Genomic DNA, 72,089 nt, shown 5'->3' with positions numbered 1-72,089 from the left:
ACCATGAGGAAAAATCAGAGAGATTAGAGCCCACACAGAGGCATAGCGACAATCCTTCTTTCCACGAACAATACGAGACTGGAATAGAAGGGAGACCCGATAGAGGTACTCAAGGTACCCTCCGCCACACACCGTCAGGTGGCTTGCGGAGTATTGATGTAGATGTAGATGTAGATGTAGATGTAGAATGTCTTCGTAGCAGGAAAAGTAGACCGACGCAAAAAAAAAATCACAACACCAAGAAGGAGTTGTACAACATAAACGAAAATTGGTAGGCGTGTTTCTACAGGTGAAAGATGATGTCTAGTCAACTGTCATGCCAGTCGCATAAGAGAATGCAAATCAGGGTTTCTTTAAATACGCACTGTAACGGTCGTGAGCGTCAGTTACTTTGAGATTGGGTGTGGTGAGCTGATGTCAGTCAAGAATGCCTTTAAGGTAAGGGCTACTAAAAGCTGGGTGTTCCTTCTGCGATACTGCAGAAAGACTTGGCAGGAACGTGGTCACTGTAAATGATAGCTGGCAGCGGTGGTCACGAGAATGTATGGTCTCAAGATGCCTGGCTCTGGAAGGCCACGTGGCACTACCGAGAGGGACGACCATTGTGATCGCCATATGGCTCTGGTGCATCGTAGTGAAAGCCGGTTCTGCCTCCTTCCAGTGAGGGCAGCGTGTTGGTTGGAAGAACACAAGCTGAGGTCCTGCAACCAACCGGTCTGTGTGCTAGACACACTGAACCTAAACCTGGAGGTATGGTCTCGGATGCAATTTCATATGACAGCAGGAGCATTGTTGTGGTTATCCCACACACCTTAATTGTAAATGTATATATCAGTTTGGCTATTAGACCTGTCGCACTGCCATTCATGAACAGCATTCCAGGGAGTGTTTCCCAACAGGATAACACTCGCCCACATACCACAGTTGTAACCCAAAGTACTCTACACGGTATAGCATGTGTCTTGGCCTATTTGGTTACCAGATCCGTCTCCAATCGAGCACGTATCGAATATCATTGGACGACAACTCCAGCGTCATCCACAAATAATATTAACCATCCCTGTATTGACCGATGAAGTGCAACAGCCACGGAACTCCATTACACAGACTTACACTCGGCACTTGTATACTACAATGCATGCACGTTTGCTTGCTTGGATGCAACATTCTCGTGGTTACACCGGTTATGAAAGTACCAGTATTTCACATTTGCAACGGCTTATCTTGCACTAACATTAACATGTGATGTTGCAATGTTGAATCACTTAAATATGCACCCAGACCAATGTATTCTTGAAATTTCATTACACTACACTAATTATTTTTGGTGTGATTTTTCTGTCAGTATATTTCTTTTTAACTACACAACTACCAATTTTTAACTGCTTTAATAGTTGTTTGCTTTCTACAACAACTCAAGTCTTTGAAGTACAGATTCCAAAAACTAATTCAAGGAATCCAGATACTCATGGCTCCAGTATCCAGGTACCAATATATCTGACTGGCTACACACGGAGTGCACAGGGGCCTGAAGATAGCATTATTAAGATGCCGAAACTGGTTGTCTAAATAAAATAACTTCTCAAAATATGCGGCTGTTTGGCGATTTTCCTTTGTAAATATAATTTTATATTCACACGAATAAAGTTAAAGCTGTATTTTACAGCTAAATACACCTGAGAAAATCTTGCATTGTCGTAATTCTGAAATTGTTTTATATGATCTCTTGACTATTTAGATCTACTTATAATTATTTGAAAACAGTGACAAGGAAATTAGGATTTATTTTGTGACCTTTAGAATAATGACATATCTTAAAAATTTTAAAAATAACTCTACCTATTCAATAATTAGAGCTACAGTTTATGACTGCAATATTCTTTACATTTCTGATTACTTAGATTTAATAAACAGTCTTGCCTTGTTTATCACAGTTGTTATGGTACTGTAGTTGAAGATCGCTGAATTACAAGTGGCCAGGCTCTTTACATGTCCAGCACAACAGAATTAATTTGTTACTACCGGTTTGCTTGCAGTAGCCATCTTCCTTTAAGTTGCATTGGCTCCAAATTCTATCTTACATTACTGTTGGATATTCCTTATGTTCAGAACCCAAAGTATCTGGAGACAGCTTTATGACACAAATGCCACTGCCACACCACTTTTTAATCAAATAAGCACAGTTTTTGCACTCACGAAATTTTCACGTCACCAGACATGACACAGATACGAAAGCACATCAGGCTACCCTACCTATGACTACTGTCTTTTCGCTTGCTCCATCCTTACCATACTACTTAGCGTGAAAGTCATTCACACAGCTGTGGGTTAAAAACCCAAAGTGGATTCCCGACTTCCTTATCTGTGTTAGCAAAAGTAACATACATATTCAAGTAACCTATGAATATTACAGTCATTATAATTATACAAAACATTCATTAGTATGCTTTTGATTTCTTTAAATAATATCTATTACTCCATTTTCTTTTGACAAATTGTCAAAGACATTTAACGTCAATAGAAAACATATATACATTTAACATAATTTGAAAGTATCGATACTTTTATATATATCAAGCGCATGCATTTACGTCCTAAGCTATTGACAATTTACTTATTCCCTACACTTTTCTATTTATATCTCTTTTTATAATGCGGCACCTCCTCCATCATCCATACTGGCTCTACACAAATATAACCAACTACATTGAGATTTTATATCCCTGTGGTTACATGATGTTCAAACAGACAAATGACATCAATTTCTTTCCAACTACTAAGATTTTGCAACAAATGAACAACTCATTTCCCCTAACATTCTGATGTAGCAAGTTAATTTCATTTTTCCTTATCATTCTTATAAGATGAACTGGGAGGTCCATCAATTTAATTTCCTTTGATGTTGTCTGTCTGAATTTGTCCTGATGCCAGTGCCACACTTGGCTGATATAGCCATAGCGATGTGCCTTTGCATGCTGGTACCCCCTTTCACCTTATGTTTTCTGCTAATAGATCTTCTAGCTTGTGTTTAACCCTCCGATTCATGTATAGGCCATTAGAAATACATCCCCATCTTGTATACCAATTACTGAAACAGAATCAAAATGACATTTTGCATCCATCTGAAGGAACAGCTCTCAACTCCATGTCTACTCACTTTATGCCAGAGTTAACCCAAGGTTAGACAAGACGCTACAGAACCCACCACAAAACCCACACTTGTGTGCTCATATCAGGCTCTGTAGGATTCCTCGAAGGCTGCCATCTCCCACAAAACCTCTTACATCATTGAGAATAAGAGGTGGTTCTGACTTTCAGTACACATTAGTAAAGCTAAAGCTAGTAAAGGTTTTTCTAAAAGAAAAACCGAATACAAAACTTCATACCACGTGAAGAAAGTCGATAAAGTAAATATAAGTTAAAGGATCAACATGAAAAGGGACAGATAATTTCAAGCAATTTTCTGTAGTGGCCAAAAGCGTCTGTTATGCTATGTCAGAACCAAATTTTATTAGATAGAATTTAAGTTACGGCAAACAAAACAGTTTTCATCTGAAGGAAGGAAGGAAGATTAGAATTTAGTGTCCCATTGATACCAAATCATTAGATATGGAGTTATTATCTGAAGCAATCAATTTAGACTAGATTGATTGTCCATTATCAATCTCTAATTCATGGAAAACACAGCAAAATGACTAGAATTATATTGCAGAATGCCTCACTGGTTTTGTAACTAGTTATGGAAATTTTCTAGGAAATTGTATGTTACACTTATGGAACGTAAAACACTTTGATGACATGTACAGTTGTGTAACCATTTAACATCTTGATACAGTATCTGATTATGAAGTGTAATGTCTATGAAATCAGAACAAAATTTTCACTCTGCAGCAGAGTATATGCTGATATGAAACTTCCTGGCAGATTACAACTGTGTTCTGGACTGGCACTCGAACTCAGGACTTTTGTGTTTAGCAGGCAGTTGCTGAACCAACTGAGTTACCCATGTATGACTCACGACCCATTCTCACAGTTTTACTTCTGCCAGTACCTCGTCTCAAACTTCACAGAAGTTCGACTGTGAAATTTGTGAGACTAGTATTCCTGGAAGAAAAGATATTATGCAGACATGACTGGGGTATGTTTCCAGTATGAAATTTTTAATCTGTAGCGGAGTGTGCGCTGTTATGAAACTTCCTGACATATTAAAACTGAACGATAGACCGAGATTCGAACTCGCCTGTGGCTAAGTCTTAGCTCTGCAATATCCTTTTTTTCCAGGAGTGCTAGTCCCACACGTTTTGCAGGAAAACTTCTGTGATGTTTGGAAGGTAGACGACGAGGCACTAGCGCAAGTAAGGCTGTGAGGACGGATTGTCAATTGCGCTTGAGTAGCTCAATTGGTGTGTGCTTGCCCACAAAAGGCAAAGGTCCTGTATTCGAGTCTCGGTATGATAACAGTTTTAATCTGCCACAGAGTTTAGACTCTCAAATCAACCACATTTGAATATACAATCACAAAGTTGTCAATGTGCAGAAATGGAGAGAGACAACTGATGGCACTACATAGCTGTTCTTCGAGCAAAAACATTTATAAAAATATACAGAACACTAGTCTGAGCCTGCCTATAATATAACTCAAGTGTATCGGATCCATACAAAATATGCCTGACTACACAAGTGGCAGTTTTCTTTGATCCATGAGCGAGAGTCACAGAAATACTGACAACCCAATATTGTTAGATGCTTGAAGATATAAGAGGCATTCAGATGAAAACTGGACACCCACCATAATACAAAGTCCACACGCAACAGGTGGCCCTACTGTTATTACCCTGTGATACTGTCACCACTGTGATAGGGGAATGATGCAGTTCCACATCAGAGGTACACACAATCGTTGGGTTATGATCTTGGTTGTTCGCATGGTGGTCTAGTGTGTTTGTCCTGCTGATCACATGGAGCCAAAAAAAGGCGAGTAGAGAGGTGCAGTTCACCTTCTGGTTGCTGAAGATGCTGGGGTATGCGAAATTCATTGACACAAGGTCCACTATGTATGGCGAACACTAAATGTCCGTGATGTGTGTGCATGAGTGGCAGAGTAGGTTCCGTGGAGGGCGTACATCTCTGCAAGTTTATCTGTACCCAGGACTAACCTATCGAGCCATTAGCCCTGATGGGGTGGATTGGCCAGATGGGGCAGACTGATGGCCTTATCCAGGGAGACCAACGAATCACGGAGGATGAAATTAGTGTCCAGGTCGGCACTAGCCATGGATCCGTGCATGCCATCATCAAAGATCACTTGCATTACTGCACAATTTGCTCGCAATGGGTGCCACATCACTGGATGGAGGGACAAATGAGGTACAGAACGGCATCAAGTCTGAGTCATCTGCTTCAGTACCATGAGCAAAGGCACGCGTTTTTGTCCCACATCGTCACATGGGACAAAATGTAGTGCCACCATTTTGATCCTGAGGGCAAATAGAAAAGCCAACAGTGGAAACAACACACATCTCCCCCACCATATAAATCCAAAGCTGTTCACACTAATTAAGTTCATGATGACCTTCTTCTTCGACTACAAGGGCCCTCTGCTCATTGAGCTCCTGGAGTATGGAACCACAGTCAATGTGCAGCTCTATGAAGACAGTTTGCAGAAACTGTGACTCATCATTAAGTTGGCTGGCTGATCGGTTGGTTGATTTGGGGGAGGGGGCCAAACAGCAAAGTCATTGGTTCAATTAGATTAGGGAAGGATGGGGTAGGAAATTGGTCATTCCCTTTCAAAGGAGCCATCCTGACATTTGCCTCAAACATTAGGGAAATCACTGAAAACCTAAATCAGGATGGCCAGACACGGGTTAGAACAATCGTCCTCCCAAATGCAGGTCTAGTGTGCTAATCACTGTGCCACCTCGGTCTGTCCATCATTAAGTCAAAACACCCAGGTATACTGTTCTACAGAATCATCCTGTTGTATGATAAGCAAACCACCACTACATCAGACAAATGCTACACTTCAGCGATTTGGTTGGAAAACACTGCAACATACTCCATACAGCCAAAACCTGTCACCGTGTGATTTTCACATCTTTGGCAACCTGAAGGAAAGATACGTGTGGATGTAGGTTTCACTCAGATGAGGAAGTACAAGAGTGGGTGCAGTGGTGAATCCGTCAATGGCAACTATGTTCTACTAAACAAGAATTGATCTACTCATGTCCCAGTAGGATAAATGTTTTAATGGGTGTGGTGATTACTTTCGAATGGGGTCTTTTCCTCGTCATGTTATGGTGAATGTTCAGTTTTCATCTGATTGCCCCTCGTGGATACCAAACAGCCAGTAGATGCCTAGTTACAGAGTTTCAAGAGCCACTGTTAAATAGAGTATATACTAGTGCCTTCTATGTGTCAGTCCTGTAGAAACACAAAAACTGACTAACTGCCATGCACACAGAAGAATTTAAGTATTCGTTCTTCTCATGATCCATTGTTAATGGGATGAGAAGAACGACTACTATGTGGAAAAATGAGAAGTACATCCCTGTCATGTATTTCACAGTTGTTTGCAGAGTACAGATGCAGATGTATGAAGATTAGGCTATATTTATGGAGAAACAAGGAGAGAATAGGGTAGAAAAGAAATAGAAAACCCGATTGTAAGAAATGATATGAAGAAATGGGTTAGATATGATAAGGCTGATGAATATAAGGTTAGATATCATTGTCTATTAGTGGGAGGCCTTTGGAAGGTGTGTGTATTTGGATTCTGTGTGATATGCTGGTACAGGTTTGAATGCATGCCAGAGTTGATAAGCAGGGGAGGAATGATACATTTGTTGGAGTCAAGTTTGCAAGGTGTCCAGGAATACAGAGATGTTCAGTGTTAATGAAGATGGAATAGAAGTAATAGGAAATAAATTTTGTGAATAAAGAAAAGTGAATAATCCAATATTAGTTGATATGCCTATTTCATAGGTGTTCGCATACTATGTAAGATGCTCCAACCTGGCAGTTCTTAAGAGGTTGCAAGACTCATCACATTAACTCTCATCTTTTATTTTCACATTTTACTTTGCGATTGCTGAGGTTTAGTGAAAAACAAACATCTGCACATTTGAAGAACCTAATGTGCACCATCATTTCACAAAGGCTAGACACATACTGAATACAAAAATACAAACCCCAGATATTAAATACACCAAAGATGTAAAATACATCAACACTCTTCTTCATTTAACAACTTGTAAATTCCAGTATTATTCCACAAATACTGGAATCTAACAGAAAACAATGGTCTTATTAGTATAGGAGCAAGTTGTTCTTCAGAGTCTACTTTTTAGCCTAATTTAGCCAACATTAACTAATTCTTGAATAAAGGCATGCCTTTTATGAATATTTTTTCGTTCTTCAATGAAACTAAGGTTCTGGCCAAGCCAGATAGCAGCTTTGTGGTCAATCTGTAAATTTGATTTTTCTTTCGACTGGCCCAATTCTGCTAAAAGCCTCTTGACACAGCTTACATTGCGAATGCAGCAACAGAAGATTGCCTTCCACTAATCCAGGAAATAGGTGCCCCAGAATGCAAACAAAGAACATCTGATGTTGAACAGCATGAGCCAAGATCATCACCATGGTCAGCATCACTATACAGTACTATAACTCCCTTTTTAGAACTATTTTGTAAACAAGTACATGATTTCTTGTGCTTCTCAGGTATCTTGGGAGCCTTCTAACTCCAATTACATCATGATCTGTTGGTTTCTCCAGATTTCTTGACAGCATATGGAATATCAATATGTGTCCCACACATCAGAAACATTAGTGTTCCGACAGCTTGCCTGTATGGAAATTCAGAGTTGTGATGACCTTCTTCTGTAACACTGTCCTTTGCAACAGGAGTACTTACAGCCTTAAAATTCCTCATGTCGAAGCACTCTAATAGCATCTGTGCGTAATGAGTTTGACTTACACATACAGGTCCATCTTTTTGTCGCCCATTTTTCAGACCTAAGAAAAATTATGTAGGCGCTGGCGTAATTTTGCAGTTAAATCATTGTCGACATGGAGCATGACGAATATTTTCTTACAGCCTTTCTTCTCATGAAAAGACAAGAATTAGTTTCTCTTTCTGGAAGTCCAGTTTACTGAGATAATTATTGTACTTTTCATTCCAACAATGAGGAGCCTACTTCAGTCTGCATGGACTTTTTTCAAGCAACATTATCTCCCAGACCTTTAATTACATATTTCAGGTTGCTTCATGCATATAGTTTCTTCCAAACCACCATAAAGAAAAGCAGTAGACGCATCTATTCGTACAAGTTTCATGCTCTCTCTTGCAGCAACAATGAGTAGTGCTCAAATGGTAGACATACTAGCTACAGGACCAAAGGTTTGGTCATATTCAACTCATCTCTCCTGCAAGTAGCCCTTAATCATCGACCTTGTCGAGAATTTAGTGACTGAGCCATCAGCATCTGTTTTCATTTTGTACACCCATCTTTTGGGAATGGTCCTCTATCCATGTGGTAGTTCAACCAGGTCTCATGTTTTATTTTCAGAAGCGCTTTTATTTTACAATCCTTCTGAACTGACTTAATGCCTTCACTGTACGTTTCTTGTTCCTGGAAAAATATGGAGGATACATCACATAAAGCTAAATTTTTATGTAACTCTGAGAGTTAATCAGTCATGCAGATGTGGCAAGCCTTCTTCACTTGTGTCTTCCTCCTGAGGGTCATCATCTACATTCAAGAAACTCACATCTTCATCTCTCTCACTGTCAATAACACACTGCTCTTCAGTCTGAGGCGTTGGATCCTGATGATTAAACACATACACTGGAAAAACTCAACCTTTCTTGCCCTTAAGTGGTCTCTCCTCAAAGATGACAAGTCGTGATCTAATGGGTCTCGATTCCCCTTTACAATAAATTCCGTAATCTGCATTGTGATTATATCCAATAAGGATTCCTTTCATTGCTTTCTGATCTATCTTCCTTCAGTTACTTCAGAATATGAATGTAGCAAATGGAGCCTATCACAGCAGATGTTTCAGTCTTGGCTTCTTGCCATACTACAGTTCATATGCAGATGTTCCTTGAATACTGGAATGGAAGACCCTCTTCGGTTCAGGTTGTAGGTTGCAGTGTCCACCATGTCCACCCAAAGCTTTTGTAGGCTATTTCCACGAGCATGCATTATGATTCTGACAGTTTCAGTGACTGTATGGTTCTCTCTCCCTCCATCCATTCTGTTCTGAAGTAATGGCTTTGAGATACACTTACTTATACCTTATTTCAGAATAATTACCTTTACTTGTTGCTTGTCAAATTCTTTTCCATTGTCACTCAGAAGTTCCTTTATGGTATGTCCAACAGCTTTTGCTTCAGATATGAACTGACTTAAATTTTTTTGCAATTCTAGATTTTTCTTTGATGAAAAGTATTGCCTAAATTTTATATAATCGTCTTCTAAAAGTACAAAATGCCGAGATTCCGATTCTCTGAATCGTGAAATGGACCATACAGTTCAGTGTGAATAAGCTCGCCCAGTTCTGCTCTCCGTCTCCTGATGCCAAATGGTCAATAAATTGCAGCGCCTTAAATATAGCCTTCACACAGTTCACCGTCCATTTCCACCTAGACATTTAGCTCACAGTTAAGTACAGACTTCACATGGCGCTTGCTCTAGTGTCCAAAGTATTTCATTATAAAGCTGCAAAAGATTGTCATTGCGAGTGACATTGACTTCACTGATGGAGCCAGGTTACATATTTCTCACAGCCAGTTTAAATAGTCATCTAAAGGAGTCACAGGCACTTATCAATCCAGTGACTTGGTCAATCCTCAGATTACAAATTCTGCAGCTGACACAGTTTTACTTTCTGGTCGTTTATCCTGTGCTGCAAGGACAGAAAACAGATTCTTATGAAACTGAGATAGGCCCAACATACCATACATCTGCCGAAGCAACTCTACAACAATTTTCCTCAAATTGCTGCTTCAGTGTCTACTGCAACTTTTATGATTGCTTCAATTATGCCATTACTGGCTATAGTAATTGAGTGTTTTGTTGAAACGATTTCTATTACTTTAATGTACTTTTTCCACAGTTGTCTATGCACCTAGTCACCATTTCTGCTTTCACAGTTCGTCATAGAGGATGCAACAACTAGAAGTATCATATTTGAATCTGTGTTGTCTAGTTTTGGGGCTTTGTCATCAGCTGTCCACTTTCTTCACACTATAATTGTACAATTGGGTTTCTTACAGTAATTACATATAATTTCTTTTCCTTCTTACTGACCATTAGGTTTCCTTGCTCAGATGACTGTCTTGATGAATCTGTAGAGAGGGTATCTTGTTTACTAAAATCACCCCCCTTTGCCCTCAAAGCTTTCTCATATGCACACAACTTATTTGTCAAATTGTCATTTGTAGACGTTAACATCCAACTAAATTTCAATGAAAAATAGTCTTATGGTAGTGTGCTTAATATTTTACAAATCAGGAACAAATCAGGCATTTCTGTATTACTTACAATAGACATATACTGTTTCAATTCAAAGCAGTTTTTTCAGTTTTGAGATTTGTGTCACAAGAGTTTCAAGAGCCTTTTTGTAACAATAACTGCAAACACAGACTGTAAACTTAACTTTAGAGACAGCATCAGATATTTCGTGCACTTGTGCCCACACATCATAAGCTGTGTTCAGATCCATTATTTTCTGCAAAGTTTCTTTTGACACATTGGTAGTTAAAACAAGAACAGCGCTGATGTCTCCTTTATTGAAAAGTTCTAAAGCACCTCTATAGTTTTCCTTTGTTCAGCATTTGCACTTCCTGAAAATATATTAGGTTTCACTAACCTGCCTTCCACAATATCAAGTGCGCCAAGAATTTCTCACAGACAAATATTTACTTTGCATTCCCAAGTATTTCTATTTATTTATCTTCCAGAAGTCCAATGTTTATCATTACCACATCGCTAAATTTATTTATTTATTTATTTATTTATTTATTGTTCTGTGGGACCACATTAAGGAGAAGTCTCCATGGTCATGGAACGAGTCAATACATGAAATTATAACACGATTGTAGAAACAGATAAAATGAAATATAAGAAACATATTCAGGCGACACGTCATTAGTTTAAATAAAGAAAATCAAGAATGTAACACTGGAATTTGCTTAATTTTTTAGCTCTTCCAGGAGCTCCTCGACAGAATAGAAGGAGTGAGCCATGAGGAAACTCTTCAATTTAGACTTAAAAGCGTTTGGGCTACTGCTAAGATTTTTGAGTTCTTGTGGTAGCTTATTGAAAATGGATGCAGCAGAATACTGCACTCCTTTCTGCACAAGAGTCAAGGAAGTGCTTTCCACATGCAGATTTGATTTCTGCCTAATATTAACTGAGTGAAAGCTGCTAACTCTTGGGAATAAGCTAATATTGCTAACATTAAAGAAAATATATACTGTGAGGGCAATGTCAGAATTCCCAGACTATTGAATAGGGGTCGACAAGAGGTTCTAGAACTTACACCACACATAGCTCGAACAGCCCGTTTTTGAGCCAAAAATACCCTTTTTGAATCAGAAAAATTACCCCAAAAAATAATACCATATGACATAAGCGTATGAAAATATGCGAAGTAGACTACTTTTCGTGTTGAAATGTCACTTATTTCAGATACTGTTCTAATGGTAAATAAAGCGGCATTTAGTTTCTGAACAAGATCCTGAACATGGGCTTTCCACAACAGCTTACTATCTATCTGTACGCCTAGGAACTTGAACTGTTCCGTCTCGCTTATAACATACCCATTCTGTCTGATTAAAATATCAGTTCTCGTTGAATCGTGAGTTAGAAACTGTAAAAACTGAGTCTTACTGTGATTTAGCATCAAATTATTTTCCACAAGCCATGAACTTATTTCATGAACTACATTATTTGATAATGTTTCAATATTACACACAAGATCCTTCACTACCAAGCTGGTGTCATCAGCAAACAGAAATATTTTTGAATCACCTGTAATACTAGAAGGCATATCATTCATATAAATAAGAAACAGCAGTGGCCCCAGCACCGATCCTTGGGGAACGCCCCATTTAACAGTGCCCCATTGGGACTGAACATCATTACCACTCTCAATATTGCGCAGAATTACCTTCTGCTTTCTGTTCTTAAAGTAAGAGGCGAACCAATTGTAAGCTACTCCCCTTGCTCCATAATGTTCCAACTTCTGCAGTAATATTTTGTGGTCAACACAGTAGAAAGCCTTCGTTAAATCAAAGAAAATACCTAACGTTCGCAACCTTTTATTTAATCCGTCCAAAACCTCACATAGAAAAGAGACTATAGCATTTTCAGTTGTTAAGCCATTTCTAAAACCAAACTGTACATTTGACAGCAAATTATGTGAATTGAAATGCTCCAGTAACCTAGTATATACAGCCCTCTCGATAACTTTAGCAAACACCGATGGCATAGAAATAGGTCTATAATTATCAACATTATCCCTTTCTCCCTTTTTATAAAGTGGCTTCACTACCGAGTACTTTAATTGGTCAGGAAACCGACCACTCCTAAAGGAAAAGTTACAGATATGGCTAAGCACTGGGCTAACATACATGGAACAATACTTCAGTATTCCGCTAGATACCCCGTCATATCCATGAGAGTTCTTGGTCTTTAGTGATTTAATTATTAACTCAATCTCTCTCTTGTCAGTATCATGGAGGATCATTTCAGGCAACAGTCTCGGAACACTTTTTTCTACGAGCACTATATGATTCCCTGTTGGGACTAGGTTTCTATTTAGTTCACCTGCAATATTCAGAAAGTGATTATTAAATACTGTACATATATGTGACTTATCAGAAACATGGACATTCCCACTATGTACTGATTCTATATCCTCGACCTGTCTCTGCAGACCAGCCACTTCCTTTACGACTGACCATATGGTTTTAATTTTATCCTGAGACTTAGCTATTCTATCTGCATACCACATACTTTTTGCCTTCCTAAATCCATTGTTGGTTGTGTGGAATCAATTACCTCACAGAAATAAGCTACTTGAAGATAACTTCAAAAGTTTGTAACACAGAGGCGAGTGCACACTGGCCATCATATCACATCATGTCATGGCACCACCATATCAGTGTCTATTCACTATTATGTCAATTCGCTTAGCCCAGTACTGAACGATGAAAGTGAGGTTATCAGTTAGCATTTTTGATTAAAAATGTCAGAATATAATACCACAACTGAGGACTTGTCAATTATAAAGTTTATTAATGACCAATGTAAACTTCACATCATATGTCCAGTTCGTGTGGTAAAGTGCTCACAAATGATATAACATTTCAAAACATCGACATTTATTTGAAAGTGAAAATGTATACATACAGACACATAAAGCAATTTTTTGTAAGGGAATAAACTGAGCATGTTTACCTTATCCATTACGTTTTTCCCTTACCTAAATAATAACGTCATCAACAACAGTATTTTTCTCTTTGATTGGAGCTGATTTTTTTCACTCAAAATGTTATTGAATGAAAACTGGTTCGCCAATGTACGTTCTTACTTAGATACAGTATGAGTATCAACTCTTGTTTTTGTTTTGTTATTTTAAAACTCCTCCTTTTTCGCTCTCTTCTTGTGCAAGAACACTCACTGGAAAAACTATCCGAGTCGTCAAGGAACATTTGCAAGCTTACGCGAAAACAAAGCACGATAATAAAGTAAAGACCAAGAAGACACAAAAGTACAAAATTCACTAAGATAAGTGAGTGAGCACTGTAAAAATGGATATCTTCCGGTGTTAGCAGAAAATGCCGCCGTCAAAACTTCCTTTCCGAGAAACCTTGTGTGATGGTCGATTGACAACCTATGTGAATGCAACCATTTGAAATCCATTATGGAATGTTTTGAGTTGATGTGATATGACATGATGGGATATGATGTGATGGCCAGTGTGAACTGATGTTTATGTGCTCTTTTTCCTGGCGATGTACTCTCAACAAGCACATGAGCCCATACTTTGCTGATAGTTAGTGAAAACTGAACATTTGCACTCCTCAAGAAAACACATGCTTTCTTAAATACATCATAGTGCAGGCCGCCACTACACAGTGACTAGAGAAATACCAATTGCCAACCACTGAGTGCAAAAATATAGGTTTAAGTTGTCAGATAACATCAAATAAGTATATACATCAACGAGGATGAACGTATAAAGTAAGGAAAGACTAAACTGTGACTTTCTGATATTGGCGATTTTTGTGAATGCTAATTTTCGGTAACTGCAAGTTTTAGTTGCAATTTGTCTCAGTTTAAAATTACAATTTGTATCCCTCTGCACCAACGTAAAAAAGCTGCTTCTGTGATATCTACTACTTCTGCAATTTCTACTACTTCTGCGACTTATCATCACAGGCGTTACACTGTGATTAATGGCAATTAGAAACTAAGAGGGACTGGAAAGTACATCTGTTGACTGGTATTTCAGGTCAGGTGAGCTGTGTCACTAGAATGGAAGTGGGACGTTCTCACCTGTAAAATGTGCAAACTGAGTATTTCAACAGTGTGCTACTGAAATCGTTAGGTGATTTGAAATGGATGATAAATAAATGTGAAATACACTATGAGTGAATAATGAAAATTCTACTCTCCTCTTCTTAAAGCCGTCCCACACTCCTAAATTTTATGTGAAGTACTTATTGATAACGACTTGGTTATGTGTTTTAAGCCTGATCATATGCAAATGAAAATAGTAGGAAGTACAGGTGTTCCAGTTAAAAGTTGACATTTGGAATTGTTTCAGCAAAATACTTGAATATACACACAAAAGTTTAAGAGTGTATTGTAGTGTTGAAAAAAAAATCTGTGTCTTATGTAATGGACGCCCCTTATTTTTTCGTAGTTACTGTACTTTATATGTGTATAAGGCACATCAAAATTCTTGTCAGAGCTTTGTACAGTATCTAATACACATTTTCTGAATTTACCTTGCAGTTTTAGTTTTTATGACGAAAAGCGCATTGTGTGTGTTTAAATATGGCATTATATGAAGTATGAACATCCGTCAAGAGACAGCATATGGCATTAAGTGTTATATGATAGTTTTATTGCTACTTGCCATTTCAGCCATAAGACTTCTAGTTGTGATTGAAATCCCAGCCAGATGCTGTGAAGTTGTTATTTTGAAAACTACGATTTCTCAATCACTATGATTGTAACGGATGATTGATTTCTTGGCCATCCCTAGAATAATAGTCAATTCACACTGGCTGTTACACCATGTCATTCCACCTGGTCCAGTACTGAAAGGTGTATGTAAGATTATGAATTATCATCAGTGATACAAAAAGTCAGAGTATAGTACAGGAATTGAGGAAATAACAACGATAAAGTTCATTAATGGCCAAGTAAACTTCATAATGTGCATTCTTGATCAATTTTCCGTGGTAAAGTGCTGAGAAGTGAAACAACCTTTCAAAACACCGAAATTTATTTGTTAGTGAAAATTTATACATACTAAACTATCAAACAATAATGGAAAATATAGAACCTGTTTACCTTAGCCATTGTGCTTTTGTCTTATGTAACTACTAACGTGATAAACAACTGTGTTTACATCTTTCATTAGAGCTACCTTTTTAATTTAAAATGTTACTTAATGAAAATTGGTTCCTCAAATTATGGTCTTATTTATATACAGTGTGGGTACCATCTCTGTCTGATTCGTTATTGTAATACCTCAATAATTTTTCGCGTTCAGATATCTGACCTTTCTTGTGGAAGAGCACTCAATGGAAAAGCTGGCCAAGCAGAATTTGCAATTTACCACAAAAATAAAGCACAACAATAAAATGTAGATTAAGAAGACGCGAAAGAATGAAATCCACTACTAGAACAAGCATGAGCATGGCGAAAATTGGTTAAATTCTGATGTTAGCAAACGACTCCACCGTCAAAATTTCCTCCCTGAGAAATCTCGACGTGACGTGATGTAACGTGAGGATCTGTTGAAGGCCTGTATGAATACCCCCATTTGAAATATATTGCTGAATGTTTTGATGTGGCGTGACGACCAGTGTGAATTGACCTTGGAGCAATGGGAAAATCGTTACTGATAAAAACTGAGGTACTACTTCCCTCTTTCGGGCTAAATTGAATGAAACCATCAAAAATGACGTCTCATGCGAAAAGATGCGAGTATTTCATTAGGATAAAATGTGTTAGTTACCAAGTCATCAAACTAAAAACATCCATCTGTACCCAAGAAAGAATCAAACTGTTATAACTATGTTACAAGTTACACGCAGCAGTATCACCATAACGTATTAAACAAACTTATCTCCAGGTTTCTTTAGTGACGGTTAAGCAGGGTTCACACACGCAACTAATGTGGCGCCACAGCTTGTGGGTTTGTGTAGTGGCATCGTGAGCTATAGTTCACACAGGACGCCACAGATTCTGCGTAGTTGGACAGCTTTCAATATAGCATCAGTTGAAATCATATGGGTGGATATGAATGTTATACTGCAGGATGTGGTATTAGAGATGTGACAAGAGTTAAATACAAGGAAGACGAAACCCAAATGTTTAATCCGAAAACTGATTTCGCACAGTGACAAATCAGAGGCCACAAACACATTTATAAAAGAAATAATACTTGGAGACGAAAATGCTGTCTGCAGTGGCAAAACTAATCAACAGTTGGCATGTAAATATCATCTGCACACACATCACCCCCTCAAGATTTTAGAATCTTATTGCATTCGTTAGCATAGACATGTCGAATAAATAATTTTTAGTTTAACATCTGCCACACACAGAAGCTATTCCTTGCATATGAGCCACAGTTTACAGAATGCTTGCCCTTGAAAATGACTCGCTTTTTGGTTACATGTAGTAAGTTTATTTATTTATTCATCCAAAAATCTTTTAAGATAGATTGTGGGAGATTTGATTTCAAATATTGTCCTCCCCCCCGCCCCATCCTCCACACACACCTACACACGCACACACACACTGCTGCAGAAAATCAAACATAGGTTGTTGTTCTTGTCGTTCCAGAAGCTACTGTGAAAGTCTATCTGCCGACCACTGTTTTCACTTTTATCAGTAATAAATTGAAAACACACTGAAATCGAATGGAATACAGAAGCAATGGCTCCACAATAAGTCCAACACAATGCCCGTGTTTCGAAACACTGCCGCCAGGGAGTAGTAATGGAAGGAATGTGGCGCAATAAAGTACAACCAAATTGAACTTTTTATGGCATTACAAAAGTTGAGTGCCTTAAGTTCCTCCACTAAAAACTTAGAGTTCACACATGCAATTGCATTACAACAGTATTGCGCCACTACCTGTGGCGACATTTTTGTTGCGTGTGTCAACCCAGCTTGGCAGTATGAGCACCAACTTACAAAGCGTTCTGAACTCGATTAGTTATAGGAAATGGAACCCAAAAAACTAGTAAATACAGCCTCGACCTAGTAGATTTTTACCATCAAGCCAAGAAGACTGCTCAGATGATAAAAACGGGGTGGATTAAATCTCAATTTGGCCTTAAATACAATGACAAAGCAGATCGACTAGCGAGAGATGTGATCTGCAGTGGAAGTTTTTTGGACATAAAACTCCCATACACAGATTACCTCCTAAAGATCCAACAACAACAACCTATTCTTTCGAGGTAGAAAGAATGGAATGAAAGTCAAAAACAAAAGAGAATACAGGATATGAATGGTTTATAAATTCCAGACATTCAAGGAAATTAATAGCGTCCACCGTGAAAATGTGTCTCGAATATGGATTTTTTCCCGACTGCTTACATAGAATCAGCGTACTGGAGACACACTTCTGTTAATGTGACAAAGCAACAATTGCCGATGTAAATCAGGTCCTGTTTCAGTGCAAGCGCTAAGGGAAAGGCAGAGCCAGATTTTCAAAGAAGCTCTCGAGACTGCTAGCCACTTTGCATTACCCTAGTTCTTGGAGAGAGAACCAGGAGTGGATACGCAGTCACTGCCAGATTTATAGCACTGGAAGACATCAAAAATTAAAAGGAGTGAAACGATGACCTCAGCAGTTTCGTCCCTAAGGAATTCACACACACACACACACACACACACACACACACACTAAAAGCAGTGATGACCGTCGAACTTAATTCCCGAACTGAATTAGTTGCTTCAATACCTGTCAACTACATTTACTGGGTACCTACAACATTTTCTATCCTAAGACAAATTTACGAATATACGCCCTAAAATGGATGTATGATGACGCTCAGATGTAACCTTGACATATTTGTCAATCCTTTTAATTTGTGGTGACTAAAATTATGTATGCTAAAGCCAATAATAAATAAATAAGAAATAAAAATGATTGTTCCTCGTCGCCATAGGAAATGACAGTCGTTACGCGGATCGCGTGTAAATGGAACGCACCTAACGTCTGTTTGTAAATGTTATCGTTGTGTGTTGGAACTGTCAACTAGGGCTGCGACACTTTTTGAAAAGACGCGTTTATTGTTTATTTTGTTTTACATGTGTAAAAACAACAGAATGTTTGGGAAGTAGTTATAAAACCGTGCACAAATTAAATTGTTGCTAGAAATGGATTCTAGTAAGTATCGTGATAGAAATTAAAACAATTTTTTAGGTAAATATTACTATATCCGTCAATTTTAGGTGAATCGAAATGTAAGGTGAAGGAAGATTTCGCTCACAAAGCGTATAAACTTTATCTCCGCTCTAATAATGCAGGTTTCATTTACTGACAGTATCCTGTAATATAATCATTCGTTTCGGTATGCATCTATCTTTTTGAATTTTTAGCTAAGTTTGAGTTTTGTCTCCTACAGCTGTTCAGCAGTGTATCGTTTATGAAGCTGATTCATGGAATTCTTTGTCAGAAGCAATTGAAAAGATACTGCAAAATAAACCGATTGGTTGGGTATCATTTGAGCAGATGTACGCCATTGTATATAAATGTGTATGTAGTGGATCTGCAGAGAAGATGCATGGTGATCTCCTAGAGCTCTGTTCTAAACATTTAGATGAAGTGGAACAAACGTTAAGGGAGAAGAAGACAGCTCATTATCAAAATCATGTGAGAGATTTTTTTTTAAATTGTACATTTTGGTGTAACCAAGCTGGTGTTGGTATAGAATTTCAGTTTGTGTGTTTTTATTTTTCAGGATGATGACTCTGTGAGCTTTGTTCTCTCGTTTCGTGATGCGTTAGAACTGTACCTGAATGCTGTTCCCCAGATAACACCTATATTTGGATTCATGGTTAGTAAACTAAATTCCAGTTTGTAAATTGTACAAAGTACTGCTTTTTCTTTTATTTTATAGAAAGAAAGCAAGAAATAATTTCCCATTGTTGTCAAGTAGTCTGTGATTTATGTTGGAAGAGACAGGAACTGCGATGACAAATCTTAATTTTACACGTCTTCAGTCATTCTTTAGTTAACTTCGTTATGACTGTTTCCAATCTCTAAATAAGCAAAGTGCCTTTTATTTGTCAAAACGATTAATCACAGACATTACTAAAATGGTCAATAGCGACTCTTACTAATAACTTCATTGTGTTCGTGAAATATGTACTACTTTACTGTCGGACTAACTATTAGAAGCTGTGTGGCTTGTGCAAGTTGTTTTCATACATTTTATGTAGGTCTAGAATTGGTCCACTTCTTAGAATTAAAAGGACCTTATGAAATTATATTAAAATGGTCAATACTTTAAAATAAATATGTTGAAATGAAAATTCATTAGTGATGTAAGTTAGACTTAATTCAGTTGGGAAAAAGAAAAACAGCGAGCAGATATCTATGTCTCCATGACATCTCAGTTTCTTCACTTCCGAAATATTTGTGTGACATGATTTTTAGCAAAAGCTTCTTCACTTCAGGGTGCAAAACTAACTAATTCTGAAACACTGTTATTTATTTAGCACATTTTTGTTCAAGATACACCTTCCTCAAACATTAAGATATTAAGCAAAGGTAATATTCCGAAACCAATATGGACTGCTGATAAATAACTCTTTATTTGCTAGTAGTTTTTGTGTTATGATGATCTTCAGGTATCATACAGTTATTCACAGGATCCTTCATGGCAACATTCTTAGTGAGGTGTCCAATAATATAAAAGCCATCCTGCATGACTGCCATCAATATTGAAATGCATACAAAATACAGTCAGTAATAAAATGTACTAACAGAGTTAATAGTCTTCATGCATTATCATAATAAAATCCCACCTTTTTCTGTGATCACTCTACAGGGATGTATTTAATGTCATGCCACCATAAGAATATGACCACATGTACTTTTGGTACTTGAATGTGGTCAGAAGATTAAAATCAGTAGCAAACAAAGCATAATTTGTCAGCAATCCATGGCAGTTTGAAATGTGATTTTTTTCAAATATTTATGAGCTGTGAGGTACGACCTTCACAAAATATATTAAGACATTCATCAACATTTGACATATTTGTTTATGAACAAAGTGATTTTTACTACTAACAAGTGTGCAGTGATAGGATGAGCATGGAGTGGGTAACAGATAAGGCCGTAATAAGAAAGGGAGATTTAAGAAGTAAATATGCCTGAAACAAGTAGATGGTGCACCTAGGTAGAAATCCTAGCCACCAGGAGCCATTGTGGCTGGGCTGAGGTGGACTAAAATCCAGAGAGAACGAACACTTCCAGCTCACTGCTCTGGCCACATTTCTGCAAGCAGCATGTGATTTTGTCTCTGCACATTCTGTTGGTTGTCTACAGGAGTCACACAGAAAAGTGTAATCTGCCAGGAACCAGGAGTCACACAGAAAAGTGTAATCTGCCAGGAACCAGTATCAGAATGAAATGCTTCTGTCCAGAAATATAGCCTGGCCTGGCACATAGACCATGCAAAAGAGTGCCGGTTAGGGAGTGCTAAACCATCCCTGAGACAAAAATAAACTACTCTACATTATCCTAGACAGATAGTGGCTTTTACCCATGCCCTTAAAAGAAGGGGGGGGGGGACTGAACTGATTATTCTGCTGACTAGGAGCCACTCGAATAAGTTAGGGAATCAAATAAAATTACACAGTTTATTGCATAATTGAATAAATGTATTTTCTGTTTCATAAAGTATGATGTAATGTCAAACACTGATTTAAAGAAGACTATGAAGTAATCAATCCACCCAACTAACCGTCTACCCAGCGGGAGGCCCTAGTCACATGTCATTATAAAATAAAGTCATTTAGAGGTGGGATATTTCTTTTCTTTTGGAAACATTATGTGGTTCTAGAAATGAGCTAGCCCATCACTCAGAAATTGCAAAATATATCTGGATTTATACTTTGAAGACCAGATATTTATCAGTAAATGTAGTACACTGTCAAGAATCATTAAACAATTTGGAAGACTCTAAATTTTTTGTTATTTGTTAATGAAATGAGAAACAGAACAACTGCGTTAATGATATGATGGCATTTATTACCAAAACTTTGTAATCTGTGAACAATAGTAATTTAAAGGAAATACTATTTTGATTATAATCTACTTGTATGCAGAGAGTTGTGACAAATACAGTTCTTTGATGTACCATCCCTTGTTGTTGTCCTTTTTGGGGGCAGTACGACAAGGAAATTTTGTGTTCATTGTTACAGGAAAATGTTCATTTGATAACAACCTCCACAATCCCTCCCCCTCATTTACTTCAAAATCTTAATTGAAAAATTTTATTTGGATCACAATATGAAGGATTTCAAAGAGGGCACATGATATTTTATGAAATGCAAATTCAGTATTACTAACTATGAGACAAACCTTTATCCAAACAGTATGTTGATGAATATAAAAATGTACTGTAAAAAGCCAATAATATTTTGTTGGAAAAAAAGCTAATAGGCCTGCTGTTTGAGATCAACAGGAGGTATAGCTACAATTGAATGTGAAACAGTAAAAAAAGAGATTGTATCTTTGTATACAACGTTTCTGAGTCCTTTGCATAAGGAGTTCAAGTTGAAATGGCAAGATTCATGCGTGGAGGGAAAAAAGAAAAAAAAAAAAAAAAAACCATGCTTTTCTTCCAGGATAATGCACTGCTTACCACAATGGGCTATTGTGATGACCAGTGAGTTGTTGCATTGCATGCAAATTGCTGTAAATTTGTATTTGGTGAAACTGGGTACAAATTTCTTTCCTGGAGATATAAGAAAGAAATGGAACTGAAGGGAAGTTGTGTTTAGAAATTTGATTTGTTGCAAGAAAAACAGTTATGTACTTTGTTTTTTATTAAGCTTTTCTGTGGCAGTATGCCTCTCGTAGTGCTTCTTTACATGAGTCATACAATTAATATGGGATACAACACTAGAATATAACTAGCATAAATAGTGAAAACAATAATAGCTATAATAGAAAAAGCATTCACAGTTGATTGTAGTTTATGAGAAGCAGAATAGCAAAGACAAATTACAAGCAGGTAGATTTAAATGTAGGGCACTAGCAACAATGGAAAAAGAGAAGAAGAATGTGATGGAATGCAAGTAATGAAGGAGGAGGGATGGGGAGTGGTCTGATTGAATGAGGAATAAAAAGAGAGAGAATCATAACTGGAAGACGTTAAGAACATTTTCTTTTCTGTAGAAAATTGTTGACTTGTGTTAATTTTTTTAGGGAAACGTTACAGTGTTGACAAAAGGAAGTATTTTGGCATTTTTCTCAAATGCTGCTGGGTGCCATATTGCAGAATGCAGTGTGACATGTTCGAGAGGTGAACAAAGGCAACAGAAAAAGAATTTGTTATAGCTAGTTTACTACATGAGTGAGGCCTTGTTTTAAGATTATGAGATGAATGAGATTCAAGTAACAATGAACTGACTAAAAAAGAATAGGTAGTAGTAAAAAAAAAAAAATGTAGATTCCTGTTTATAAGAGGTCCTGGAAGTGGCGGTATCCAGGCATCGCCAACTTCATGTGGTGACGTTACCAGCAACACACTGTAATCCTGTCAGTGTGATGGTGTTAATTTCTCTAGTAATGTTCCATTTAAGGTCATCTGTTGTGTGAAGATTGTCAGAATACACTTCACTGTTTAGTATGCCCCATAAATAAAAATCACACAGTGCTAAGTCCGGGGATCTTGGGGGGCCAAAGGCAAGTCTATTGTCAGGGAACATATGTTGGTGATGGAGGACATACTGTGGTTCAATGTGTGAGCGGTTGCTCCATCTTGTTGGAATACTGCATAAAGATTCTCTGCATTTGTTAATTTGCGTAGAAATAGCCAGAGATATCTGGATATCTGGCACTGATTTAGGTGTGATTGAAAAATATGGGGCCAATACTCTGCATGCCGGTCAACGCACTCCAAACACCTATCTTCTCTGAGTGGAAAGGTTCTTTATGCAGAGTATGTTGGTTGTCCTGTAACCAGTATCTGCAATTCTGAGAGTTTAAATAACCTGACAAATGAAACCAGGCCTCATATGACATGAATTAAAGCAATGAGTCCAAGTAACCATTACCATCTGATGTTAACAACCAGTTACAATAATTAATTCTTTTTTATTGCTCCTCAGATTTCTACTCTTGCACCACTCTCACATGATAGCTTTGAATTCCACATCTTTTAGTACACAGCGACTCAATGTATGAGATACACCAACATGCTTTGGTAACCTCCTTACTGACGTACGAGGACTTCTCGTAATGTTCATGCAAATTCTGTCTATAGTTTCAGTGGTCCTCACTGTCAGTTGCCTGTACCTCTGCACTTTCTGAACGGATGCTATAGCTGTCCGTTTTTTTATACAGATTGTTAATAGTGCTGGTCTGGGGAATTTCCTACCAGGAAACTTTGTGTAACACTCCACAATATCAACTTGTTTTCCTAATGCGAACTGCCCCATTTCTGTAACAACTCAACAATTCGAGCTTCTGACAACAACTGATGCACTAATACACAGCTGCATTGAACTTTTCATTAAAGTGAAGTTTAAGCCAACTTTAAAGACAGCGTTGCCGCTTCACAAGCATTTTGGCTAAAGATGATTGACCAGTATGTGAGACCTACCGATTTTATGTGAGACACTCTGTAGTATACTCCAACTCTGAAGATTTTAACTCCCAATTTTGAACCTACAAATGATGGGAAGGTATTTTGATACAGTATCTTGATTCCAAACAAAAATGCTATGTTTTGGGTGAAAAAAAAATGAAATTCAAGAAGAGAAATTTTCATGTGAGTGAATGCCTATTTTAAGGTGACAGTACTTTCCAATAAGTAAGTGTATGTTAAAGAATGATTGCTATTCTAAAGTGAGAGTCACTTGTCAAAACACTGTATGGGGATGCTAGCACAATTCAAGAACAGTAACACTTGAATTGTTTGTAAAAGAAATGTTTGCATTTTTTGACTGTTTCTTTGAAGGTTTTCAGAACTAATTAGGCATTGATCATTGTAATTTCACTATGTGTGTCATCTCTTTGCAAAAATATTTATCAGTTACTGATGTAACATTCACTTTTTTTTCACAGAATAAGTTCTTTGTTGAAATGAGACTCCAAACTACATTGCAGAATGAATTGCTGGACCTTTTCAGAGTGCGAGTAGCCAACAAACATATAGATACACTAATGAGTAAGTATTCAACTAATATGCATTATGAATTGGTTCTTACATTTACATACTTTACAAACAGATGGATTAATCAAATAAAAATATAGGTCATATGACTGAGAAAAGAAAGTACAAGCATTGAATTGTTTATCAAGACAGAGAAGGCACAAGTTTTCATATAGCTCGTGAATATAGGTCTAATTGTTTTATACTAAACAAACTTTCATATTGTTTGGAGCACCTGGATTTGCCAAATGACGTGAGATGCTGGAATGCCAATACTTAGGAAAAGTACATATTGCAAGACAAAGGAAATAGATTTGTTCAAGGCAATAATGATAAGTATCTGAAGAGGGAAATATATATTTAGCTCTTGGTGCATCGGAGAGGCACAGATGAAGAAAGATGACAAAAATGAGAGAAATTAATGTCGTTGTCTTATGTTAAATTACATTAACATAAACTAAAATACAAGATTCCACTTATAAATTTCCTTTTTGATGAATGTTGAAATTAAAATTTTTAAGCATTGTTATCACGCTGTCGTAGATTTGTTGCATTTCCTCACGTGTTGTTCTTGGTTACTTGATACCTCATTACAAAACATGTCCACTGATGAGCCAAAACAGTATGACCGTCTGCTTAACAGCTTGTTTATCCATCTTTGGAAAGAAATACATAACTGCTACTGCATATCATAGATGTGACAGTTTGTTGGTAGGTTTGTGGAGGTAAGTGGCATTAGATGTCTATGCACAGGTCATGTAAAAGTTAAACAATGGAAAATCCAGGATGGAATGTAACAGTATTATGAAAATAATAGTTGCTACTCACCATATAGTGAAGATGCTGGGTGGCGTATAGGCACAACAAAAGAACTATCAGAAAATGAGCTTTCAGTCAATAAGGCCTTTGTCAGAGATAGAATATGCTTGTAGTGTGGCTTCAGCAGCCAGAGACTGCAGGTGTGGGGGGGGGGGGGGGGGGGGGCACGTGCGCTATCTGTGATGAAAGCCTTATTGACTGAAAGCTCATTTTATGACAGTCTTTTTGTTGTGGCTATCTGCCTCTCAGCATCTCCGCTATATGGTGAGTAGCAACTATCCTTTTCATAATATTGTCACAAGTCATTTAATTTGCATAAATAGCGGGCGAGTTTAGTCACCAAGACATCGATGTGAGTCTGCTATAATGTTGCTGAAACCACTGTAGCATGGTTCTGCCTCTGTGACACAGACAGTTATACTGCTATAACATGACATCGCAGTCAAGCAAGAAGGTTCACAAGTGTCAAGCATGTCTTAGATTACTACCACAGGTCCCATGCAAGCACAGGAGAATGTCTCCCATAGCATAAAATTGCTCCCACCAGCTTGCGTCCGTGGCACGCTGCACGTTTCAAGCCGCCATTCACTTCGATGACGGTGTTTGTGGAGATGACCATCAACATCTTGTAGCAAAAATGTGATTAGCACAAAGAGCTGACACATTTTCATTGATTGACAGTTAAATCCTGATGGTCCCTTGCCCACTGCAATCGTAACTGATGATGTCATTGGCCAAAAAGAGGTGATCTGCCACTGCCATGAAGCTCCATATTCAACAATGTGCAATGAACGGTGTGCTCTGAAGTGCTTGTGTGTGCACCAACATCGTGCACTTTCGGCGGAGGTGGCACAAATCACCGTCTATCTTACTTTACAGAGCATACAAGCTTCCAGACCCCTCGTTCTGTGAAGAGTCATTAATGCCCAACCATTTAGTACCTACTGGTAGTTTCACTGTCCTCCTACCTCTTTCTGTAGACATTCGACCAGCTTTGCCATTTTCGAGATATTTGTCACAGACACTGCATAATAATAACCTGCCCTTTGTCAGAGTCACTTATCCTAATGGATTTCCCCAATTACTGCCCATATCTTCACTAGGGTCTGCTTCGCTGACATACTTGTGTTAGCATTTCACATGCCTGCAATGCCACCAGGTGGATCCAATGTAATATGAGGCACTAGTCATAATGTTTCGGCTTATCGGTGTAAATTATATTAGCCAGTCACAACATGACATGTTCAATGAACGCTGTAACAGAACATGGATTTAGTTGTGTTGCTCTCTTATATTTTCCACTGTAAAACCTTTTACTAGGAGAACAGAAATTTTTGAAGTGTGTTGTTGCAGAGGAATTTTAATGGTTAGATGAGTAGATCTAGTAACTAATGAATGGGTAATGCATCAGACTGATGAGAAGAGAGCTTTGTGGTACAACTTGATTAAGAGAAAGGATAGGTAGGTAGAACACATCCTGTGCCATAAGGGGATAGAAAATTGGTAAGTCTTCAGACAGAAGACGACACCAATAGTAACACACTTGGTTTATATTTTAATCTTTTATAGGTGATTAAATTATTACAGTACCAATACAAAGAACAGGAAAATATGTTATACCTATTCGTAACATTTGAATTCAGAGCTGCCAACCATAGTCGTAAATCATCCCATAGCATACCATGTGATGCTGTGTCAGTGACAAACTATAAATCCAATGGTTCAGAACCCCAGTTGGTCCTAGGATATATCTGACACCATTATTTTCACTTTTTACAGTTCTCTGTGATAAAACTGGAGCAGGTTTGAGTTTCTACCATAAACTGTAGTGCCTCTTGCTTGATGAGCAAGCTCAACTGTCAGAGAGAGGCAAGTTTCACATTGTTGGCCACTTGTTATCATGGCCATAAGTTACATTTGTTTTCTGTTGTAAAAGGTGAAACTAGGCACTGAATGAAAATATCTGCAGCTCTTTGTGAAACTAATTATGTATCTGTATTTATAGTGAAGCGCATTTTAGATAAAGAAGACACACTAAACCAAATCAGAACAAGGAATACAATCTACCACACAGGCTAAAATTTCTTAATGACTTCACATTGTCACATACTGTGAGTTAAGTTAGTCATTGCTAAGAATAAAAAAGTGTCGTTGCATACAATTTTTTGAGTCTTGAAATGTCTTATGGCATTTTCTGTTGGGAAATGTGGACGGTGCTTCCAGCATATTCAACAGTGAAATGACTTAACCCTTTGGAGACTAGCCACTTAGAAGAATATCAGACCTAGAAAGCCGGGCATTTATGCAGTTATTTAAAGAGTTAGTTTCATGTGTGTAGTTAATGTACCATCAAGAGTAATACACATTAAAAAACGACCAGCTGTGAGATTTATTTTTCATGTGTACTTTAGTTCTTTGAAAGATAACAAGGTTTAAAATAATGACAGAAAGTATTTTTGAGTGATAGATGGCTTATGGATAAAGGAAATTCAGCAGGATCTATACTCTGGTGCGGTCGTTTTAAGACAGAGTTGTGGCACGAGCTATGCTCATGTTTGGTCTTCACAGTGTTGAGTACTGTATTTAACATACCCACATCCCCCCTCGTGTGTGTGGTTGTATGGAGGGTGCCCCCCCCCCCCCCCCCATTTTTATTTTGTTCCCCACCTCCTCACATTGAGTACTCTAGTGTTTTTGAATGGCAGTATACTAAAAATTATTAAGTCTTTTAAATCATATGAAACAACGTTAAATGCATTTGTTTTTGGTTACAGACAGTGTACGAGATCTGTTATCAAGGCCATTTGCAGTGGATCCTTCTGTACTATTAGGACTGTTTGTACGGCTGCATTCTTTGGGCCATGGTGATTATGCACTGGCTTATCCAGATCTCTTTGCTCGGTACATTCCTTGTGTGCTACCACCAATGCAAGAAAGTGATCTGGAAAGGCATGTGACTGAAACAAAACTTATGCAGGATCAGATGCGTGTAGTACAACTCTCAGAGTCAGCTACTACCATGCGGGGCTTTAAGCGTCGTGGGGATGATGAAAGTTATGGTCCATCCGCTGGTGTAGGTGCTACAGCAGTACAGGCTGGAACACCACAGCTCTACAACTAGGTATGTTGTTCACTCCAGGTGCAGAAATCATTCCTTAGTTTTGTTAGCCAGTACTAGGCCTACATAAGTTTCTTTATACAAAGGTACATTTACTAATTAGCATATATTTATCATTGAAAACAGAAGCTGAGTAATGACGGAAGACTCTATGAAAATTTAAAATCTTTCATGTTAATAGCTTTTCTTTGATTTGTGTATCACTGCTACTCTGTGGTGCCCCCAATGAACTATGTGAAAAATATAACTTTCTAGTTATTACATTCTCTGTTATGCAGTTTACAGATTGCACCCAGATTACAAAACTTGAAAGACCATTTTCCTTTTTTTGTGCTTACGTTGACTTGTCCTGCTACGCGTAGGGACAGGAAAAAATTGTTTTATCTTACAACTAAATATAGTGTTATTTTTAATCAGTTTTGGTGATATTTTTAACCAATTTTGGTGCTATTTTTGCCACTGCTGGTGCTACTTTTTGGCAATTGGGGGCCTTTTCTTGCCAATATCAGTGCTATATTTTTGCCAGATACAGTCAGACTCAATGTATTCTTTTTGCCAAATTCATTGTATTTTTTTGCCAAATTTGGTCCAAGTTTTTTGTCAAACTCATTGGTTCTTTTTTCCCTCAAAATGTTTTCGTAAATTTGGTGTAATTTTTTATGAATTTCACTGCTATTTTTGTCTATTTTGCTGTTGTTATTTTGTCGATTTCACTGTTATTCATTTGTCGATTTCACTGTTATTTTTTGCCAATTTCACTATTGTTTTTACCAATTTTGCTGCTACTTTTGCCAAGTTTTGTTCTTGTTATTTTTGCAAATGTTGCTATTTATTATTTCCCCTTCCCTCAATCTCACCATTTTTACCAATTTCGCTGCTGCTTTTTGTCACTTTTGTTGCTGTTTTTGCTAGTTTTGTCATTAATATTTGGCAATTTCACTTTTTTAAAATAATTTCAGTTATTTTTTCCATTTCTGTGCTGTTTTTGACGCCACCTCATAGTACAGGGGGAATGAACCATCAGTTTCAGTTTACACACAAACCTCGGCCTTAATGCAATAAGAAGTCAAATTCCAATTTCAACATTCAATAACTCTTGATTATGATTATTGATGTAGTGCCATTCTCAGACGTATAATGTTTTTATTAGGGAAATGACAAATTTCAAGATATTTGAGAAAATCATTGGTGAGCAGTATTTTGTAAAAATTGTTGACTACATGTTACTTCTGTACAAACTGCTAGCTGTGTGTTATTTTTGCATTATCATTTTTGCAAAATTTTACTGTCCCTGATTATGTGTTGTCATTTATACTCAGTAAAATCTCCTAGGGTTTGCTCTTAACATCATCTTCATAAAAAGTGTTATCAGTTTTTGTTAACTCATGGCAAAATGTGTGCATGAAACAAAGGGGAAACTAAAGACATTTACCTATCCTTCAGCTTCTGTATATTATTTCTTTTTATCTAGTGTGATCAGGAACATATAAACAAGAAACCAGCACATGATGTGCACATAATATCAGCAGACTTTTCATGTTGTACATGTTGTGAATAAGAATAGCAGTCATTATTACAATGGAAACTCCAGGTTGGAATATCACAATATAAGGAAAACTGTAGATTGCTACACATTGAGCTACAGGCAGCCCCAGTGAAAAGACCTTCTCCTGGTCTGAGCTGCCGAAGATGACAGCCGTGTGTGTGAGGTGTGCTTATTTGTATGGATGAATGCCTGTCTGCAACTCAACATGTCATCTTAACAGAGAGTAGCAATCTATCTTTTTCCTTATATTGTTGTAGTCATTATTACAGATAATTTATAGAACTTATATTAAAAAGAAATATAATGTTTGTTTGAGAAATTACTTCAAGAACCAATTACAGCGTGTTTCAAAAATGACCGGTATATTTGAAACGGCAATAAAAACTAAACGAGCAGCGATAGAAATACACCGTTTGTTGCAATATGCTTGGGACAACAGTACATTTTCAGGCAGACAGACTTTCGAAATTACAGTAGTTACAATTTTCAACAACAGATGGCGCTGCGGTCTGGGAAACTCTATAGTACGATATTTTTCACATATCCACCATGCGTAGCAATAATATGGCGTAGTCTCTGAATGAAATTACCCGAAACCTTTGACAACGTGTCTGGCGGAATGGCTTCACATGCAGATGAGATGTACTGCTTCAGCTGTTCAATTGTTTCTGGATTCTGGCGGTACACCTGGTCTTTCAAGTGTCCCCACAGAAAGAAGTCACAGGGGTTCATGTCTGGCGAATAGGGAGGCCAATCCACGCCGCCTCCTGTATGTTTCGGATAGCCCAAAGCAATCACACGATCATCGAAATATTCATTCAGGAAATTAAAGACGTCGGCCGTGCGATGTGGCCGGGCACCATCTTGCATAAACCACGAGGTGCTCGCACTGTCGTCTAAGGCAGTTTGTACCGCCACAAATTCACGAAGAATGTCCAGATAACGTGATGCAGTAATCGTTTCGGATCTGAAAAATGGGCCAATGATTCCTTTGGAAGAAATGGCGGCCCAGACCAGTACTTTTTTAGGATGCAGGGACGATGGGACTGCAACATGGGGCTTTTCGGTTCCCCATATGCGCCAGTTCTGTTTATTGACGAAGCCGTCCAGGTAAAAATAAGCTTCGTCAGTAAACCAAATGCTGCCCACATGCATATCGCCGTCATCAATCCTGTGCACTATATCATTAGCGAATGTCTCTCGTGCAGCAATGGTAGCGGCGCTTACGGGTTGCCGCGTTTGAATTTTGTATGGATAGAGGTGTAAACTCTGGCGCATGAGACGATACGTGGACGTTGGCGTCATTTGGACCACAGCTGCAACACGGCGAACGGAAACCCGAGGCCGATGTTGGATCACCTGCTGCACTAGCTGCGTGTTGCCCTCTGTGGTTGCCGTACGCGGTCGCCCTACCTTTCCAGCACGTTCATCTGTCACGTTCCCAGTCCGTTGAAATTTTTCAAACAGATCCTTTATTGTATCGCTTTTCGGTCCTTTGGTTACATTAAACCTCTGTTGAAAACTTCGTCTTGTTGCAACAACACTGTGTTCTAGGCGGTGGAATTCCAACACCAGAAAAATCCTCTGTTCTAAGGAATAAACCATGTTGTCCACAGCACACTTGCACGTTGTGAACAGCACACGCTTACAGCAGAAAGACGACGTACAGAATGGCGCACCCACAGACTGCGTTGTCTTCTATATCGTTCACATCACTTGCAGCGCCATCTGTTGTTGAAAATTGTAACTACTGTAATTTCGAAAGTTTGTCCGCCTGAAAATGTACTGTTGTCCCAAACATATTGCAACAAACGGTGTATTTCTATCACTGCTCGTTTAGTTTTTGTTGCCGTTTCAAATATACCGGTCATTTTTGAAACACCCTGTACATCATACCTTAACCAGAAATCATATTTTCAAGAGCATGCCCAGGATCTGAAGAGAAGGCTGGGTAGAGGGTGGGGTGAGGGTCATGCACCACTTATTAGCTTTGTGTAGAAGTGGGAGAGGTAAAGGACACAAAGCAGAATTTGTTACAAATAAAACTAAAGACATTTTAGATACGTGTGAATACTTTCTGTAGCAACAGAAAAAAACATCATAAACTGAAGGTACAAAACTACTGGAAGCTTTTAGAACTCAGTGCCATCTGGCATTTTCGGTTGCAAGGGGAATAGTGACGAATGCAAAATATGAAATGGTATCCAAAAGTTCCTGAAATTTCCAATTTGCTTACAAATGGCCAAGAGTACTCTGAAATAGCATTAGGTGTGTCCGTAGATATCCTTGCTGAAAAATTATGTGAAAAAGCATTGCGTTTGTACAAAGTTATGTTTTTAACTTGAGAAAACCACTGCAGAAATGGTGGTGGTGGCAGTGGCGGTAGTGACGACGAAGACGATGATGACTGTTCCTGTTCCTGTATGCTGTAAACTGGCATCACACCAGAAAATGTTACAACAGTCGGAGGTTTGAGTCTGCAAAATCATACTGTCCAAGGCATCAGCAGCACCTTGGGAATAAGTTATGGGACATGTGAATGAATTCCGTCAGAGGACTTGAACATGAGAAGAATTGTGGTGAGATTTGTGCCAGGACTGCTACAAAACAATCAGTAGCAGATTCACAGTGAAGTCTGCTGGTAATGTAAATGACTGCTTCAAAACTATCCAAACTTACTTCCAAATTTAGGCACCGGCGATGAAAGTTAATTTTATGCCTGTGACCTCAAAAATATGCAGTAATTGTTGCTGTGGAAGTCTCCTTCATCTTGACCAAAAAAGTTTGGCAAGTCAAGAATAGAATCAAGTTCTTGTTTATCAAAACTAGATAACCATTGTTCCCAGACTGCCTTGCCCACCAGACTTGGTCTCATGTTTTCTTCATCTTCCCCAAGCTGAAAATCAAACTAAAGGAGCAAACATTTGATGATGGGAGATACAAGCAGAATCAAAGAGCAATCCTTTACAAAAGGAAACCCGTGAGTATTGCCAAAGTTTCTTCTACTAGTGAAAGGATAAGTGAAATAGATATTAGTGTCAGTGGCACTGAGAAATAGCTGAAATCATTAAAATTGAATGAGGCCCCTGGAGTCTAAGAAATTCTGTCATTCTATACCAATTTCCAGCCGAGTTAGACCCTCTGTTAACTATAATCTATAATTGGAATGAAGTGCAGGTCACACTTGCATACAAAAAGGGTAGCAGAACAATCCTCAGAACTACTGTCCAATATCCTTGACACCCATTTGTTGTAGAGTCTGAGAATATATTGTGAGCTCAAACATAATTAGGTCTCTCGAATAGGATGAGCTCCTATATGCCAAACAGAATGGATTTTGTTAACATCAATCACATGAAACCCAACTCACTCTTTCCTCATGACTTACTGAAAGCCATGGATCAAGGCAGTCAGGAAGATGCAGTATTTCTCAATGTCCAACAAACTGTTGACTTGGTGCTACACCTATGGTTTTTTTAAATTTATTTTATGGCCTTCATTGGACCACTCCAGTCAAAAATACAAAGTTGTAAACAAGTTGTTACACAGGGATACAATTTGGTTCAACAATAACTTAAATATGATATTTAGGTAATATAATTTTAGAGTCTATTCTTATACGAAAGGTGTTTTGCTCTTCTGTCTGCCCAATATTTCTTCATTCTTTCAGATATTTTCTTTCTTTCTTCATCTGAGACCACTCTTCCTGTTCTCCTTTTATTGATTTTCATTTGTAGTCTGGTTTGCGGGTCTTTCAGCATTCTGGTTTTCTCTGTCTTGTTTTTTAGGTCATCTACTGTAACTTGAAGTTCTTTTATATATTCCTTAATTTCTGTGATCCATTTAATGTCACTCTTGCTATTCCACAATTTTTGTATTATTTTTTTTACTAATTCTGTTTTCTGGAGTTCTCATCAGATGTCCAACGAATGAAATGCGTTTCTTCCTGATTGTGCTCATGACTCGTTCTATTTTCTTATATACTGTTTCATTTGATGCTATTCTCCAATGTCCATTTATTTTATACTGTTTATTTATACATGTCCTAATTATTCTTCTTTCTATTTTTAGTATTCTGTCAATTTCTGCTGTATTAGTTGTTTTGAAGATTGTTTCAGCTGCATACGTTATTTCTGGTTGTGTAACTGTTTTATAGTGTTTTAATTTTGCATCTATAGATAGGCTTTTTTTGTTGTATGTAGTTTTGGTAATGTAATTTGCGTAGTTCAGTTTTTTTATTCTATTCTGCCATGATGGCTTCTCATTTAGATTTTATGTTATTATTTCGCCTAAATATTTAAATTTATCAACAATTTTGTTTTCCTGTTCTCCTATTGTAATTTTGTTTGCAAGTGGTGGATCAGTTAGCATAACCTCCGTTTTTTCAAATGATATTCTAAGGCCTACTTTCTCTGCTATTTCTTGTAGTGATTTCACTTGTTGCCTGGCTTCTTGAATGGTGTTGGCTAGGAGAGCAAGATCATCAGTGAATCCCAAGCAGTTTAAGCTAATATCATCTTTTGCACTTCCAATTCTTATCATCTTTGGATTGTCCTTGTACCATTCTCTCATTATGTATTCCAGTGCACAGTTGAACAGTAATGGTGATAGGCAGTCACCTTGTCTTAAGCCTGTTTTTATGAGGAATGGTTCCGAAATTTCTCCTCTAAACTTCACTTTTGATTTGATGTTGGTTCGAGTGAGTTGTATTATTTTAATTAGTTTTGGATGGAGTCCTAGATTTCTTAAAATTTTTAATCCTGGAGGTCTGTGGAGACAATCATATGCCTTCTTAAAATCTACAAATGTTAATGCCAGAGGTTTGTTCTGTTTCTTGTAGTATGCCATAATCAATTGTAAACTAATTATCTGCTCTGCACAGCTTCTCCTGGTCTGAAACCTCCCTGATAGTCCCCTAACTCCTGTTCTAATTGCTCCTTGATTCTTTCATATAGGATCTTGGACAGAATTTTGTATGTGCAATCTAGGAGAGAGATTCCTCTGTAGTTGTCTGGGTTGCTTTTATCTCCCTTTTTGTGTAGTGGGTGGATGATAGCTGTGGTCCAATGTTCGGGAAATTGTTCTGTTACCCAAATTTTTGTTAGAGCCATGTGTAAGGAGGTCTTGACTGTGTCACTTGCATATTTCCACATTTCCACAAAAACCTGATCTTCTCCACATGCCTTATAATTTTTTTGTTCTTTAAGAATTCTTTCTACTTCGTGTAAAGTTGGAGGGTCTAGTTTGTTAGGTTTGGTTTTTATTGGGGTATTTATGTTGATTTGTAAGGGTTCTTTGGGTTCCTCACAATTTAGAAGTTTGCTAAATGCTTTTGCCATGATTTCTGCATTTTCCTTGTTACTGTGTGTCATTCTTCCATCTTCATCTTTCAGTATTAGTGTAGGGGCCTCATATTGTTGTAGTTGTTTCCCAAAGATTTTATAGTAGTTCCTGGAGTTTATAATATCTTTATGAAATCCTCTCTTTATTCTTCTAATATTTTGTGTGAATTTTTTCTTTCATTTTTTTAGGTTTATGGCATTTTCTTCAGTTTTATGTGTTTGAAACTTTAACCATGCTTCATGTCTATCTTCATGGAATTTGTCACATTCTGATGTCCACCATGCATGTTTCCTTCGTGGGTTCAAGGGAGCTAGATTCTCTGCTTCTTTTTTAAGACTAGGCACTAGTTCTAGATCATCTGTTAATTTGATGGTTTGTGTTATTTGTTGGTACTTGTTATTTTTAATTAGCTGATGTGGGTCAAACCTCCTTTTTATTTTATTAGTTTTTCCGGTCCTCTTCTTTAACGGAGTGAATTTGATCTTAATTTTAACCATATAATGGTCTGAGCCTGTGTCTACTCCTCTCAGTACTTTAACATTGTGGATCTCCTTATGAAAATTTTTGTCCATACAGACATGGTCTAGCTGCCACTCGCCCTTCCTCCAGTCTGGATGTTTCCATGTTTTTAAGTTCACTTGGCTTCCTCTTAAAGTATGTTGATTTAGATATAAGGTTGTGTTCTCTGCAGAGTTCTAAAAGTCTTTGACCGTTTTTGTTCATAAATTTATGTGGACTCCATTTTCCAATTATATCTTTATATTTCCTTTCTTTTCCCAACTGAGCATTGAAATCTCCGAATAAGATTTTTACATTCTTCTTATTTACTCTGTTCACAGAGTGTTCTAGAAGGTCCCAAAATTTATCTACCTCTTCCTTTGTTTTTGTTAGACAATCTTTTCATTTGTTGGGGCATGAGCATTTATTATTGTATATGTTTTATTCATTGTTTTAAAGCTTAGAGTCGCAATTCTTGGTGATACTGCTTGGAAATCCGTTATTGAATCTATTATTTTTATGTTTACTAAAAACCCTGTTCCAAACTGGGGACATTGTTTCATTGCCCTCAGTCCTGGTTTCCCATTATAAATTCTGTATCCTTGTGATTCGAATCGGTCCTCTGTGGTGTTTCTCATTTCTTGGATCCCTGTTATTAAAATTTTTTGTTTATTTAGTTCATCTGTGAGCTCCTTGAGTTTTCCGGTCTGAAGTAGTGAGTTTATGTTGTGTGTTGCTATATAATTTATTTGTTCATGTTTAATCTTCTTTTTGTGTTTTAGTGTGCATTTGGATGGTTGCAAACGCTCCGATTCATTGCTGTCTTCTAGTTGACTACCCACCGAATCCGATGTAGCCTTTTCCTGCCTTTTTGAGCTGGACGGTGGAATTTTTTTCCTGAAAGACCTTTCCATTTTTGACTTTCGAAGATTGTCAACCTTAGTTGGAGCAAGCTCCAATTTACAACTACGGTTGTTAACTGCAGATGGTGTGTTTGGTCCGCGAGAGCTATTTTATTTCACTCAAGTCTGCCAGTAAACCGGTGAGAACTTCCCTATCCGCCACCTGGGACGCGCCATGTAGGAGTATCACCTCTCCTCCTACTATGACAGCGTAGTAGTTTATTATCAATAGTACAATTGTGTGTGGTACCAAGTGAAATTTGAGACTGGATTGAGGATTTCTTGGTAGGTACTTCAGGGGTACCCCATAGAAGTGTTGTAACTCACTTCCTATTCATGTTGTAAATATGTTAATGTCTTTTTGGACACTGTTAATACTAACCTCAGTCTATTCATAGATGATGCAGTTACATAGATGATGCAGTTATCTATAATGAAGTAGTCTGAAAGAAACTGCACAAATATTCAGTCAGATCTCGACAACACTTTAAAGTGGTGCAAAAACAGGCGGGTCGTTCCATGTCAAGTCATCCAAGGCCATGACACCCATTATCTAGTTGTGAACTGAGATTTTGTGTACTGTTTTTGTATCTAATATCATGAACTTTTGCCAAGTTTTATTTCTTTATATACATTCTGTTGGTAGCAATTGCAGAAAGTTTGATGCAATGCGTTACTTTAAAGCAAACTGTAAAAATTTGAAAATTGGCTGCAGTTTTTAAACAAAAAATGGTATGCTGACAGTTTTTCCCCTGAATATCCTTTTGGACTTTTAGTTTCTGAAAACATGTTAAAATTGTCCAATTAAATTTTAGTAAATTAATTTTATTCAGTGGTTCATGGTGTGGGTTCCTGTAGTCATGTCCTAGTTCATGAACCACGGGCAACGTATGAGTGGCCAAGTAAGTGGTCCCGACAGTCGGGATACCAATTACTTTGGAATAAGGCTGGGCATCTCGGACATATTCTGAGTCGTGGTCACCTTTGTGCTCATACGGCAAAGACTACCAAATCCACCGGTTAGTCCCTCAGCCGTTAGGGGTAAAACCCAATGGGACTCGGGGCAAGTAAGGCTAGCAACCTGCTTCCCTGGTACTTTAAATATGATGCTGGCAACAATCAGAGCAAAATGCCTCGGAGCTTTGGAGGTGATGGAGTCCCACCTCTAACTGACAAACCAGGGACTCCTAAGATACGACTTGGCAAACAAATGGTAATGAGATGGGGAGCTATTAATATCAATGGGGGCTACTCTGGGAAGAAGGTAGAGCTGGCAGAGGCTGCAAGTAAGATGGGGCTGGACGTTTTAGCTGTTAGTGACGTTCGGGTAAGGGGTGAGAAAGAAGAGGAAGTGGGAGAATACAAGGTCTACCTGTCAGGAGTCAAAGCAGGAATAGCACAATGGGGTGTAGGGCTTTACATCAGGAAAGAAATGGAACCCAGCATAGTTGCAATAAGGTATGTAAACGAACGACTGATGTGGATAGATTTGACAGTGTCTAGCAAGAAAATTAGGATTATGTCAGTATATTCGCATTGTGAAGGGACAGATCAAGATAAGATGGATAGTTTTTATGAGGCACTCAGTGATGCAGTTGTTAGAGTGAAGGACAAGGACAGTGTTCTGCTCATGGGTGATTTTAACGCCAGGATTGGAAATCGAACAGGAGGGTATGAAAAGGTTATGGGTAAATTGGGAGAGGATATGGAGGCCAACAGGAACGGGAAACAACTCTTGGATTTCTGTGCCAGTATGGGCTTAGTAATCACAAACTCCTTTTTTAAACATAAGAACATTCACCGGTATACTTGGGAAGGCAGGGGAACCAGATCTGTCATTGACTATATAATAACAGATCAGGAATTCAGGAAGGCTGTGAGGGACACACGTGTATTCAGGGGATTCTTTGATGACACTGATCATTATTTAATCTGCAGTGAAATTGGGATTGTGAGGCCGAAAGTGCAGGAGGTCAGGTCCATATGTAGGAGGATAAGAGTGGAGAAACTTCAGGATAAGGAAATCAGGCACAAGTACATAACAGCGATCTCAGAAAGGTACCAGTTAGTTGAATGTAGCCAATTACAGTCATTGGAAAAGGAATGGACAAGGTACAGGGACACAGTACTAGAAGTGGCTAAAGAATGTCTTGGAACAGTAGTGTGTAAAAGTAGGAAGAAGCAAACAGCTTGGTGGAATGATACAGTCAAGGCAGCCTGTAAAAGGAAAAAGAAGGCATATCAAAAATGGCTACATACCAGAACCCAGGTAGACAGAGAAAGTTATGTTGAAGAAAGAAACAAAGCCAAACAGATAATTGCAGCATCCAAGAAGAAATCGTGGGAAGACTTTGGAAACAGGTTGGAGACTATGGGTCAAGCTGCTGGAAAACCATTCTGGAGTGTAATTAGCAGTCTTCGAAAGGGAGGTAAGAAGGAAATGACAAGTATTTTGGACAGGTCAGGAAAACTGCTGGTGAATCCTGTGGATGCCTTGGGAAGATGGAGGGAATATTTTGAAGAGTTGCTCAATGTAGGTGAAAATGCGATCAGTAATGTTTCAGATTTAGAGGTAGAATGGGATAGGAATGATGATGGAAATAGGATCACATTTGAGGAAGTGGAAAAAATGGTCAATAGATTGCAGTGCAATGAAGCGGCTGGGGTGGATGGAATTAAGTCGGAACTCATCAAATACAGTGGAATGTCAGGTCTTATATGGCTACACAGGATAATTGAAATGGCCTGGGAGTCGGGACAGGTTCCATCAGACTGGACAAAAGCATTAATCACACCAATCTTTAAACATGGAAACAGAAAAGATTGTAACAACTACAGAGGTATCTCTTTAATCAGCGTTGTGGGTAAAATCTTCTCAGGTATTGTTGAAAGGAAAGTGCGAGTATTAGTTGAGGACCAATTGGATGAAAATCAGTGTGGGTTTAGGCCTCTTAGAGGTTGTCAGGACCAGATCTTTAGCTTACGGCAAATAATGGAGAAGTGTTATGAGTGGAACAGGGAATTGTATCTATGCTTTATAGATCTAGAAAAGGCATATGACCGGGTTCCTAGGGGGAAGTTATTGTCTGTTCTACAAGATTATGGAATAGGAGGCAAACTTTTGCAAGCAATTAAAGGTCTTTACATGGATAGTCAGGCAGCAGTTAGAGTTGACGGTAAATTGAGTTCATGGTTCAGAGTAGTTTCAGGGGTAAGACAAGGCTGCAACCTGTCTCTACTGTTGTTCATATTATTCATGGATCATATGTTGAAAACAATAGACTGGCTGGGTGAGATTAAGATGTGTGAACACAAAATAAGCAGTCTTGCATATGCGGATGACTTAGTTGTGATGGCAGATTCAATTGAAAGTTTGCAAAGTAATATTTCAGAGCTAGATCAGAAATGTAAGGACTATGGTATGAAGATTAGCATCTCCAAAACGAAAGTAATGTCAGTGGGAAAGAAATATAAACGGATTGAGTGCCAAATAGGAGGAACAAAGTTAGAACAGGTGGACGGTTTCAAGTACTTAGGATGCATATTCTCACAGTATGGCAACATAGTGAAAGAACTGGAAGCGAGGTGTAGCAAAGCTAATGCAGTTAACGCTCAGCTACGATCTACTCTCTTCTGCAAGAAGGAAGTCAGTACCAACACTAAGTTATCTGTGCACCGTTCAATCTTTCGACCAACTTTGTTGTATGGGAGCGAAAGCTGGGTGGATTCAGGTTACCTTATCAACAAGGTTGAGGTTACGGATATGAAAGTAGCTAGGATGATTGCAGGTACTAGCAGATGGGAACAATGGCAGGAGGGTGTCCACAATGAGGAAATCAAAGAAAAACTGGGAATGAACTCTATAGATGTAGCAGTGAGGGCGAACAGGCTTAGATGGGGTCATGTTACACGCGTGGGAGAAGCAAGGTTACCCAAGAGACTCATGGATTCAGCAGTAGAGGGTAGGAGGAGTCGGGGCAGACCGAGGAGAAGGTACCTGGATTCGGTTAAGAATGATTTTGAAGTAATAGGTTTAACATCAGAAGAGGCATCAATGTTAGCACTGAATAGGGGATTATGGAGGAACTGTATAAGGGGGGGCTATGCTCCAGACTGAACGCTGAAAGGCATAATTAGTCTTAAATGATGATGATGATGATGATAATTTTATTCAATTTTATTGTTAAATTAGAAAAAAAATATTTTGGACAGTTGCCCCCTCTGGAAAACACTGAAAAAAAAATCAGAAAGTTATCTACAAGTAATAAAGATCTGCGTTCGAGTTGATTTGGAACTACACATGTGACGAGACACTTTGATGCTTAGATAAAATCTTTTAGTATGAGAACCACTTTTCTTCCACCAACTTCGAGAATTCTGCTCAGAGAACAAGTGTAGCCTGTTGCTGTTGTGATGTCAACTTCACAAAGAATATGAGAGAAAGAAACATCAAAAATATCATCATCAGGCCAATAGAAGGAAGGGGATGGTCCATTATGATGTTTACTGTAACATTGTAAATTTTTCAGTGGTATCTATGAGGGGGAAATACCTTAAAAAATTATAGTGTCCATGCATGGATTTTGTTTAAATGAAATTATTTACAATTTTTTTATGAGATGTAGATAATGGATATTCACCACAAGTAGCATGACTAAAAAAATATAAACCTTCCTCTATCTAGGTGAACTCCCACTACCAAAAATTTGCATGATTTGCATGAGATGGGTGTCATTTCCTAAAATTTCTGGATGATTTGATGGGGAATGATCCTGGCAACTTGCTTTATATGTTAAGAAATGTAAAATTATGCCCTTCACAAAATGAAAAATGACTAAAATATTTGTGAGTTAGCACTGGAATCAGTAAATTTATATACAAATATGTGTGTGTAACACTTTGTAGAGGCATAAAATGGATCACAAAGGCTCAGTCATGTGTAAAGTAGGTAGCAGCTTTCACTTTCTTGGTAGAATACTAGGAAATCCAGTCTACAAAGGAGACGGCTTACACATTACTTACACATTCATTGATCTTGAGAAGGCTTTTGACTGTGTCAGATGGGACAAACTGATGGAAATTGTAAGGAAACATGGAGTTGACTGGAGGGATTAGACGGCTAATTAGAAATTTATATTTGAACCAGAGAGCAAGAGTAAGAATAGGAGTGTGATGAGTGAAGAAATTGAACTGGGAAGAGGTGTAAGACAAGGTTGTTGTTTATCACCAACACTGTTCAATATCTATCTGGAGGAAATTATTAATGAAAGTTTTGATGGAAGGAGAGGAGTTTGTATAGGGGGTCTGAGAGTAGAGTGTATAAGATTTGCGGACAATGTCATTGTGATAGCAGATAGTGCAAGAGAGATGAAACAAATGTTAGATGATCTAAACACAAAATTAGAAAAATATGGAATGAAGATTAACAAGAAGAAAACAAAAAGCATGGTAATTGGAGGAAAGGGTACAAAATGCAGTAGGAAAATAGGGGAAGAGAAAATAGAGGAAGTGAATAACTTCAATTACTTGGGAAGTCTAATAATGGATGATATTTATTGATCAACAGAAATTATGAAAAAGAATTGCAATGGCAAAAGAAGATATCAAGAGGAAACCGAAATTACTTTGTGGATCACTAAACAAAGATCTGAGGAAAAGACTTGCCAAGTGTTACATCTAGAACGTTGCACTGTATCGTATGGAGACCTGGACATTGAGGAAGGAAGATGAAAGAAGATTGGAGGCACTAGAGATGTGGATATGGAGAAGAATGGAAAACGTGAAATGAGATGACAGAGTAAGGAATGAAGAAGTGTTAAGAAGAGTTGGAGAAGAAAGAAACATGCTAAAAGTCATTAGAAAGAGAAAATGGAACTGGATTGGACATTGTTTGAGAAAGGACTGTTTATTGAGGGAAGGAGTAGAAGGAATGGTGGAGGGAAAAAGGGGAAGAGGAAAAAGAAGATATTAAATGCTGGACAGTATCCAAAGAGACAAATATTCAGAAATGAAAAGACTGACTTAATCCATGACAAGACCTGCCGTAAGACAGAATACCTACTACTACTACTACTACTACTACTACTACCACCACCACCACTACCACACATTACTTGTGTGGCCCATCGTAGAATGTTGCTCAAGCATTTAGGATCCATTCCAGATAGGACTGATAGGGGTTATTGAACATATGTAGAAAAGAGCAACACAAATAGTCACAGGTTTGTTTAATATGTGGAAGAGTGTCACAGAGATGTTGAAAGAACTAAACTGGCTGTCTCTTGAAGATCCATGTAAACTATCCCAAGAATGCTACTTACAAAGTTTCAAGAACCAGCTGTGAATGATAACTCTAGGAATATAAAACAACCCCCTACATATTGCTCCCATTGGAATTGTAGGAATTGTGAGGACTAGATCAGACTAATTACAGCATTTATAGAGGCATTTAAACAATCATTCTTCCACACTCCATATGTGAATGGTATGGGTAAAAGCCCGGATAACTGACAATGGGATGTACACTCTGCCATGCACTTCACAGTGGTTTGCAGAGTACGAATGTAGTTGTAGAAATACCGTAACAAAGGCAGACATCCAAGACGTATTTAAAAATGGCAGAATGTCGGGATCATAGTATTTACTTTGTAGGTGATGACATGAGCATATGGTGTATGTAAGACATAATAATTTTAATTAACATAATTACTTTTGGATATCATCTCATAATTTTGAACTGTTATCACAAGTAGCACATGTTACACTTGCCACTAGTCAGTATTCAGTATATGGTCTGGCTTTCATCAAACTGATACTAGATGAATATGTGTGTGTTTGGCAGAGAAGGATGGAACTTGGGTTTGCAAAGATTATATTGTCTCTCTCTTTCTCTTTCTCTCTCTCTCTCTCTCTCTCTTTCTTCTTCTTCTTCTTCCTTTTTTTTTTTGGGGGGGGGGGGGGGGGCAGCTGTCCTGATATAGGCATGTTTGTGCTCCATAGCACAGTGGGTTGTGTGGTAAGTGGTATTTTGTCTCAACGTCCTACCTAACTCATGAAGCAAAAAACAAAAACTTGATCTTACAATGAGTAACAATAATGGAAATTCCTGGATGGAGCAGTATATAAAATAAGGGAAAGGCAACCACTCACCTGTAACAGATTGATGCATGCAGTGCAGAAACACAACAGAAAACAGCATTTACACTAGCTTTCCAGCAGTAACCCTTTTTCTAGCAACAGCACACACATTTACATATGCACCCACGCAGACAACCAAACACACTTTCTCGTGGCCATAGCAAGATGAGATGTACCGTAGCCACAGGAGTGTGCATTTGGGTGTCCGTGTGGTTGTATGTGTGCACTATTGATAGAAAAGCAGCTACTGGTCAAAAGCTAGTGGTTGCCATTACTTTATTTTACATATTGATCTTATAATTAATTTAATAGTGTCATAAAAATGGTTGTACAGATACTAACTTATGATACACATAAGAAACATTTTACTACCACTTAATTCTTAGGGTACGAACACAAAAGTTAGTGATGTTGGTGTATTGCTGCCTATAGTGTGGAGATGGTTTCACTGATATCCCCTAATCTCTTTGTGCCCCTACAGCTTATTCCATCTGTTGTTCCTTCCAGTGCCAAGCTTACTATTCATTAGTATGAGAACAGTGCTATGATTCGTAATTGGTCTGTTGAGAATGCTACCTTCAAGGTCTTGCGAGAGTCCGTAGGAATGACAGCACCACCGACCATAAACTGCTGATTAGCTGTACCCCCTCTTCACAACAAATTGGTCCCTGCCATCATGGGGCTCTTCTTCTTAACCTTTCCCTAACTATCCCTCTTTGTTCCCCAAGGAAGGAACTGATAGTCCTGAAAACTAGGATGGTGTTTTCACTTTTAAATTTGTCTGTTGGCAGGATTGAAATTTCACCTCCTGAAGGTACGTTTAGCTGCTAAACAATTTTAGAATACATTCATACTGAATATAGCAACAAGTCTCAGATAGAAAAGATTTATTGTGGGAGTTTCTGTGGTTTAGGCACATGGTACCCCTTTTACATAAATAAAGCAAATTAGTGGTTACATGCAAAATATTAGCAGTAGGGCTTTGTCTGATTGACAAGACGTAAGTAGTGTATGTACCACAGAATAGAGCATTGACAATAAGGTGGAGTATGTGTGAACCAGACCTTCAATACCAGTAATCAGTGCGCCTCATATTTGTGTACTGCTCCTTCATGTGCACTGATTTGGAAGGAAAAGAGAAGGCAACACATTACTATACATTTAATGCCACTTAAAGGACTGAAGCAAAGATTAGTTACCGAGATATTTATGTTTGACCTTTCTCAAACCATCACATTAAATTATTAATGGAATAATGAGGGAAAAATAATTCATTAAGATAATGAAAGAGTTCCTTATATAGTGTCCAAAGGATTGAAGACTTCTACAAGGTTTCAATTTATGATTCTTGTGAGCATGTGTGTAGTACTGTTACCCAGCAACTGTGTAACCCACCACACTTTGTGAAATCTATATTTTTTGATAATATTTTATGAATTTTGGATCACTTTAACTGGTCCACATGCATTGTGTTTCAAATTGTTGACTTTTGTAAAAGTTGCAAAGTGCTCACTGAAGATGATGAGCTATGAGTCAATTTATTGTTTCATCAACATGTAGTGGTTTCAATGGGCTTATATAGTTGTTTAAAATGGTGATACACCTTATCAGAAATTGATTGTGGTGGTTTATTTTTATGTTCTTGGTTCATTAAACAACTCCTGTCAAAAATTGTATTTGGTTTTGTACTTTGTCAGTGCATTATACAGTAATTACATTCATTCATGTGTAAGTAACCAACTGTCTACTATAATTAATTGGCTATTATTATCTTTATTACATTAAGATAGGCTGTTGTAACATCCCCACTCTATATTAGCAGTGGTGTTACATTACTATTCCTTTTCCCTCCAACTCCATTTCTTGAATATTCTTCCTATCAGTCAGCCATTGTTAGAAGATATATTTAGTTAGTTAATTTAGTCCAACATTTAATTACAAGTCATGGGTTATGAGACAGAAAATGAAGGCTATAATTGACAGCACATAATTACATATCAGATACGAATTATTTATAGTTGCAGTTCTTCTACCTCCGAAAAACTTCATTGACATATTGAGTGAGAAAAGTTCTGTATGCTGTAACTCATAATAAATTGCTTCACACTGCAGATGTGTTAAATTGATGTGGGTGAGTGGCCCTCTGGTGGAGGCAGTGAGTTTGTACAGAAGATGTAGGCAGCTAGTGTTGACAAATAATTTACTGACTTCTAGGTTGGACAGGCGTAGATACAGTGTCCACAGAAGAGAGGCTGCAGTGGGGTCGCCAACCCAGATTGGGCAAGCAGGCAGAGCGGCACCAGTTTCGTTACCTTATTCAGTACATCATGCGACCTCAGTGATGGAAGGCAGTGACTGAGTGTTGGACCTGGGACCAGTGATTCAGCAGGCACTGGCTGCCCCCTGTGGCTGGAGCTAAGATGACATTTGCTCAACATCTAACCCATCCAGAATGCAACTGGACCCTACAGGAGGTCCTGACGAGATGATGGATGGATGTTGGCAGAAGCAAACACACCAGACACACATTCGAAGTCCAGCTGTATCAACATTCTCAGCTAGTCCAGACAGGCAGCTTTCATACACACCCTGGCAGCACTTGTTGCAGCTGGGGTAACATATGTGGACCATCAAAATATCTCAAAACGCCAGTCATTACCCCAGTGCCCAGTTTGTGATTGCAGAGCCTCCATATGGCACAAGTGCTGAGCTCAGGGGTGTCTGCAAGTGACTTGATTCCGGCAGCAGACCCCACTTGTGACTACGTCACTACACTCATCTTCCTGGAGTAATCTAGCCCACTGAATGTTTGTGTGGTTGCATGAAGGAGCTGTTTCTACTGTTCATATTTTGCAGGACACTAGTCCGGAGTAAAAGTTCCAAGTTAGCTACTGTATGTATGTACTCTTCGTTCCATTATTTATATTTATGCTGTTTTCGCTGTTTCACCTTCTAGGACTCAGACACTCTGTGTTTCGTCTCTCTGCATCATCCCACTTCAGTTCAATGATATTTGAGTCATTTCTTTGCTTATGTTGATGTTCCCAGTACAGGCTTGCGGGCCAAAGAGTGGTAAGGGTTGGCTTTGGGCTACCCTACGCTTAAGGCAAAAATAAGCAACCATTAAGATGATGAATGTAACCAAAGTGGTTCTTCCAATTGTGATAAGCTTTTGCTGATGCTTAATATGATACTTGTTTACACAGAAGGAGCTGGCAGTAAACAAGATAGCATTTCAGTGGACTCTCCAAACTTATACAACCATGTGCTACTCGGCAGTTGCAGCTTCACATTAACAGAGTTCATTTCAGTTACTTGGTAAGGCCTATGGTATCATACAACAAACTTTTTTGTCTTTCCTTTTGGTACATGGGCATTAGTCAGCAAAACCCACTGTCTGATGTGATACTTGGGTAGCTTGGGTTTTCTTTTTGATGCACCCTCTTTTCACTCCAAAGCCTTTGAATTCATCTTGTAAAACTGGTGCTATGTACCCTTCACTCTCGTAGAAAATTTCCACTCCACATGAGTATAAATCTTCTCCAGGGCTCAGTTTACACTACTGAAAATGGAATGACATCTTTTGCCCCCAAAAAAATCTTGTGTGATGATAACCCCGTTCTGTTGTGTACCTTCGAATTATAGGTTGCTACCACATACAGTAGTAGAGCAGCCCAGTCACTATGGTAACTATTTACATAATGTACCCTCTCTATTCTCCCACTGGCTTGCTGATGTAGTGCACTAATCTGCAGCTTCTTTTTTTGTAGAAGCCAACACAACTGCTTCATCAGATTGGGCATAAATTTAATGCCCTGATCTGTTATGATCATCTTTGGCATCTCAGAATTTAAAGTCCAGTGGTTAACCATTGCATGAACAATTATTTCCTGTTATTGGTTCATTACCACAATCATGGACAGAAATCATGGAATGTGAGACCGAGCAAGGCGGCGCAGTGGTTAGCACACTGGACTCGCATTCGGGAGGACGACGGTTCAATCCCGTCTCCAGCCATCCTGATTTAGGTTTTCCGTGATTTCCCTAAATCGTTTCAGGCAAATGCCGGGATGGTTCCTTTGAAAGGGCACGGCCGATTTCCTTCCCCATCCTTCCCTAATCTGAGCTTGCGCTCCGTCTCTAATGACCTCGTTGTCGACGGGACGTTAAAACACACTAACCATGAAAAGTGATTGATTATAGTCTGCGCACATAAATTTCCTGCCGGTATGTGTCAACCTTTACAATGGCGTCTGTTGTTGACTAAGTTCAGCTCTCTACATCCAGGCTATACTGTTTTTGATGTACTGTAACACATCTTGTTTCTGGGTTTTTCTCCAAAAATTCTCTGCAACACTTCATTCTGTAGCTTATCAGTCTCCATACTCTGCTAAGATAGGGTCATGGGCTAGCCTTAACATTTCATTCTGTAAACATGTGTGTATGGTTATACACCCTTGTTTGTTTGTATAATACTTCATCATTAGCCTTTAACTGAGATTGCTTCACAGATTGTTGACATTTCCAGTCAGCAGCCTGAGTCTTTTGCCACTTGTCCATGCCTATAATAATATGGTCTACGGCGCATATCTTGCGACACAACCCATCTGCATTACTCTGGTTCTTCCCCGGACGATGTATGACCTCAAAATCAAACTTGCTCAATTATAAAAGCCACTGTGGCAAGCATATAGATGGATCCTTAAGGCCCAAAAGCAGTTTCAGTGCTGCGTGATCTGTTGTAACTTTAAGATGCCAACCATATGGAAATAAGTGACTGCAGAGATCAAACTGAGCATCACTTTTTCAGTAATTGGGTAGTTTTCTCAGTCTTATTTAGCTGTTGAGAAGCAATAGGTATCAGGAGCTCTGCCTGTCAATTTCCTGACTAAGGAAACACCCCGAGGCATGATTGCTCGAATCACATTGTAATATAAATTCTTTCTCATAATCCAGAAATGTGAGAATGCGTCCAGGGGTCAGCAAATCTTTGAATCATACTGGGGCTTCTTGGCACTTCAGAGTTCATAGAAACTTCACCTGCTTCTTCAGCAAATGTGTGTCACGAATCTTGCTAGTTTGGCATAAATTTTCTGTAATAATTAGTTAAGTCTAGGTAGGACTGTAACTCTTTTACTGCTGTAGGTGTTTGGAATTCCAACAGTTTGCACAAGCTGTGGGTTGGTTCACACTCCATCCCAGACGATGATATGGCCCATGTAGCAAACTTCTTTTAGCACAAAATGCCACTTTACTTAACTAGGTGTTATTCATAACTGACTAATGACGTAATGTCATTGTACCACATGTTCCTCGATGTCCTTAGAAAACAATATATCTTTCAGGAACACAGAGCATTGTTTCAGTTTCAGACCATGTAGTAATTGTACAGCAGGCACTGGAATGTTGCCGGCACATTCTTCAATCTGAATGGCATTCGCTGGTACTAGGGATTATAAGTGCTATCTTGGGTCGATCCTTTGGGGCTATCTCTGTCTGATATGGTACCCCTGTGCAACATTATGGTTGTAAAGTAATGGCACTACCCAAGGTTATCTAGTGTTTCCCTGAATTAAGGTGTGGGATACATGTCTTCAGTTGTCTTCTGATATAAATACCTGTAATTACAACAAAATCTGTAAGCCTTACTCCTGTCTGGGCCCTTTTTAGGTACAATTACTGTTGTTGCTATGGACTGGCACTCTCTTCTATAATCCCATCCTGGAGCTGTTGGTCAATAAATTCCTCTGCCACTGGTTGTAAATGTTGTGGAATTCGGTATGGTTTTCTATACTCTGGTGGTTCATTCCTAGTGGGAATCCTATGTTGCAGTAGCAGTGTAAGTGGCAATGGCCCAGGAAGGTTAAACAATCCACATATTCTTCTAATAATCTTTCCATCTTTTTCCTGTCATGTTTTTCCAAGTGTGATATATTTTCCTGCAGTGCAGGTAACATAACAGCTGTCTCAGCTTCAAATATTTTTTTATGAAGTCTGTATCTAACACTTCCTTTTCCAAAGCCTCCATGTTAGCTATCAGTGCACCTCATGATAGCTCCACTTTTAGTGAACTGAAATTGTCCATGCTGATGGGCTCTACCCAGCTGCCATCAACATCTTGTATGTAGGATAACTTCAGCAAATAATAAACTGTGCCTTACCAGTTTTTCATTTTCCGTCAAGGGCTCTACTACACACAGAACATTAACTGCCATGTCCTCTCCTACATCCAACTAGACTATCTTTTCTTTACCTCTCAATATTATATCCCACGAGTCTAGCCTAAGAACACAGTTTAGCCGATCTCCTCTGTGCCTGGTGTATGCTGTGCATTTGCTCATTTCTTGCAGCAGTAGAACCAAGATGGAACAACACCCAATCAGCTCCATTGTACACTGTTGTAGGTCAACTTTGACATAATGTCCAGTCAGAAAATCTAGCTGAAGTATGATGTTGTTGCTTAAGTGTATGCTAGGGAGAACTTCCACAGTAGCCCAGAAGTCTTCCTCCGCACCCCCCCCCTCCCCCTCCCCCGCACCCCGCCCTCCTCCCACACTCAGAATCCTATTTCTGCTGCACTGAGCGAATGAATAATACCCTCACCCTCACCATACAACCTGCACTGAGGTGGGTTCAAATGCTTTACCCTAAGTACACCCTGACTGACTGTGGATACATGTGATCACATATCCAGCAAAAATTTGCACTCTTCTGCCTACAAAGCTGGTTAGACAACAGTCCACCATTGCTTCCACACAGGAATGCCTCGTGCTAACATTCACTGGTAATTTCACGCAGTGGCTGCAATGTTACCTCCTTCATTTAAAGCTTGGGTGTGAGATCTATCCTGCAACCCTCACCCTTGTGTTAGAGTATCTCAGAATTGGCAAAATGTTCAGAGTATACAACCTGTCTGCAATTCTGTAAATTGCAACTTCTTACAGTAGTGTTGGATGTAACCTAGCTGACCACATCTATCACACACTGTCTCCGTATTAACAGCCACTTTCCTCTCACTAGACTTTGTCACTTCATCAATCTCTGCTAATGCTGCTACAGCCATTGCAGCCTTGTTTGATGTTTGAGGGAGCTCTTTGCTCTGCCTCCAGCAGAACTGCCTTACTGGTGTTGTTATCTTTTATCAGTTCATATGTATTAATGTTTATCTGCCTTATGCGATCTATGAAGCTCTCCACAGGTTCTTGTTGTATCTGAGTTGCCACACTAAGTTGTTCTTGATAATATCTAAAAGTGTTCTTTCTTCTATAATATTGCACTAGTCCGTCCTGCAAATTCTGGAAGGATCGGGCTTTTCACAACTCTTTGTGACACATCACATATAAACAAAAGTCAGTGGATGCTCCGTTGTTCAAAACTGAGATTTCTTTTGTTACAAATCAAGCTTGCCACCATGTGTGACCTTTTGAAACGGTTTTGTCAAAAGTGGATATTTGCGTCTATTACAGAGTGTCAAAAACTATTAGCTTTTGCAAAACTGTGTTTGTTGTTTGCCAGTTAAAGCAAAAGTCAATAAATGCAATCTGTGCTTTGCTTCTGACAGACCTTATGGGAGAATAACAATGTAGGACATCATTATCAATGATAATTTGGGACAGCTTTCTGCAAAAAGAGAACATAAACTGTAGGCAAGCACTTGCTGCCTGAACCAACAATAGAAGTAAGTGAGTGTTCTGCACAGTAACATTAACTCCTGGTTTTAACTCAGTTCGAGCTAGCTTTTTCAGGAAGTAGGAACATCAAGAAAGAAACAAAAAAGAATAATACTTTTTTGATACAGTCCAGAATAAGCGGAAAGATTGGCCAGGCAGTACTTATATGTGCTGAAACATTTCAGGCAATATCAGGAGCACCCAAGCAAAAGGAACAATGTTTGTTAGTAATTAATTCTTTTTCTCCAAATGCATGTTGCATAAACTTCATGCAAAAGTGTTCTGTGAAATAATGAAATATGAAAATCCAAATGTGCATAAGGTATGTTTTATATACTGTACAACAAAATCAGCCAATACAGTGTTCTCCATGGTTAAAGTAACCTGTTCAACAGAGGTTTGTCTATACAGTTGGCGTGGTATGATTCATTCCTGAGCATAGGCAAAGGAAATGATTGCTTTTTATCCTTAGCTTAAAACAGAAGGATCAAAAAGGTGCAACCAAGAAGCCTCTGCTCTGTTGGATTTTCTCAGAGAACTTGAGGCGTCCCAACCAGAAAATCATCCAAGTGAATATTGAGGTGTCCCAACCAGAAAATCATCCAAGTGAATATTCATTTATTTTGTGACTCCTGTACCCGTCAAAATAAAAAGTATAGTAATTATGTTCACACTAATGGCCTTCATGGAATAAAGCAGAAAATGTAATAAGCTGGTACATTATTTCCCTTTCCATAGCCACAGCTATAATCATGACAATGTGTTTGGTACAGTGGGTAAAGACTACTGGAAAAAGTAAGATATTCTCCCACTGACTGAATACTATAAAGGGCTGGATCAACATGACACTGCCAAGATACTAAATGAAGGTTGGGAAGCAAAGGATCTCAAGTTCAGTGCACTAATAGCCCTACAATCTGAGATGCCTTTCAAAATAACTGCTCAGTGAGTGATGGCTTATGAAAAAGTCTAAGAAGGAGGTATTGTTGTCAGTATCAGATACTTACAATGGAAATCCTGTAGAGGTTGAGGTATGGAAATCCAGAAAGTGCAGCCAGGATGCCAGGAAAGCAGTCACCTTGGGGGGAAAAAACATGACCAACAAGGATAAGAAAAAGTATATCTTATAATGCATTGTAATGTACCAGAAGAAAGCCTTTCCAAAAATCTAATATTTGCCAGAGAAACATGTTGGTCATTTTTTAGCCCTCCAGTCATCAAATTATTGCTGCCTCTTCACTGCATATGAACTATGCAAAGCCACATTGTTTTCCTCCTCAACCCGTATTTGCTCTGCTATGAGGTGCTATCCAAAATTTTTGGGACTGGTGCTGCCACTTGTTAAAAACCTTACCTTTGGACTAATGGTCACCATCACCCTCTAAGTACGAGGGTCACTCCAAAGGAAATGCACACTATTTTGTAAAAATACAGTTTTCATTTTGCATGTGTGAAAGTTTTACAGTGTGTAGATACATCCGTCCCACTTGTTTTCAAACTTAGTTCAATGTGTTCCCGTGAATGGTGCCGTCACAGCATGTCTTCAAGATGGCTACTACACTTCACGTTCGTTAGAAGTAACGTGCTGTCATAGAATTCCTGTGCTGTGAAAACGAGACTGTGGGAAACATCTGCAAGAGGTTGAAAAAGGTGTGTGGAGGTGCTGCTGTCGATTGCATTACAGTTAGTTGGTGAGCAAGCAGGTTACGTGATGAAAGCGGGCACGGCAATATTGAGGATTGTCCTCACAGATCTTGTACTGCAGAGAGTTAACGAATTGGTGACTGCTGACAGATGCATCACAGTGAACGAATTGTCATGTTACATTGGGATAGGGGAAGGAAGTGTATGCAGAATACTGAAAGTGTTGGCATTAAAAAAGGTTTGTGCCAGCTGGGTTCCCAGGATGTTGACAGTGGCTCACAAAGAAACAAGGAAAACGGTATGCAGTGAACTTTTGGAACAGTACGAGAATGGTGGAGATGAATTTCTTGGAAGAATGGTGACAGGTGATGAAACATGGCTCCATCATTTTCACCAGAGACGAATGGGCAATCAGTGGAGTGGCATCATGCAAATTCACCCAAGAAAAAAAATTCAAAACCACACCTTAGTTATGGCTACGGTGTTTTTCAGTTCTGAAGGACTCTTGCTCATGGACATCATGCCAAGTGGAACCACCATAAATACTGATGCATATGTGATGACACTGAAGAAACTTCAAGCTTGACTGAGTCGTGTGCGACCACATAGGCAAAAGCAGAATGTTTTGCTGTTGCACTACAATGCACGGCCACATGTCAGTCAAAACCCCATGGAAGCGATCACAAAACGCAGATGGACAACACTGAAACACCCGCTTTACAGTGCTGACCTGGCTCCATGTGACTATCATCTCTTTGGGAAACTGAAAGACCCTCTTCATGGAAAAAGGTTTGAAGATGATGACTCCCTTGTGCACGCTGCCAAACAGTGGCTCCAACAAGTTGGTCCAGAATTTTACCGTGCGGGTATACAGGCACTGGTTCCAAGATGGTGTAAGGCAGTTGAGAGGGATGGAAATTATGTGGAGAAATGAAAATATTGTTCCTAAAAAGGATATATCTACACACTAAAACTTTCAAACATGTAAAATAAAAGTTGGATTAAAAAAAAAAAATAGTGTGCATTTCTTTTGGAGTGACTCTTGTAGTTCCCATCCGCGTGTATATACTGGTCCCAGCACATGTGCCACTGGTCAAACGTTTTCTGCAAGTCCTGTTCTTTGAGGGTGTTTATCACCACCAGCAATGCTTCTTGAATTCTCTCTAGAGTGTCAAAAAACTGACGGCCTTTCAACTTGAGTTTCAGTTTTGGGACTATCACGAAGTCACAAGGTGCCAAATCTGGCATGTACGGTGGGTGGGGTACAACCGCCATCCCCCCCCCCAAAAAAAAAAAAAAAGGTCCTGGCGAGCAAGGACATGTGACAGGGCATGTTGTCATGATGCAGCAGCTAGTTCCCTTGACGTCAAAGTTCGGCACATCGTCGCCGCACGTTTTCAAGGAGCCGTCTCAAAAAGTCGCAGTTCTACGTGGTATTCACTGTTTGGTTGGGTGGGATGAATTCTTTGTGCACAATTCCCTTGGTATCAAAGAAAATGATGATCATACTTTTCACTTTGCTCTTCACCTGTCTCTCTCTTTTGGGTCTTGGAGAGCCCGGGCTCTTCCACTGGGATGATTGTTGCTTTGTCTCTGGGTCATAACCCTAAATCCAGCTCTCGTCGCTGGTGATAACCCATGACAAGAAGGTTGGGTCATCAGATGTGGTCTGATGAAGGTCTATGCACACTTCAACACACTGTGTCTTCTGATCGGCAATAAAGATCCTTGGCACAAATTTTGTGGTGATACGATGCATGCCCAATTCATCAGTCAGCATTCGTTGACATGTCCCATAATCAATACCCACTTCATCTGCAAGGTCTTGAATGGTTCGACGTCGATCCGCACGAACCAGTTGTTGAAGTATGGCACCGGGCCTTCCAGTGTGAGCATCATCTTCAGCGTCTGTACGGCCAGCCCTGAACTGAACATGCCACTCAAACACACGCGTACGGCTCATGCTCTGTCCCCCAAACACTTGTTGAATCATTGAAAGGGTCTCCATAGCACTTTTCCCGAGATTCGCACAGAATTTGATACACACGCACTGTTCTGTTCGTGGATCAATCGTAAAATTGCCACACACCAAACACAGAGTATTACAGAAATCACTGCGGACACGCAACATGTCCTCCCAGCTGAATGCCACTCCGCACACTGACTCATCAGATATGCAGCACTCGCCACCTAGTGGTACAAAGATCTACTACTCCTGCTTTCCAGATGGCAGCACCAGTCCCAAAAATTTTGGATTCCACCTTGTATATCTGCTCCCACTCGAAACATGTGAGCTGCTAAAATTCACATATCATCAGAGGTAGCCCCACTTTTCCAATTCAGACATGGTTGACTCTTATCAATTACACAAAAAACAACAAATGACTTGTGGACAAAATACAACAATGAAGAGGACCCTTAAATATATTACTAACATAAAACTTCATACTGTAACATAATCATTTTGGCTGCATGGATGGTCATGCTTACTCTTCACATGCTTCACAACAACAAGCCATACTTCTTGCTCACAACATGATACATTGCCTGTTCCAAATGGTGCAGACACATTTCTTGCAATTTTCAGAACAGCACCTTAGTTCACTTTCCGCTCCCTGAATGGATATATACAATTAAACAACTGGCAAAAAAATCTACTGCATTGATGCAGCGAGTTATCAATGCCAAGAGAGAGGCAGCCAGCAACCATTTGTAACACCAATAGGCTTGAGACATGCCCCTATGGTGGTAGGTAAATTAGGCTGCTTGTTGTCAGAATGAAGTAAATTAGCCCACCAGGATGTGGGCTGCAGTGGTGATGGTGCCTGGAGTCGAGCGGCAGACTGTCAGTAAAACCTACCTGGTTAAGAAAATGTTTTGTTTATGACAGTTACAGAGACAGATTCATAGCTGGAGAGGAAGTCTGTGGCCTCTGAGATGTAGTTGGCCATTGCCACTGGAACATGCCGGTGTCAACAGTTATCCACCAGGAAGGAGACATATTCTGGTGTCATTGTAGCTGGTGGCGCATCGTTGACAACAGAAGGCAGCCCTGGATGCTTGGCTGCTCCCATAACATACAACACACCAGATCAGGCAGAGCTAAACTCTGGCTTCCAGTATGACTGAAGACAAAAGCGTGCGCCCACATTTGGGCACCCTGGACAGTAACAATGTAGGCCCACATGGGCCATTAGACAGCCCCTGTGTAGCTGAGCAGCCAGATGGTCAGGCTCAAACCCACTGCTCGCTGTTGTGAATCATTTTATTTGAAAGGAATTACAAGATTACACTACTAACTGTTGCAGAACAGAAGTGATGAGTGTCACCTATGTCACACAGGGATTGCCGGAAAAAAGTTCCTGTAAAATATTGATAAAAAGTGAAATTCGTTTCTTGTTGTGGTTGCTCATCAGCGTTCCCAGGAGACGTTATGTCGAAGTCGTGTTGGGGTTCATCAGTTGTGTGTGCTGTCTGCCTAACACAGTTAAGACTTCAAAGTCAAAATGCTATACAAGTGAGTGCAATGCTTATTGTAAATTAATTAAACAAATTAAAAATAATCTCTGAAGTGTGGGTATCTGTATTGCAGTGGAGGTACCATCACAGTGGGACAACAAATTAGATGTGCAAATAACTGACATTTTTTTTTAGTTAAGGGTCATCTGGCCAGGATTGGGAGGATACCTCATATCTAATGAGGAACATGCTTTTTAAGCATTACAGACTTTTGTAATCTGCACAACATGCAGATGCAAAGTAACTGAGTGCAAGACTCACAAAATAAGATGATTAATCAAGCAATCAAAGCTGCACAGCAAATCCTGCAAATTGTAAGCTGCTCAAATAATGGACACCGCTAACTGCAAAATGCAAAACTTACTTATAACTCAGCAAATGTGCACCACAACACACAAGTCAGCACCGAATACAAATGGTAGAGATGGTAAGAGAAAAGCTGTTGCCAACATCACAAGAGGCCCAGATAGCTTCCCCATGGCAAGTCCTGAAGCAGAGTCTGCTCTCCATGCAGCTCTCGACTTTATAAAAAATTCAACCTTGAAGGGCAGACCTCCAGCCACTGCCACAGTGACCAGCAAGAATTTTGCTTTCCTTTCCAGAATACAGGGGAACCCTGCACACATTTCTCATTCTTGGCTCACTGAAAGCATTTTAATATGTAGAAGGTTGGTAATGATTCCTACCCATGTTCCACTCGATCAAGCCCTTCACACCAAAACACAGTCTTGGACAAGATACACATGGTTGCATAACCAGATTTTGGAGGAAAGGCAACAAGCTTTCTCATGCTGTGCTAGCAGCACTGTTTTGTCTTATTCTGTGATCTGTGTACAGAAAAGTGAATTCATAATGCATTGCTGTTCTCTGGGGGCTTGTCAGCAACTGCCTCCTTTCACCGTGCATTTGTGAGGAATCTCCTGAGGTTAAACCAGACCACTTCATACTCCCGCTTCCCATCAGGACAAACTGAAACCTTTCTCGAGCGCTAGCAAGCCTTGTGCCTTCCTCAAATATAGCAATATGTGACTGCAATGTCACAAACATAAATGATTAAAGGAAGACTAAAGAAAGTGTGAGTGAACAACAAGAGACAAGAAAAACTACAGATGAGTTACACAAAGTGGCAGCAATCAGTGTAATAAATAGTACAAGGCAGGAGGAGACATACCAAAAACAGTTTCAGAAAGTATATAGTAGAATTATGAAACACATGAAACTGGTGTAATATTTTACAATATTTATTATTTTACAAAATTATTCAGCTGTTATGCCATTGTGAAGTACTTGTTGATAGTGCAGTAACCAAAAACTGGTTTTCTGAATAATAAATATTGTAGAGTATTACACCAGTGCCATGTGTTTTTTCATTCGTAATGTATGAAACGCTCTACAAAGGACCGACTTTTGCATAATAGAATTTGAAAATTTTGAATAGGTAAGAAACTATGTGATGATTGGCTCCGATGTTTGATACGTTTTAAAATTGGTGGGGATCATATCATCATCTCTAACATTCAGAGTTGGTTAAGCACCTGCTGTGGACTTCTCCTTGCATTACAGTCTTTGACTTTAAGTATCAGTGTTTCTCCTGCATGATTTCCAATATGTTATCACATCAGTCTTTTGTTCTTCCTAGGAACCCATCAAAGAATTTATTTTTCCCTTCTGCCATCACTTCACCTGGCATCCATGTCCTAGTCCTGTACATTTCATTTTTGTTACTGTCATAATCATACCTTCCCCTCCAATTTTTCATCTGGTCCTATTATTTATTTTGATGTCTCTCTCTGAAGCATTTCTCAATTGCATGATCTTAAATTTTTGCAAGGAATCAGCTGTTTGTATTGCACTCATGTCCCCAGCCAGGTGCAGTTATGTACATAATACGATATTTGAAAGCACACCTTGCCGCTATATTCAGGTGACACCTGTAGAACGAGCATCTCCACTACACTGTGCCTCCTTTATACTTTTATTACTCTCGACACATTCCCTCTCTGTCCAGTTGCATGCTGTGTCAGATGGCGAGGCTGGGGGATGTGACCACCGAATACTGGATGCAAATTCCTGTCCCTCAGTGCTTCTGCCACACCAGTCATATGCAGAAGTCACTTTCGGCCAGTGTGGCTTCATTTGGCTGAGCTCTGGATCACATGCTTTACTGAGAGAGGATCTGTTGCCCACACATATTTCAATAGCCTCCTTTAGAACACAGCCCCAAAAAGACAAAGTCTGTCTTATCACTTCTGTTTGTTCATATTATATTGACCAGTTTATGGAACCTCGCGTCATGGGTCCTGTGGACCAGTACTGGAGGCATGGAGATACAAATCAGTGTCGGTGGCTTTCCTGCACACAGTGACTCACAGTGCCATCTGCTTTGTGAACAAAATCAGCAGAATCTTGGCGCATTGTAACATTAAAAGCATTTCCAGTCCACCTCCAGAAATGCATGCACTACTAGGTGCAGTGAAAGTTGACTTGGAGTTCCATAAACTTGGTGTCTGCTGTATGCCATACAAATGCGGTAAAGCATTCATTGGACAGACAGTCCAAGAAAGGTGCAAGGAAGCCAGGACACATTGAATATTTAAAAAAAATCTGTGATTCCATAACATGGCACAGCCACATGGTTCTCAGTTAAATATGAACAAACAGAAGTAATAAGACAGACCTCCTCCCTTTTGGGACTATGTTCTGAAGGAATATTAAAATACCAGTGCCCAATGGCTTGATCAAGAGAGACTGTGGCTTCATTTCACTCTCAGTAAAGTGTGACGCCCAGCATACAGCCAGCTAAAGTCCCAGTGTCAGCCAAGACTGACTTTCGTGCCCAATGGCAGCAGCAATAGCACTAAGAAATCGGAGTTGACATGCAGCATTTGGCTGTCGCAACCCTCCACTACCCACCCGACACTATGTGGGACCGAGTAGCAAGGGAAAGAGTGAGGGATGATAAGAGTGTAAAGGAGGTACGATGTAGTGAAGCCACTCACTCTACAGTATCAACTAAAGATGATGCTGAGGTATGCTGTCGAAACATTGTGTTGTGTGAATGACTGCACCCAGCTGAACACACAATAGTAGTATAAACCTATCTCAATTGTTTATTGGAATTCTCATTTTTTGAATGATTATCCTCTTGGAAAGCCTATGTCTCACCAGCATAAGTAAAAACTTGTATTACATACAGTATTTGTAATTTTTTGTTTCAGACTGATTGGAACCTTGGGTTTGAAAACTGTAGTTAATCAAAACCATTCCAGGCCAATTTCATTCTACTGTTGTCATTTATCCACATGTCTTCAGCTGCTCTAGTTATAAATTTGAAGATAGAATGGAGCATCAAATTTTAGCATGGAGTTAAAGGAAGCACTACAGCCAGTATGAAATCATCAGAATCAATTAGTAAATACTTTCCCCGTCTGCTCAATTACAGTGCCTGAATACTTAATTATAATTACTGGCTACAAAATCTAAGCAAACAAAGGGATTGCTAGTAACTCATTGGAGCATGTGAATATTGGAAAACACAGTATACAATAACATTGAGGTACGTTTACCACTCCGGACAAAATACTTAACACTTCGAGGTCAAGCCACTTAGAAAAATTTCAGGCCCATAAAACCAGCCTTTTATGCCATTATTTAAAATATTACCGGCATATGCATTTGCTATATCTTAAAGGGTAATGCACACTAATAAAGACCAAACTTGCTGTTTATGTGTCACATTTGTTTTAGTTCTGTGATTGATTACAAATTTTACGTTAATGATGACAAAATGTAATTGAATCAGTTGTTATGAAATGGCAGAAATCCGGAAACAATATTTTAAGAAATTTGTAGAAAACTATTTTTATCCTTAAATTACAAAATTTGTGAATTCCTAGGAATCTTCCTCCACTGATGTGCCACATTACATCTACATCCTCAAATCATCAATTTTTATTCTCATTGTCTTCCATTTTATTTTATCTCAGACTCATGACCTTTTCAAACTAAATTAAAATAAATAATAGGACAACAATAACATCTTGAGATACTGTGTTGACAGACACATATTACAAATGGTATTTCATAATTATTAAAGCATAATCATTGTTACAACATCTGTAGGTCTCATATATCTTTTATCTTCTTCAACTGTTGTAGGCCAAGTGTAAAAAACAACATAAAAGCTTTTGTTCTTCTGTGGGATGTATCGTTAAAGTTTTTTGCATTATTTAACATAAGCTCATAAGCTTGTTTACAGAACATTTCTCGCCTTGTGCTGGGGTGGTTGGCGGTCTGAGTTTTGTTAGGGCTTTAAAAGCCTGAAATAGTTTTGAGTCAATTCAAAGGTGAATGTTCTTTTTCCTAAAACCCCTTGGTTGAGACTGTCATACTCAAACATATTGTGTGTGCTGTGACACATTAAAGTTGGCTTTCGGTGACCTGTCTTTTTCCATTGTTTCTATACTCTGGGCATTTGCATTTGAAAAGATCTGGCCACCAGTCTTTAAAGTTCCACAAGCTGCAATATGGTCGCAAATGGAACTGTGACCCGAAAACGTAGAATAAATTTCTTTTGTTTCACGGCTGTAGTCACAAACTTGTAGGTCCTCAGATTACCAGTTTGTCAGCTATGACCATCTTTAGATCTGTTTTATAAAAACATGTCCTAATACATAGCTCCAGTATATTAGGATATGTTTTTAAAAAACAGATCTGAAGATGGTCATTGCTGACTGAAACCAATAGTTTGAGGACCTACAAGTTTGTGACCATAGATGTGAAACAAAAGAAATGTATTCTAGTCTTTAAAGTTCTTAACAATGTTACCATCAAGATAGTTTATAATGATTGTGTTCTTTTTATTTTAAGTGTAAAGCATAAGTTCAGTATATTCTTTGAACATGTAAACTCTAAAAATTTGTCATAAATTTCCTTTTATTCCACCCAAACATCCTATCACATGGTAAGAAAGAGTGCCCTCAGTTAAGAAAATATTGAAATGTAACTTTCTCTCTCTCTCTCTCTCTCTCTCTCTCTCCCTCCCTCCTCCCTCCCTCCCTCCCTCCCTCCCTCCCTCCCTCCCTCCCTCCCCCCCCCCCCCCCCCCCCCCCAATATACCAAGCCCTACTAAAGCGATTAGGAGTTGGACTACTATGTTGTTACAATTTTGTTTTGGACAATCATGAAAAATAATGAGCATCTCTTTAATAGCTTTCCAAAAACAGTGTTCGTGGAGGAAAGCATGTGAGAAACTCCAAATCTCATTTGCTCCCCATTTGGCTATTAATTCATGGTATACAAAGAAAGAATAATTGCCAGTCTTGAGGTTGTAAAAACAGAAGGTAAAGACACAGAGTTGCCATAGATAAAAGACTTCCTGTACTGGAAAGCATGGAAGTGGTATATTCTGCATAAAATCCATGCATAAGCCTATCACATCATCATTTTGCTTGCAGCCTCTATCTTCTTATAGAACTTTTTGGCCTTGCATATATGAACCACTTGCTCAGCAACAGTTGCCCTTTTATCTGACTTTCAAAGAGAACTGTTTTTTAGTTTTGTTCTGAGCCTCTCACACTAACCACAAACATCTTCCTGAGGTTGACCAAAGCTGTAATTATAATTTTCATGGAAAAACTTGAATAAAATTCATATTTTGACATCCTCATCAGGATACCTCTAAATGTATGACCTCTACATTCAAACATTCCTTCAAATACTTAATATCTCTATTTATATAGTGAAATAAATAAAATAGAAAGTAACATTCCACAGGGAAAAATATATTAAAAACAAAGATTCCATGACTTACCAAACGGGAAAGTGCTGGTAGATAGACACAATAAAAAAAATACACAAGCACACACACAAAATTTCAAGGTTTAGCAACCAACGGTTGCTTCGTCAGGAAAGAAGAAAGGAGAGGGAAAGACGAAAGGATGTGGGTTTTAAGGGAGAGGGTAAGGAGTCATTCCAATCCCGGGAGCGGAAAGACTTACCTTGGGGGGAAAAAAGGACAGGTATACACGCGTGCGCGCGCGCGCGCCAACACACACACACACACACACACACACAAGCAGACATATTTAAAGGCAAAGAGTTTGGGCAGATCTTCCTTAGGAGGAAAGAAATATAGGTTGAGAAAATTACAAAGGGTGGCCGATTGTTCAGGTACCAAAGTGACAGATACCCACCTAATGTAAGGGTATCATAGTTTTTTCTCGCATATGTTTCATAACAATAAATCTATTTTAAATAAGTTACTGATTGGAGTACTGGATTACGAGGCCTATTCTGAAAGTAAGTTCTAATGTTGTCGAGTGCACAGAGTAGTGGGAAGTTGCAAAGTGATTTGAACATAGCTGTATCTTGCAGCTTGAGATTACTGGACTGTTGTTTGACCGTAACTGTGAATCAAAATGTTCACTAGAGTAAAAAAAATCCTCTCACCTGTAAATTACATGCTGTAGTCAATTTTCTATGTGCAAAAAAACATGAAAGCTGTAGACGTTCATAGTGAACTTTGTGCAGTATGCAGTGAGAATGTTATGTTTGATAGTACTGTAGGAAAAAAGGTGTTGTTTGTTTCGGAAAAGTCGGGTAAATGATCATGATGAAGAAAGAACTGGATTACCATCTGTTATGACAAATGAACTTGTTGCAAAGGTCAGTGACAAAATCACAGCAAGTTATTAGTTCAAGATTACAGAATTATCGGTCAGTATTCCCTCAGATATAATGGACAGTCTTGCACAAACTTTTGACTGATAAAGTCTGTTTCACCATTTTTGTGCATAACGGGTTCCAAAACTTCTGATGTCCACAAAATGAAGAGGTTTGTAGCCACATTATTGTTTAGTAGCCACATTATTGTTTCAGATGTGGTACAATTCAGAAGGTGACAAATCCTTCAGTTGCATTGTGCAGGGGATGAAACATGGATCACATGCATCAACATGAAGACAAAGAATCAATCTGAAACAGTCAGTGGAGTGGTCAACACTAGCTTGCCACAGAAGCCCATAAAGTGCCGCCAAATACTTTCTGCACATAAACTGATGGTGCACATAAACTGATGGTTACTGTTTATTGGGGGGAGAAAAGAACACAACAATAAACTCCAAAATTTACTGTGGAATTCTAAACAAACCCAGTACACTCAACCAGAACAAAAGGTGTGGGAGGTTGATTTCTCATGTCATTTTTTGTGCAGGAAAACACGAGGCCACATAATTATTGCATGTATACTAATATTGTTTAATAGTTTCAATTGGGAACTGCTTAACCATCCTCCATGCAGCCCTGATTTGTCACCTATTGATTTTCACCTGATTCTGAAGATGAAAAAATAGCTAGGATCACAGCAGTTTGAAGTAGACAGTGAGTTAAAGGACAGTGTGAAAGCATTGGTTAGCTCACAGATGCTGAATTGAAGGATTGTACAATGTGGGCATTGAAAAACTCATTCCTTGAAATGTCAAGTGCCTTAATGTAGGAGAAATTATTTTAAAATTTGTAGCTATAAATCATATTTAATAAAAAGAAAAGCCTCTTAATGTACAGGCCATATATGTAACAAACATAGCCATCATTTTATAAATGGTCAAGCAGTTTAGATTCAGTCGGTTCATTTATGAAGTGAGTGGCTAAAAAATAATTTTGTTACTCATCATTATATTTTAATTAATGCAAATGGCATTCAGCTGTATATGGCATTGTTATCCTTATGGACTCAGTTATCCAAGTCTGAATACATAAGAACATGAAATTTCATTTTGATTACCCAGACACTGAGGTTGGGTGTTTTATACACTCCAAATGAGATGATTTTTTAATTTATTTGTTTATTTTTCAGTTGAATCTATCAACATGAGAACAGTGAGCAATTGCATCTATCTTCCATTTTCCTACATGTTACCAGCAGCACAAGAAGTGAGGATGAGGAATGAGCAGTTTCTCTCCTGAACAACAGTGTCTGTTCCAGATTGTAAAGAAAAGTCTGAGAGGAAACTGAACCCAGAGGGAGTGACAGAGGAGAGAGGTGTGTGTGTGTGTGTGTGTGTGTGTGTGTGTGTGTGTGTGTGTTTGTTTTACTGTTGTGTTTATTTGGTATTGTATGCACATGAATAATATTCTTAATTGACAACATTTTTGTTAAGTAACTCGCATAAAAAATTGTGAATGATGAAAAATGATTATGTGAAAGTTGTCTTCATTTATTATACAAAGATTGTATTAATGTACACATCTGACTGGAAACAATCATTGTTGAAATTAAGTTTGAAGTGAATTTAAAATTAGCCCAGTTTTTTTTTTAAATATACGTTGATTGAGTGAGTGATGTGCTGACTTGTATAACAGATGAAGACATCTTTTTAATGACCATTTTCAATTCTTAAAAAGTGCACTCGGTGTTATTCTCTGTTTTGTTTTTATTGACATCATTGTATTTTCAGTTCACAGTAAAATATTTATCTCCATGTCACCAAAATAAATGAAAAGTTATATAATTTCATTGTGTGTATATATTCCTTGATATGAACTCCTTGGCTGTGGCTTACATACGCTGTAAATATGCAGATTATGCGGAAGTAAAGTGCTTTCAGTAATGGTGCACTGAGGTTCTCAAAATCAGAACTTCAGTAACTGAAATAAGCCTTTTGTGTGTGATTTCATTTTATGACATATTTTGTAGTAGAAGCAGGTCACAAGAAACTAACATACTACATACTGTAATTATATTTGTACAGAGTTCTTAACCAAAATATTTGTGCATAATATACCTTCATAAATACAAAATTTTTGCTGTATTATATGACATTTATTTTACATGGATTTTTATTGTAGAGATTTATTTTTTTATTGATAACTACCGTGCTTAGGATGCATGATTACCATTGTATTGTAGAACATTCCTGTGTGAAACAATATCAGATAAGTACATGTATTTTCTTGCTTTAAAATTTACCCTTGTTGTTTTGTCGTTTTTTGTATGTGTATTGATAAGTGTATGAATCTGTGGTATACAGCAGAATCAGAAATACATGTTTACTTATTTATGTGAATTACATATAGTTTTTCACTGCTCTGCCTAAACTCTGCCTTTGAACTTCTACATTATTTTCTGTGCCAACTAATGTATTGTAGAATCTTGTATGAAGGTAGCTAATATGCAGTTCCATACAAAACAAATTTAGAGTAGTTGATACACATGTTAGCAGGTGAGAGTTGGTTTGGGACAGAGTGAGAGAGGTGAAAATCACAGACCTGAGGGTTCAGATATGCAAACAGGAGAGACAGCTGGGGAGGAGGAGAGGGAGGCTCATGTGCAGGCAGCATAGCTGCATTTCCTATACAAGAAGGAGAATTGCAAGGCCGACCACTGAAAATAGTGTGGAGGGATGTACATAAGGCATGAAGTTGGTGTGGAGAAAAAAGGGGAGGGAGGAGACATACTGACAGACTGATGTAGGAATGTGTAGGCATGAATTAGCAGATTAAGGTTGGATTTCATTGTTTTTCAGCAGGAATGCAGTAGGATATATGGTTGTGAGGAATTTTATATGTATTTTTACTTTACAGAATTGTTTCTGACTTGTTTCCCTGCCTAGTGATGTTAATACATTTGTAATTGACCAAGTACAACATTCTCGTTGCTTCCCACCGTCCAGTGGCAGCACATATATTGTAAGTGATACCTGACAAATACCGGGAAAAACAGTGTCCCCCATAACATCCTACTTTAGGTTCTTTTCATGTGTCTTGCCTAAAAATTACAACTACAACTTCTCAATCATAGCTGCCCTGTAATACAAGTTCATACTAGGAAGGCAAATACTATAGCCAACTAATATTCTCAACACAGTATCTGGGAATAGAGAGCTTAAATTATTTAATTTCCTGTACTTCCCAATTTATTTAAAACTGGAATAATACAAACATTCTTTCCTAGCAGTGGATTTTTACAGCTTGCAAACATTAATTTTTACATACTACAGAAAAGTTTCCTGGTACTTGCAGTTGGTTGGTAAAGCTCAGTCATGAAAGTTGTTCACCCTAAATGGAGATCATCAATCAACTATCACAGTCTAATTCTGTTCAACATATACAAAACACTCCTCTTTCTACATGGTATTCAACATGGACAACATTACAGAAGACAGCCAATAAGAAAGACAGACAGACTCCTTCAACTCACCAATTTCAAATTTCTGTGCAAATCAGTCTGGAAATTTGTCAAAATATAATGGATCCAAGGCAGAGCTTGGAGAGACATGGAGACAGTGCCGCATAGCGTGCACAACTCCTTGTCTGGTTGTCCACAGGGGCAGATTTCATATGCACCAGCACAGACGGTATTTACATCATCTTGTTGTGAAACGCTTGTTTCCGCTGCTGTATGTAGCAGCTTCCATTCTGATGGTTATAATTGATCTAAGTATTCCCTTTAATGACTTTCCTGTGATCAAATAATTTTTTACTAAAAGGGATCTTTTCTTAAGTAAAACACAGTACAAATTATCACCCTGTCTAATTTTTTAAAGACAAGGCACAAATGCCTGTGTGCTCTGAGACGAACCTTCAGATATGGATGGTGCTGAAATATTCAAGTTGTTATGGTCAAAACAAACACCGCAGCATTAATTTTTTGACTCTAACATATCAAAAATTTTAAAATGTTCTGTTCAAATCAAAAGATAGTTAATGTACTCTGCTTTTATTGAATATACTCATTTCAGATTGTCTATTGAGAAGAGTAAACCTATAGAAAGTGTTTTTTGAATAGCTATTATTAATGTCAAATAATTCCCCAAGAACCGTGCAAAGAAAGAAAGAGTGTTAGGTGCAGACAGCATTAGGAAACACCTGCTCTTGTAATAAATATCCTTTCATGGAAAGGACAGAATACAGGGCCCTATATAAATATCAAAGAGTAAGGTAGCAAAGAACATATTTGCTTTGCTGAGGACCATGGTGTTAAGGAATTCCATAGATGATTCAAATAGACTCCATGCAGACAACTTCAAGCCAAAATCAAAAATGATTTTCTAGTTTCATGTTTCTTGATGTTATTATAATAGTATTCATCAGATCAAAATGCTGCCATTCATAAGCTTTGACAGGATAGATCTTTTTTGCTCATAGTTCAGCAGTGAATATCTGTGAAATGGCTTCTGGATAACACTATATACAGTCTTGTGCAGATCTACATCCACATCAGTACTCCACAAGCTTCCTTACAGTATATGCTAGAGTATTCTTTTGTTCCCCACTGTCACTTCCCACCTTTCCTGTTCCAAACATGAATGATTCGTGGGAAGAAAGACTGTTGGTAAGCTTCTGTGTGCTATCTAGTGTCTGTAATTTTACCTTCATGGCCTTTTTGTGAGATATATGCTGAGGGAAGCAATATATTTGTTGACTTTTTAGGAATGCACACTCTCAGAACATTAACATTAAACCACACCATGATGCAGAAAGCATCTCTTGCAGTGTCTGCCACGGGAGTTGTCTGAGCAACTCCATGAAGCTTTCTTGCTTTCTGAATGATGCTGTAACAAAACATGCTGCGCTTCTTTGGCTCTTCTCTTTCCTCTGTCAATCCTGCCAGTACGGGTCCCAAACTGATGAGCAGTATTCAAGTATTGGTCAAATGAAGGTGTCACAGGCTATCTCGTTGGTGGGATGACTACACTTCCTGACGATTCTTCAATCCAATTAATCTCAGTCTGGCATCTGTGATCAGTTTTATGTGGTCGTTCCTTAAATTCCAGAATGAGAAATTGCTAGGTCCCGAATTAGAGTCTCGGTCCAGAACAATTTTAATCTGCCAGGAAGTTTCATTCCTTAAATTGTTCTGTAGATAAATTGTTGTCATAGATAGTTTATGGATGTGACTGCTCCCAGTAATTGTTTTACAATCATGTAATTGCACAGTGATGGTTCTTTCTGCCCATTTATCCACAATATCTATATTTGTGTATGTTGAGGGTGACCTTCGACTCCCTGCACCAAGTGTCAGTCTTCTGCAGGGCTTCCTGCGCTTTGCTACAGTTTTCTTGTGCTGCATCAACTTCTCAGTTTACAACAGAATTATCTGCAAAAAACCATGAGGACCGTCTGATGTTACTGACTAAATTATTTATATATATTGTGAAAAGTAATGGTCCTACAATGTTCTCTTGGAGTATGCTTGAAGTTAGTTTTTGTCTGAAGATTTCTCTCCGTTGAGAATGACACACTGTGTTCTATTTGCTAGAAACTCTTCAATATAATATTAATATTGTTCATTGGGCAGCAGTGCAAAACTGTACTGAATGCCTTCCAGAAATGAAGGAACAGGGCATAAACCTGGGTGACTTTATCTACTGGTTTCTGGGTGTTAGGGATGAACAAAGTGAGCTGGGTTTTAAGACAGTCATAGTTTACGGAACCCATGTTGATTACTACACAGAAGACTTTTTGGTCTCAAGAAATGTGATGATATGCAAGCATACAAAAGGTTCCAGAATTCCACAACATACCAATGTCGGAGATACAGCCTTATTGTTTTGCTTTTCTTTTTGACAACCCTTCTTTAAAATGCGAATGACCTGCACTTTTTTTCCAATCACTAGGAACACTTTGTTTCTCCAATGACCCATGGTACACTGCTCATGAAGAGGGACAAATTTTTTTGTGTACTGTATGTAGAATTGTATCGGTACTCCATACGGTCCTGTAGCCATCCCTCTGTTGAGTGATTTAAATTGCTGTACTGTCCCATTGTCAGTTATGTCAAAGTCTGTAATTTTTACTTTTGTGCAATAATTTAAAGGAGGGACCAGAGTATAATCTATCTCAGTGAAACAGTTTGGAAAAAGATGTTGAGTATTTTGGCCTTCTCTCTGTCGTCTTCATTTCAGTACTATTATCATCACTGAGTGTCTGGACAGATGGCTTTAATCCATTTACTGATTTAACATAATATCAAAACTTCTAGGATTTTCTGTCAAGTTAGTAGATAGAATTTTACTTTCCAATTTGTTAAACAATTCATGCACTGATCTTTACCTTGATCTTGGTTCCATTCATGTTTTATTTATCTGTAAGGTTTTGGCAGCACTTAAATTTGCAGTGAATCTCTCTTTGGTTTCGTAGTAGCCTTTTAACGCTGCTGTTGTACCATGGCGGGTCTTTTCCATCCTTCACAACTTTTCTCAGGACCTACCTGTGTAAGATATATTGTACAATAGTCTTGAACGTCATCTGTTGATGCTCAACATTTTTGGTCCCGAAGATGAATTTTTTCATGTTGACCACTCAGGTAATCTGAAATTGTTTCTTGTCACTCTTGCTATGCAAAAATATCTTCCTTACATTCCTATTTACAGCCATATTGATCAATACTGTAACAGCTTTATGATTACTGACGCAGTGTTCTACGTTAACTGAATCAAAACGTTCAGGCCTGTTGGTGACTCGGAGATGCAATACATTATGTTCACAAGTCGGGTCTCTGATTAGGGCCTTAATGGAATATGGGACATACAGCTGTAAATTCAAGTTGTTGATATTAAAAACTATTGTACAACATTCGACCTTCAGATGCTTTTTTACAATAAAGTATCCATTTTACGGAATAACAGTACAGTGCCCATGTTCACACTAATCACAGATGTCGTCAGTAGTCACTGGTAGTATTTGTCACTTTCTTAAATAGCCAGCTGTCTCTACACAACAGCGTAAATACATTACCCAAGGAATGAAACCACAATGAGGACAGTAAACTAGACAAACTATCGTTTCAGGCACTGCAGGCAGTCAATACCAAGACCACACTTATTCCAAATTCCATAAAAATGGGTGTTTAAAATATATGGAATAAGTGAGCTCATTTGAACTTCACCTTTCTTCAATACTTCCACTTGATTGCACAAAGCAAACATGAGCAATATGGCCAGTGGTTAAGATACTGGATTCCCAGTTCAGTCATTCAAATATAGGAGTTCTCTGGATTCACAAAGCGACTTCTGGGGTTGGACTAGCTGATTTTCCCCCTCATCCATGTCCAACTGAGATATCATCAGCACTGTGTCTCTGATGTCATAAATGTTGGCAAGACGTTAAACACGAACCTTCATTTTATATCTGAAGGCTGTGATCCTCATGCTGACAGGCATAGGTCTATCTTAATATGTTTCACTGGTTATCCTGCTGTCTTACCTTAATGCAAGTGTACTGCTAACTTGATTTTGATGAGGCACTATATGTACAAACTGTTGTGCTTGTAGCTTAGTATTATTCCCAGACCGTAATTCACTTAGCTAAGGAGATAAAATAGCTCTCAAGTGGTGATACTGTCATTAAGTATGTGTAATTTTTCTTGGCGCAGACTACACTTTGTGAAATTGATAATGAGTGCCTAAAGTATTGACATTACATAATATGTGGTCCCTATGATCAACATCAGCTACTGTTATTTTCTTATTGGTTACTGTATAAGACTTCGTGCACCAACAGCTTCGCATGCAGCATCTTCTGGAAGGACAATGTGTAGTTTACTAACCCGAAAACGGACATGAAAAGAGAGCACCAGTTGGTTGCATATGTACACTACTTGACTGAAAGCTGAAGTACCATACCATACCATCCCATTCTGTGACAGACTACCTTACAAAGCCAGAAATTATAATCCAGTAGGCCTAAGAAGTATTGGGAGGCCAAGGAAGAGAAGCATTTTAACTGGCAAATCCCTAACACTTGAAGTGCACAAGAAGAAGGAGCACCACATTAATATAACCCACAAAGATAAAAGTGATTACAGTCCATTAAAATTACTTGTCAGTTGATGCTTGTCAAACATCACTATGGTGCTGCCACAGTGGTCATCAACTGCATCTTGGTTGTGGCATGATCAAACAGTTGCCGGGCTACTGCAGTTGCAGAACACACTGTTGCCTGCTGTGACTGATGATTGTCAAATACACAGCAAACTGGGCTGAGCATTCCAGCTGTTAAATGATGCTTTGAATACACCACTATTTATAATACTGCAAGCTTACTAAAGTTTTGTTAAGATATGTTGATGGTGGTTGACAGTTTTCATGTGATTCTGAGAGCTCTGATTGGAGGAACTTGGTTTCAGACTATAAACAAAAAGGTAATTTTAATCATACTTTAGTGTTTCAGCAGTGTGGAATATAAGTAACAACAGCAGCACAGAGTTTAGAGGGTCCATTTGGAAAGA

At 38.6% G+C, this 72,089-nt stretch overlaps 1 protein-coding gene across 2 annotated transcripts; it reads left to right on the top strand.

Annotated features, from left to right (window-relative positions):
• The first annotated feature begins 18,485 nt into the window (after positions 1-18,485).
• Positions 18,486-65,928, top strand: LOC126177069 (CDK2-associated and cullin domain-containing protein 1-like). 2 transcript variants are annotated; one of them, XR_007535742.1, is made up of 7 exons: positions 18,486-18,660; positions 18,899-19,146; positions 19,235-19,330; positions 24,577-24,679; positions 28,258-28,604; positions 60,079-60,416; positions 64,716-65,928. XR_007535742.1 is itself a non-coding variant. In XM_049924309.1 (6 exons), exons 1-5 carry the CDS (start codon positions 18,651-18,653, stop codon positions 28,602-28,604), a joined length of 804 nt encoding a protein of 267 aa, XP_049780266.1. In that variant the 5' UTR covers positions 18,488-18,650; the 3' UTR covers positions 64,716-65,928. The 2 variants fall into 2 exon arrangements, 1 of the variants encoding a protein (XP_049780266.1); XM_049924309.1 differs by lacking the exon at positions 60,079-60,416 and having other exon boundaries at positions 18,488-18,660.
• Positions 65,929-72,089: the final 6,161 nt, after the last annotated feature.

Source organism: Schistocerca cancellata, chromosome 3, assembly GCF_023864275.1.
Source record: "Schistocerca cancellata isolate TAMUIC-IGC-003103 chromosome 3, iqSchCanc2.1, whole genome shotgun sequence".
NCBI classification, from domain to species: Eukaryota; Metazoa; Arthropoda; class Insecta; order Orthoptera; family Acrididae; genus Schistocerca; species Schistocerca cancellata.
This window is presented reverse-complemented; position numbering and strand designations above follow the sequence as displayed.

Coding starts and splice junctions, on each gene's coding strand:
- LOC126177069 (XM_049924309.1), top strand. Junction 19,147..19,234: donor CAGCTCATTATCAAAATCAT/GTGAGAGATTTT, acceptor TTTATTTTTCAG/GATGATGACTCTGTGAGCTT. Junction 24,680..28,257: donor ACATATAGATACACTAATGA/GTAAGTATTCAA, acceptor TTTTGGTTACAG/ACAGTGTACGAGATCTGTTA.